Below are 72,061 nucleotides of genomic sequence, written 5' to 3' on the forward strand. Positions count from 1 at the left end.
ATGTATACTAAAAACTTACACAAATGTATAAATATGCAATATCCTCCTTTGCATATTTGGGTATTATTCTACATACTGGTTATTATTTTAATGAGCTCCACACCCAAACAAGACCAAATTTGGTTGGTCCGGGCCGTACCAAATCTGAAACAATCATAGACGTCTATGTTTCACAAGTTTGGACATCCAAGTACAGCACAGTAGAGCTCAATAAAATAGTAGAGTTCAGTACAGTACAGTAATGTAGAGTATAGTTCAGTACAGTACAGTACAGTAGAGTTCAGTTCAGTTCAGTTCAGTACAGTACAGAATAGTATAGTTCAGTGCAGTACAGTACATTAAATAATTTAAATCACTTAATACATTTTATCAGTAAAAACACTATAACTAATTGGTAAGGTCTACCTTTACTTGTTACTTCTGTGAACGTTCATTATCCTCCATCCTCATGAGGGAGAGAAATTTGAAAACATCTCAAAGATATGTGGGTTTTTGGTTATGGAATTTCAAGGCACAGGGCAATATTTCTTAAACTTAAAGAATGCAGAAAGAAAATCTCAAATGAAATGAAAGTGTTGATATTACTGTAGTTGGCAGGGGGTTTTAACATTATTGTGTTTGGATGAAATTCTAATACTTTTGAATACTTTTTATGGTATATGTTTTCCAAAAGTGTTTTTCAAAAATCTTCAAAAAAGTAATTATTTCAACAAAAAGCATTAATAAAGACATTTATAGTACAATATTATAGGGGATGGGAATGAGAGGGCTACTTACACAGTGTTTGGAAGGGATCACAGCAGTGATTGAATGAGGGTATGAGGCAAGAGTTGAGGTGTTCAGAAGACAAAAAACAATAACACAACACACTACACAGTTAGACCAAAGAGCTAAGAATGAGTTAGTCCAAGCAAGGAGTCAAATCATTGACGTGAAATAATGTAATTGTGTTTGTGTATGTGATTAACTCTGCATAGAGTAATGAGAGAAGATTTATAGAGCTACTCACAGTGCTTGAAGAGGAAACATTCAATGTGCCAGTGGATGAGTGGGCACGTGAGACGTGGCTTCAGTTCATGTCAGTACAGAGTTGACAATGGTAGTAGAGTGGATTGACTGGTCATCGCCTCTTAATCAGTGAACAGGAGGGGACTTAGCTGGAAATACAAATAGCAGATGCATTCCATTACAGTTGTGCCATCGTAGGTTTGAACAAGTTTCTTCGTGAAGTTAAACACAGAGTTCACATCTCGCCCACTTGACACATCAAAGTAGCCCAATAATCATTCCTGAATAACGCCCTGATCATGCACATACCTGATGATAACTGACAACTGCAAGCAGACTGGTGGCACCATAGGTCCCAGAGCAGGGGGGCAATCTTTACCCCCTGGGGCCCGGAGTTTGTCCTTATCTTTTAACCTAACCAGGAAAACTCTGGACCCTATAAGGTATGACAGTGATTAGTCAGTTGTAAAAAGGTTTTATCAGGTGATATGGTTTTAAAAAACTGGAAAAAACTCCTGGCCCTGGGGGGGAGGGGAGGGGGGGTGAAAACCCTGTCAAACTGCAGAAACCTTATACTTGTTCATATTCGTTATATTTAGACTAGATTAGGAAGGGGATTCCCTCTACCCAGATGCAGAGAAAACAACTGATAGAAAATAGAACTCACAGGGCTGAGCTTGCTTTATGAACGTTTGCATCGTGCAGATCTATTCAACTGTAGGCTTTATAAAAAATGAACTCACATCTGTCATCATTATTATGTTGATTGATTAATTCCAGTTAATCATTTTGGATTGAAAACATATTGGCAGCCTTGTTAGCCCAAATTTGAAATTAAACCAAATTTGATCACATTCACATTTTCACCTGACACACAAATGGACTATAAATACATAACGTTACCAATCAGTTACCATGACCAAATGGACAGTGCACATAGGCTGTATGCATCTGCTCTTATTAGTAGCCTACAGTTGATCAGACTGAAAAAGTGTCTAGTTTTCATCCCGTACAGCATGTCAGATCTCTAATGTTTAGGTGTGGGCTAGGCTGCTGCAACATTTATATCAAGAGTTTTTGCTTGTGTCTGTCAGGAGTGATTATGTGTTTTCATTTTCGCTAAATAAATACCGGAGGAAAGTGGAAAGTCTACTTGAGCATATGTGGAAAAATGTGCTGCGTCAACCTCTCTATAATCTTTTTTAATGGATGATGCGATGGAAGGTATGAAATGAGTCAAGTTGTATATGTTCAGTAAGTAAAGCATTGTTATCTGCTCATTGTAGTTTCCCTTGTCGGTGGAACTTTCCTTCTCGTATTGTCCTCCAAAAGCAACTTCTTGCAGGCCCAAAAACGCAAGGGTTTTGCTAACTGCTTGAGAACATCTCTGTTTCTTCTAACTTTCTCCTTGTGTCGCAGGCTTCCGTCATGATCGATGCAGATTGCTTTCCCAGAAGCTTGAATCTGATGTGGGCATTTATATGCTGCCTGCTCTTCAGTGACCACAGAGATTAGCGTCCCATCCGAAAGACGGCACCCTACACAGGGCAATGTCCCCAATCAGTGCCCTGGGACATTGGGATATTATTTTGATCAGAAGAAAAAGTGCCTCCTACTGCCCCTCCAACACCATTTCCAGCAACATCGGGTCTCTCATCCAGGGACTGACCAGGATCAACTCTGCTTAGCTTTAAAGGCAAGCCAGCAATGGGATGCAGAGTGACATGTTGCAGGCATATGATGTGCGCCTGTGTTAACAGGCCTGGTATCTAGTGGCTCTGTAGAACAGTTTATTCTCTCTGCTTCTGAACACTGCTGGAGGAGAGTAGTGGCCAACCCTGATCCTTGCCTGACCTCTGAGCATGGAGTATGGTCCATTCACACTACACACTCTCTGCTCCTGCTGTGCGTTGTGATGTGTGTCTGTGTGTGTACATGTGTGCGTGTCTGTGGGCATGTGTGCGTGTCTCTGTGCGTTTCAACATTTTTATGTGTGTGTGCAGGAAGAGTTGCTGAACAGAGGCAGATATTGACACAGCATTAACATGAGTGAAAATATTTGGACTGTGTGGAAACCTTGGGAGGAACTCCTGGACATGGCATAGTAAAACAAACCTCTGACATCAATACTCAATCACACTATCGCTGACCCTCCCAGACATTTTTCTAAGGGTTAGGTGTTTGTCTAAGAAGAAGCATAGTGGAGCTTCGTTGTTACAGGCTAGGTGGGTAACAGTGAAATGTTTGGCCATGAATAGAAAACAGTCAAATATGTCAAGATCAGATGTTTTAAATATTTCCAGGCTTCAGATAACCTATATCGAAATATGTCCAAACCCACCTCCTTGCCAACTTTTGCCTGAGTCCTGATTCTAGGTAAATAAAGGAATGTTGGGAAACAACACTGCCTACAGTATAATCACATAGACTCCTCACTCCCCCGTGGAGGAGATCATTCATGAGAGATTGATTGCAGACAGCTGGTAGAGGAAGAGGGAGGAAGAAAAGGGGTGTATACTATGAATGCCAACGTTAGATATCTGAATGGCAGATATCTGAATGATCACTACTGAGGAGTATGATAAGAAGAGGATTCACAGCAAAGTGATTTCAAATGTGGACAATAATCTGGTGGCCATTCCACTCACCTCCTCCACAACAGATGATGATTTAGAACATTATACACTTTAATTTTAGTAATTTAGTAGACACTCTTATCCAGAGCAATTTATAGGAGCAAGTAGGGTTAAGTGTCTTGCTCAAGGGCACATCAACAGATTTTTCACTTAGTTGGCTCTAGGATTTGTGTGTGTATGTAATGAGAGCTCTATTGTGTTCTGCCAGTTAACAGGTGCAGCGTGGGAGGTAGTGTCATCAGACCTTTGGGAGGACAGCTGCCTCTATGGACCATGATCCTCTCTGTCTGTCCCTTAAGTAAACATCCAAAGAAGCTGTCACATGCTGATGGATACTCAATATCTGTCAACTGCTTAAGCTCCTCCATTTCTCTCTCTCTCACTCTTGTTCTCTAACGGCCTCTTTCTTGGTTAATTTATGAAGCAAGTGATTGGTCTCTTTTGAGATGTGGTCCTATTTCCTGCCTTTTACACTTATCCTGCACATAATGTGTAATGAAATCAACATACCTATGTGTGAAGGGCTATAATTAGAGGAGTATGACATCAATGGTCATGAGTAGGGCTGTGGTGGTCACTAAATCTTGCCAGCTAGTGATTGTCAAACAAATAACTGTCGGTTTCACGGTAATTGACCGTTAATGATCATAAACACATTTGGCATTTCCTGGCTTCCATACATAGCCATTAAAAAAATATAATAAATCCATGTAATTTAGCCTACACCTTCACAATTAATCCATTAATCATTTTAGACAAGTCTAAAAAAGCATGATATGAAGAAAATATCGTTTATTTGAGTAGAAAATAAGAGCATTACTCTTGAGTTGTCCTTGCTGTATGTTAAGTCCTGATGTGGCTATGCCAAATACCTGTGGGCTACACTAGTTCATTTAGCAGATAAGATGTGTTTATAATTCCGTTATTTTATATTATTTAATAGTACGAAGAATACAATTGAACAAAGCAGAATAAAATATAAATCATTTTCTCCAAACGATTTGAGGGAGTGCGCACATGCCGCAAATCTGTGTTGAGCGGTTAAGAAAGAAATAGGTACTCCTATATGCTTATTTTAGAGTTAGTAATGTAACTTTAGTTGTTCTACCAATGTTGGGCTATATGTTTTGATTTTCAATGCATTGTAAGGCTGCATGATGACAGTCTAATGATAATTTGTAAATAGTCGTTTGAAAAGCATGGGCTCTACTTAGTTTTTTGCGCAGGCTGTACACACTCCAATAGTCTCTCATTCACAATTTTACAAGCACTTGATAATGTCTCGAATTCCACGGCGGCATCCCCTTTGTGGCCGTAATGCACACTAAAACAAATCCATGCCTTTTGCGGTCCGGAGTGCTGCTTTGTGCTCTTCTTCCTGGATGTGCTGTGCAGTCCGAAGGGTCAGACACACGCCCTAATCCAATTCTGAGCTGCATATTGAACATATTGGAAGAACTGTCCACATTTACTTTTCGTCAGCCAACAAGATGAGCAGGCCTAACGAACAGCAAAAGTACTAGACTTTTAGCACAAAAGTCCATCTATTCTATTCTGTGCGAGAAATAAGTATTCCAAACATAGTTTCGGACAGTTGTGGGATGCGATAGAATCCCACAACTAGATAGAATACCTAAATAATACAACCACTAGCATAAAAAAAACGTGGGGCTCCCGAGTGGCACCGCGGTCTAAGGCACTGCATCTCAGCACAAGAGTCCTTGGTTCGAATCCAGACTGAATTACATCCGGCTGCGATTGGGAGTCCTGGAGGCGGCACACACTTGGCCCAGCGTCATCTGGGTTTGGCCGAGGTAGGCCGTCATTGTAACGAAGAATTTGCTCTTACCTAGTTAAATTAAGATGACGCAACAGATTGTAATAATAATTTAAAATGTTGATTGGCTATTTCTTCACATTCTAAGCGCATTGTAACGTTGACTTTGGGAGTCGGGAAGCAAGTAGTTAGTTTAATAATAAGCGTACAGAAATGAAACACATAGTCAATACTGCCTGGGGAATGGAACTAAGGGAGTGACAGATATAGGGGAGGTAGTCAGTGAAGTGATGGAGTCCAGGTGTGCCCAATGATGAAGCGTGGGTGCGCGTAATGGTGAATGCCAGAACCGGTGGTTAGTAAACCGGCGAGGTCGAACGCCAGAGGGGAGTGGTAGTATACGTGACACGCAGCAATGCGGACATGGTAGTAGGGTATAAGCTCGAACGTGAACGGAAAACACCATTATCTAAATTGACAGCAAATGCAATCATGAATGTAACGCTTTTATTATAAAGGTGCATTTTTATGGTGAAAATGACCTTACCCAAACTTGAAACTCACCCGCTGTTTATATATGCCAGTTATAAGTTATTTGGTCACTTTAGTTGCGATACAAACTTTATTAAAACATATAGGCCTATGGACTGGGCTACATGAGGTGTGATACTAACCTTTTAAAACATATAGGCCTATGGACTGGGCTACATGAGGTGTGATACTAACCTTATTAAAACATATAGGCGTATGGACTGGGCTACATGAGGTGTGCGACTATAATTCTTTTTTTTTTTTTTTAAGGCTTTAGTTCTTATGCTGGGCATCATTCACAGCTGATAATATCAATCCATCAATTAAATGTATTTATAAAGCCCTTCTTACATCAGCTGATGTCACAAAGTGCTGTACAGAAACCCAGCCTAAAACCTCAAACAGCATATGTAATTCACAAGTAATATTGTCACCCATCAGACGATTCTTGATTTAATCTTGTCTTTACATATACTAAATAATATATGTGTGACGTTTGTTTTGATTTAGAATGTACCATTATCATACACCTGTATTGAAACAGGGGCAGCGGAATAAATACATGTCATCTATGCACTTAAATAGCGAATGAAGGATGCTTTTCCCGTGGTTTATTTTCTTGCCAGCCAGGTAGACTATGCTCCAGTTTTAAATATAAGCAATGTGCTTAATATTAGGAAAGTTGAGAAAAATACATAGTAGGCCCAGCCAATAGAAAGCTGATGGGATCATCCTCTTTTTAATAGAGACCACCACTCTCTTTTCTCCCGCAATTACATAGCCTATAGAAATCTTGCGCAACATGAGCTCATGGGCTGTCATGAAGTGTTTGATTAGATTTTCTTATACATTTGCATTGATGTCAGAGTGATTAGTGGGACAATAGAGTGCTGACTACCAGGCAGTTAGCAAGTTTGGTAGGCTACTAATGACCAGCAGCAGCATCAGAGCCTAATTACCGTGACTAAACGGTCATGTGGAATTTGACTGCCATCATTACTCGCCTGTGTGGCGGTAATACGGTCACGCAACAGCACTAATCATGAGGTTACAAACATATTTCCAACATCAGAGAAACATCATATTACAACCTTATACTCTGCTAAGCCTGAGCAGTATCAGATGTCGTCTAAATGGCAACAGCTAGAGAATAATAGCTAGAGAATAATGATAATGTTGTCATTATTATTAATGATACTAATAATGACGCACACACACACACATACACACACAGCAGCTAGAGACTGGAACAATGTACAAAAAACAATTAAACTGGAAAGTTTTTCTGTCTCTCAGCTTTTAAGGACTCAGTCATGGACATTTTCACTGACATTCGATGCTGTTATTTTGTAGGAGTTATTTTGTAGGAGTTATTTTGTAGGAGTTATTTTGTAGGAGTTATTTTGTAGCTGTTATGTGAAACAATAACGTAGGCTTCTGACTGTGGTGTCTGTTTTCTGTCTGTCTGCACTGCTATTGTTGTTGCTTCCTCGTTGATTTGTCTGTTCAGTAGTGCTATGTCTCTGTTATTGCGGTCTGCCATGTTTTGCATTGTTGTGATATACCTAATGTGCTTTGTTTCTTCCTACTTTGTCCCTTGTGCTGTTGTCTGCCCTTCTTAATGCTTGCGCCATGTTGTGTTGTTGCCGTAGGTCTCCCTTCATGTAGTGCGGTGGTGTCTCTCTTGTCTTGTTGTGCTTTGTTCCCAATGTCTGTCAGCTGAACAGCATTTACCCCCAAGCCATAATACTGCTAAATAGTTAGTCCAGAGAGTTAAATAGTCAACCAAATACCTATCTGCACAGCCCCTTTTTTGACTCATCACATACGCTGCTGCTACTGGTTATTATCTGTCCCGTTGACTATTCACTTTATCCCTACCTACATCTACATATCTACCTCAATTAGCCAAGTTATTGTTACTGATTGTGTATTTATTATTACTTGTATTATTGCATGCTATTACTTTTCTATTGTTTCTCTTTTTTGTCTCTCTGCATTGTTGGGAAGGCCCGTACGCATTTCACTGTTAACCTACACCTGTTGTTTATAAAGCATGTGACAAATACAATTTGATTAGATTTTTGATTTGATGTATCTGTGCTGTTGCCAAGTCTGTTCTGTCTACTGTATGTTGTCCGTCTTGTCTTCTTTTAATCCCCACCCCCTGCCCCACAGGAGGCATTTTTCCTCTTGCCAGGCTGTCATTGTAAGTAAGACACACAAACACACACACACATAACTTTCATCACATGCACAAAATGCAGTGAGCACAATAACCGGAACGTTTCAAATAGATGGGCATTCTATTCCGTCCATGTGACTGAAGATAATCAGAATCAGAGAAATGAATGTCTCTTTGAAGAAAATGGAAAGACCTGAAGGAAAGTGGACTCCAAAGAGCTATAGCTTTGTTCAATGTTAGAGTTTTATAAACATACTAAGGAGTGTTGACAATATATGTCACACACACACACACACACACACACACACACACACACACACACACACACACACACACACACACACACTGGAGAAAGAACAGACTAACAGCAGGATCTTCTGGAGAAGAGTACACACTAATAACAGGGGCTCAGACAGATGAGAGAGAAGAGGGGGAGAAGGGAGAGAGTAAAGTAGGGAATGAGAGAGGAAGGGAAATACAAGAGATTCAATGGAGACAGCAGGAGAGAAGGAAAGTGGCAAGTGAGAGTACAATTTTTTATATCAGGAAAATGAAGAGTGAGAAATACGGGACATGAAGCACAAAAGAAAGGGAGAGAAAATAAAAGGGAGAAACTTAAAAGGCTGGATAAACTTAGTCTCTGGTCCATGTTAATGCTGCAGGAAAAGGGTGGTAGAGGATTGAGTAAGGAGTGGAGGACGACAGGGAGAGAGGGAGGAGAGCAAGAGAGAGGTGGACGGCAGCGCTGTGTGGTGCTCTGCGGAGTGGAGAAGGGCAGTATTCCTTGGAGTGTGTGGGGGAGAGGCTGACCCTTAGAGACACACAGCAGACTGCACTTCAGCTGTCAGAGGGAGAGGGTGGGGGGGGTAGCTAATGCTAGAGAGATATTTCTTCTCATTAGCCGGGGTCAAAAGTCAGCCATGAGCAGGAGAAGGAATGATTGACACACATACACATTCTGGTATGTATCCTCTGTTCTGAGCAGTGGAAACAGTTCACACTAGTAAGAACAGTTGTTTGGATAACCCCTGCCTGTTCAGTGAAGAGAGAGAGAGAGAGAACGAAAGAGAGAACACGAGAAAGAGATAGAGAACATAGAACAGAGCAGAGACCACACGTCCGGCACGAGTCTCCCTTTCCTCTCTGCCTCTACTGCGTCTCCTGGGCAAGCAGCCAGAAAGACACTGCCTCCGTTGGATCCTGAAAGAAAACAAGCTGAGGATACCGCAGCGCTGCCTTAGACAGAAGGACAACATTTACAGCAAGACTTTGGAAGGAGTAGCAGCAGTATACGTTTTCCTTCATTTGCTCAGACAGAAAGAAGATACAACATTCCTATCACAAGAAGGACAAGAGGTACTGTACAGACAAACAGAGTCGGACAGACAGATGGAGAACAGTAGTGGTCATGCAGCCGTGACTGTAACAGCTGGAGTGCTCTCTCCCTCGCCTGAAACAGTTGCTTTTAAGAGCTGCATTCCTCACACCCTCTCATTCAGAAACTAGTAGTCGTATAGGATCTTCCCTCATAAAGAGTGACACAAGACTGCAGTAGTCCCTACAGAACAGTACAGGCTTTAGGAGTGCAGTTGAAGGACACAGTGGATAGTGAGTTACCTGTGGTCAGAGACTGGATTACTGCCTTTTCATACAGAGGATAGTTGGAGGATGATACTGCATATCTGATTCAATATAACAGACCCTGGTCATAGAACCTGGACTCCCCCGGTTGGATATTTCCTACTCTTCCCTTGGACTTAAGTGTTGATTCACTCTGGATTGGCTTACTCCCTGCTTAGTGACCGGGTGTGTGTGTTTGTGTGTGTGTGATTGATTGTGTGTATGTGTATCAGGATGGAGTGTGTGAGGAGTGTGTTTCTGATGATGTGTGTTTTCCTGTGGAGCTCAGCACACTCAGCCCAGAGTGTCTACCCCAGGATACGACTCTCTCATAAAGGTAGGCATCAGGCACTGGAGTGAGTGTAGACATTGGCTAAGCATCAGCATTAATGACATATCCATACAATGTACACTAAAGCCCTAACTAGTCAAAGCATGCTTTATGGAAACAAACATTCTTGTTCCAGCTACGTTATAGTACATTGAGAATCAGACAGGTGTGTTAGTGAAAATATGACATGTAGACACCTCTACACAACCCCTGAACTTTCCGACAGAATCATTTTCCAATTGCTCCATGACATCCATTTGCCGTGGGGACGAACTGATCAATAGTGCATATCGATTGGAACAAATTATAGAGAGTTGGAAAACATGATGCAACCTGCAGAAATAAGGTCATGCTCTCCTCAATTGCTCGTGTGTGCCCCTACACAGTAACAGTCAAAAGTTTTGACACACCTACTCATTCAAGGGCTTTTCTTTATTTTTACTATTTACTACATTATAGAATAATAGTGAAGACATCAAAACTATGAAATAACACATATGGAATCATGTAGTAACAAAAAAACTGTTAAATAAATCAAAATAGTGTGCAATGCTGTCATCAAGGCAAAGGGTGTCTACTTTAAATAATCCCAAATATGAAATGTATTTTTATTTGTTTAACACTTTTTTAGTTACTACATGATTCATGATGTGTTATTTCATAGTTTTGATGTCTTCACTATTATTTTACAATGTAGAAAATAGTCCAAATAAAGAAAAACCCTTGAATGAGTAAGTGTGTCCAAACTTTTGACTGATACTGTGTAGAGTATCGTTATCTACTGTTATCTAAGACCTACACAGTCTCTGCTGTGAGAAACTGTCAATGAGTATAAAGATGACTCAATGTCAGAGTTTTTAACCTCAGATATGGCATAGTGAAGATTGTTTAGTGAAGTGTGTGTTTTCTCCCTGACTGTCTTGGATGCATGTTAGAGTGTTTTTTTTTTTTGTTCTTCTTGTTGTTGAATAGAGGATTGTTTATTTCCTCAGACCACAGTGGTTGGCATTCCACAATGTGGCTTTCTCTACTGTTATACCGGTGGGTTGAGAGATGGGAATACTCCTGAGGGTATAGTGGTGTGTATGCACTGGTGCGTGTGTTTGTATGTGTGTGTCCATTGTGTGTGTGTGTGTGTTTTCTCGTCTGTTTATTTAAATAGTATATTTTAGGGATTATGAGGCTCTGACTTTGTAGTAAACACATCTCTTCTCTCTCCACAGTTACTTTAAATTCTATAGCAACAGTAACACAGATAATTCTACATAAAAAAAGGTGTTGGCCATGGTTGAGAGTACGTGTGGAATTTTTATGGTCAATAAATTGTATATGTGTAAGGGGCAGAGGCATGGAACAGGAATGAACAGCGTGGTATATCCACATGGCACCCTGCTATGAGGACTCACTGTGCCTGGCTATGGCTTGTCTTTAACAGCAATATTTTCCCTCATCACCACCCTGGTTTAGATAAATTCTCACGTTGAATTACCTTATTATATAGATGGAGGCAGGAGAAGGAAAGGGAATGGAGAGAAGAGGAAATGAGAGGTAGAAAGTTCATGAATAATTTAAGAAGAGAGAGATGAGGCCGGGAGGCAGGGAAGGAAAGAGAGAAGAGCGAGTGAAGAAATTGAGAGAAAAAGAGAGAAAGGAGAACAACAGGGAGGGAGAGAGCAGAGTTGTTTGGTTAGTGGAGCATGATAGGCGGGTATATTGACAGAGACCCTTGCTGTGTGTTGGGCTTTGCTGATGTGTTCAATCATAAACGTCACAGCAATAACAGTAATAACCCACTGGGCACACCATGTCATTTGAACGTGTAAATGTGGGTAATATTTGGTTGAGATGTTGATCATTGAGATTTCAACCTTTATTCACCCACTCAAAAAGACAGCCTACAGTTATTTTATTTTGGTACTATAGTTGATTATTATACTTGAGGAATAATCAACTACATTTAAATATTGGTGTGAGGTTAAGAACACATTATGATCGGATAGTCCCAAAGCGCACCATGAATTCAACGGGTATTAACACCAATCCATGAAGTGTGTAAAGTAGATGTTTAGAAGTAGTTGCCATTGTGATGTAGGCTTCTTTACATTAAATAAGGATAATAGCCTGAGTCAAGAATAGGAAAACAAACTGTATCAACCAGAATGCTCTTGAAAAGCACCCCGATACATTTCTACTCATGCTGCAAAATGTATCTTCCAGATTTAGGGTTTATACTACTGTTGGCTATTGTCATTCTGTGTATCACAATTAGAGCAGTAACTTGAAACAACATTGGGTAAACCTTTATCCATGTAAAAACGGTGTCGAAGTCAAGAATGGTTGAAATAAAAAATGTATTGCATCACAAAATAGATTTACAATGCAAAAACATAAATAAAAAAGCCCCAAAATGGATTTCTGTTAGAGGCTTCGGAACTGGTTTTCATGCTTTTAATTTTCATCCCCTTACTCATTGGCCCTCCCACTGCCCCCCTTGCGGTCGGGCGTATATTTCAGGCAGGTTGACATCGGCTGTAGTATTCCTGCCTCTGTAGTCTTTGATTCGCCAAGACTCACATCTGCTGTAAAGGGGGAAAACAAATATTATCTAGAGAAGATATTGAAATGTCGTAAAATGTCATGATTTGGATTCCCCTGTACCTACAATGACGCTGCAATGGTTGGAGTCCTCAAAGGTCCTTTCCCTTTGTTTCATATTTATCATTGACATGAGGCCATTTGTCTGGTTTCAGTCTAGAACACAATATAGGTACTTCACAAGCAACACACCATGACCTAATTTAAAATTGTAACACATATGTAACAGTTTACTAGTGCATTACTCTCTTCACCCAGTCCGGGATGTCTTTCCCCCCAGATTTCAGATCAGAGATAAATGTAATTTTACAAAAGGACACTAATGCATTACACATGCACAGGATTTTAACATCCAGTACTTTATGGCAATATGTCATTCAATTCATACCATTTGAAACATTTAATTTCTCACCATGTATTTTCAAAAATCGTTCTCCATTAGCTTCTCTTCCATCTTTAGTAAATCTTCCTCCGTTTCGTTCAGGTTGAAATTGAATTCCTCAACCGGACTAGGGCGACTGTCTTGAAGAGGTCACGGATCTCACAAAGGAGATATATGCCTCTTGAAAGTCTGAAATAAAGTAGTTTTACATTTGTTCACTTCCAAGTATAAACAGTTTAATTTCAATGTCATTCAAAATGGTTTAAAAAGAAATGTGTCATACTTGCTTCTGGCGTAGGAAAAGGTCTGATTCTTTGCAATGCTTTGGTGAGGGGGATCTCTCATCTGAAGAGGCAGAAGCAGAGTCTTGCACATGACCATCCCTGGAGCATGAAAGCTCAACATTTTCTGCAATAAAATATTGGACATCATAGCAATTCTTGGTAAAATTAGAATGCCTTCCCCAAATACATCAGTCAAGAATGAGAAATAGGAGTTGGCTTAAGTTGTGAAGGATCCTCTCACTATAATCACTTGGTGGCTTGGTTTTAGTTTGCCATTTCTCTATCCCCACACTTGGTGGCTTGTGTGGTGTTTTAGTTTGCCATTTCCCCTCACCACCAATAATTGGTGGCTTGCAGGGGGTTTTAGCCTTTTGCTTCTTAGTGGCACTGGCTTTCTGGTGTGTCGGAGCAGATTTTAGTTGGGGCTTGGTTTGGCCTACAAAAATAACACATGCAAGTGTAACATAACGTCCAGCATCTTTCTACACAAATTTGTAAGGCAAACTAAACACAATCTAATTTTACCAAACTTTTATTAACCAAAGTTTGAAATGGAGAGTTTCATACTTGCGTCTGTCACAGGAAAAGGGTCTGATCCTTTGCAGCGATTTGGTGAGGTGGATTCCACAATTAAGAAGTCAGAAAGAGACCACTCCCTCATGCTCCAGGGTTAAGCCATGTGAGAGACAAAGAGAATTCGCTGTAAGAAAAGATTGGTCAACATCATGCCAATTGTTTTTAAAATTAGAATAGCTTTCTGAGACAAAATGATCAAGAGTAAGGAGTTGGCTTAAATTGTGATGATTGGTCCTCACCGTCATTACTTGGTGGCTTGTGCTGTGTTTTAGCCTTTTGCTTCTTGGTAGCAGTGGCATAGGTTCTGGTTCTTCAGGGCAAATTTTGATGGGGGCTTGGGTAGACCTTTCCCTGAAAATAAACATGCAAGTGTAAAATACCATCCAGCCTGTTTCTACAAACATTTGTCATGTTTTTTTTTTTAAAGTGGAAGACTTAAAAAGTAAACCTAAACACATTACCAAACATTAAACCAAAATTCTACAACAGAATAGGGGCTTGGGCATTAACCTCCCAAGCCCCTAGCCCCTAGCCTGGTGATCCAGATGGATGTCAGCTCAGTTTCACGTTTGTTTCACTACACTAACAATGGTGAAAATGGAGTGATTCTCTCTGGGTTGAGGCTACCTTCACACACGCTTGTAGATTTGAAAGGATCAGTTACAGTAACGTGGTAAAATGTCCTCCCAGTCAATCAAAAGGCAAGACGGTTGTTCAGTGGTTAGGGTCTAGGGACAAGGGGCTGATTAGTAATCAGCATTGCAGGCTACTATACTTACTTGGAGGAAGTAGTTGCGTGTGGTGGGATTCTAAACACAACAGAATAAAAAAAGATAGAGAATGAAAACCATGCCAAGCAAATTTCATTTACACAAACTGTCAAATTGTGTTAAAATATAACCATTACAAATAATTGTAATGTACTTATCTTTCTGTTTCTCTTGGAGATCTCCACTTCACTGGTTTTGGGGATTGACATCTTCACATTGCTGTTTTGATTCTGAATGGTGGGGTGAGGTTTCGAACTATTGCACAGTCATTTTTAACAACCAGCAGTTTTCACTTGTTGCATTTTTAAGTATAATGTATCTTCCATTTACCCGATGTCAGTTTTATCCTCAGAAGCTGGAATGACTTCCATTTAAGAGAGTGTGTGGAGCAATCATTTATTACTTTGTCATATTTATTTGGGGGCCACCACACAGTTTGGTCTTTGATCCAGTACTCTGCAATAACATCTACTTCCTTCTAATTTTCCATCAACACAGCATCATGGCCCACATCCTCTGAGATTAGAACCTGGGGAAATACAGACAATATAATAGAAAGTACTGACACTAAAAACCATGACAATGTATAACGCAAGTCTCATACCTTCATCAGTGCTGTACAAACAAATTAAGAAGACGCGTACTTAAGTCACACCTGCTGTGCATAACAGGCGCAACAGGTACAAACAGATAGTGGATTAGAGACTTGCGAATTGGGAGTCAATGCATATCAACGAGGACTATAGTATAAGAGTATCAAAAATGGACTATTTAAATGTCACATATAATCTATTGCTTCTGATATTGTAAAGTGGCCCAGACGGTTGTCTCTTTCCTTTTCTATGGGACATTTATCACTAGCCACTTTATACAATGCCACTTAATATAATGTTTACATACCCTACATTACTCATCTCATATGTATATACTGTACTCGATAGCATCTACTGCATCTTGCCTATGCCGTTCTGTACCATCACTCATTCATAATATCGACAGAAACATGGCAAACGTTGTTTATAATCAACCCTTAAGGTGTTTTTTCAATATCTATTCGATAATATATCAACCGGGACAGGTGGCTTCTTAGTAGGAAAGAGAGAAACAATGGCCGCATTTGTCTCTTGCGCACAAAACACTCTGAGAGACTCCAGCTGTCCACTGACGCAATGTTGACGTTCAGGCTCATTTTCCAAAATAAAAGCCTGAAACTATGTATTGTGACACTAGACACATTAGGGAAACCATAGAAAAAGGAATCTGGTTGATATCTCATTCACTGCTCAATAGGGACGCATAGGAACGCAGAGCTTTCTAAATAAGAGTCCATTCCTGATTGGATTTTTCTCAGGCTTCCGCCTACAATATCAGTTCTGTTATACTCACAGACAATATTTCTACAGTTTTGGAAACTTTAGAGTGTTTTCTATCCTAAGCTGTCAATTATATGCATATTCTATTATCTTGTCCTGACAAAATAGCCCGTTTACTTTGGGAACGTTATTTTTCCAAAAATGAAAATAGTGCCCCCTAGATTCAACAGGTTTTATGAATCCCTCCTGTTCTCCACTCATTACTTGTATTAACTGCACCTGTTTGAACTCGTTACCTGTATAAAAGACACCTGTCCAGACACTCAATCAAACAGACCCCAACCTCTCCACAATGGCCAAGACCAGACAGCTGTGTAAAGACATCAGGGATAAAATTGTAGACCTGCACAAGGCTGGGATGGGCTACAGGACAACAGGCAAGCAGCTTGGTGAGAAGGCAACAACTATTGGCGCAATTATTAGAAAATGGAAGAAGTTCAAGATGACGGTCAATCACCCTCGGTCTGGGGCTCCATGCAAGATCTCACCAATGGGGCATCAATGATCATGAGGAAGGTGAGGGATCAGCCCAGAACTACACGACAGGAAAGAAAGAAAGAAATGAAAGAATGAAAGAAATTAAAGAAGTTTCGAACCAGGCTATCTGCCTGGCCAAGCTGAGCAATCGGGCGAGAAGAGCCTTGGTCAAGAAGGTGACCAAGAACCTGATGGTCACTCTGACAGAGCTCCAGAGTTCCTCTGTGGAGATGGGAGAACCTTCCAGAAGAACAACCGTCTTTGCAGCACTCCACCAATTAGGCCTTTATGCTAGAGTGGCCAGAAGGAAGCCTCTCCTCAGTAAAAGGCACATGACAGCCCACTTGAAGTTTGCAACAAAAAAAACTAAAGGACACTCAGAATATAATAAACAAAACTCTCATGCCGTGCGGTAGCAGAGAGAAAAGTCTATGACTTGTGTGGCTGGAGTCTGACAATTTTTTTGACCCTTCCTCTGACACCACCTGGTATAGGTGCCGAGCAGTTTCCATACCAAGTGGTGATGCAAGCAGTCAGCTCTTGATTGTATTTCAGTTTAAGTTGAACCTAATTTCAATCTTTGGAATTCTGTTTGAAATTATATAAAAACACTACTGGTTGAGGACTTTTTGCAAATCCAAATAGGTTTCAAACATAGATCCAAAGTCACAATATGTTGAAACAAAGTTGATTCAACCAGTTTGTGTCCAGTGGAAACATTCATATTTCACCTGAGTCATTACTAGCTGGGGGAGAGGAGCTGCTCTGACTGACACTCAGACACAGACAGACAGACAGACAGACAGACAGACAGACAGACAGACAGACAGACAGACAGACAGACAGACAGACAGACAGACAGACAGACAGACAGACAGACAGACAGACAGACAGACAGACAGACAGACAGACAGACAGACAGACAGATGGAGGAAGACATTCTCCAAAGGGAGAGGTGTCTCTGTGACTGACATTCACTTAACCACAGGAAAGGAGAGAGAGGAGAGAGTAGATAGTGGGCACTGGAACAGGCTTGAGGCTACTATCACAGTCAACCCTGAACTTCTTCCATCCCGCCTTTCTCTCCCTCTCTGCTGTAGCGTGTTCTGGCTGGTAGAACATTCTATAGAAGCCTGCTGGCTTATCCTATCATAATGGAATGAAAAACTTCTACGCTTTAATGTCTCATGGTCTCTGCCTGCATTTACACCCACCGACATACCCACCGATACACACACCGACACACACACACCGACACCGACACACACACACACACACACACACACACACACACACACACACACACACACACACACACACACAGAGCGAATAGCGGGAATGCTTTAGTGTGTGTAGGCCTTGAAGGCAGATCAGGGAGAGAGAGGTATGTGGTTAAAGTCTTTTGTTTGTAGCCCTAAGGAGCTGAACTATCACAATATTATCATAATATCTGCTAGCCAGGAGAACAGGGTGGAGGAGAGGACTAATTCAATCTAACTGGTTGTTTTTTTCTGGATGTGAACCCAGTTTATGTCTGGTTCACAGGTGCTATACTATAGAGATCAATAGAATCTGCCCTTTAGATCTGTGGAAAAATGCTCTCGAATGGACGCACTCCAGGAATGCGTTTACAGGTCAGAATTGTTTTGGGAATGTCATCAGAGCTTCCAAGGTCATCCATATGGATCCTTCAGAGCTCTGACATTGACATTCCGTCTTAGTTTCTGTAAAGGTTCATATTATCATTATCTCTCTCCTCTCTTCCATTCCATTCCATTCCACTCATCTCATCCTCTTTCCTCTCCTGTAACTCTTCTCTGAACATTTCACCACACGTGTAGGATCAGTTATTTTCCAACACTGGTGATATTTTCCTTCGAACTCAATTGACTTTCCTAATAATCAGCTTAGAAAATCTCCTTTTGTATCGTGTTACAATCACAGACTGTCTCCAGTTTCCAGAGAAGAACAGACCTTAAGCCCTGCATGCAGCTCCTCCAAAGACCTTAAATTCACTTTATGAGAGCCTAATACACTCTCGTTGGGCATGGCTTTCCACCAATCAAAACCTTTAATCCTAGTGCTCCATCGCCACATCTGTATGATTGTCTAAAGATGGCAGCCAGAGGGATGATCTAACCATAGAATTGTAATGACTAGAACGGACATCCTCATAAAATAAAAAATAAAAACACTAACAGAGCCTTAGAATACATTATATGTCTGAAATTATATGCAGACTTGCATTATCTGCATATTGTATCCCTGTAATGAACTCTTCCCGGGTAAAACAAGCATTCCGTTATGCTGTATGTCTAATGAGAGGTTGTTACTGCTGGCATGTGTCAGAGTCATGGTGGGGTGGAGGCAGCGAGCCAAATGAAGAGGCGGAGGGAGACAAGGAGCCAAAACATGATTTATCTCTCTTCTACCATCTCCATCTATATCTGTCCTCATGATTGGCTTGAAACAGGAGCTTCACTAGAATTACAACACACAGTTTTATAGAGCTTCAATCTGGTTATTAGCTAAATAAATACCCGAGACTGGCAGACATTGGACTAATCTAGAGTATTGGAGGATGTTCACGTTGTTATTAATTGTGAATAACGTTAATTGTCTTTGTTATAACTAGGAACCATGGCCAAACCTGTCATGTCAATGTGAATCCAACATATCCTCCTTCCACTAGCAGTTAGCTCTCCATATTGGCATGTTCTCTAGGCATTGCAGATTGGATCTTCTGATTCATACATTCCGACCTGGGTTCAATCCTAACTGTCACCACAGCCGCATAATGGCTACCTGTACAGAGGCTCTCCCCATTGAATGTGTTTAAAGAAAGCATTATGAGTTTAGGAATCTCATAAAACTCTGAGCAAAGGTTGTTACAGGGACTGAAAGTGATAGGTACTCCTCTGCATCTTCTGTTCACAGAGAAAAGTATTATTCTACCCCACAGTAATGTCCAATCCATCAGAGAATTATGAAAATTGTCTGCTCCAATTCCTCAGAAATAACATCAGACACCAAGTGTAATACAGAGAGACAGACGGGCAAGACTGCTAAAATATATTTTCGTGAAATGTGTCTGATTTGAATAGCCAAAATGTATTTCTGCTGAAGACCACAGAACTGACTTAACATTTGACAAAAATTGGGATACTTCAAACAGTATCTCTGCCAAATTAATATTTATTTAGAAAGCATAATCATTTTGTAACATTGGTACATATTTTTTCTTAAACCTCCGATTTTCCTTGCATGGGGAATTAAGTGTCCAGATGATAATGCCATATTGTTTAGACAGAGCTAATGTCAGACATGTTCACTTAAAAAAAACTCCTGCCTTTGCCCTGTTGTAGTGGAACATTTTCCCCTCAGACAACTCAAACAGTGAGTTGCTAAAAGCCCTCATGGCCCATACTTAACCAGGACACTACTTAAACCACATATACTACACCTATTACATACATCCACACAGTTAAAAGCACACAGTATATACACTACATTAACAAAAGTATATGGACAGCTGCTTGTCGAACATCTCATTCCAAAATCAAGGGCAATAATATGGAGTTTGTCCACCCTTTGCTGCTATAACAGCCTCCACTCTCCTGGGAAGGCTTTCAACTAGACATTGGAACATTGCTGAGGGGACTTGATTCCGTTCTGCCACAAGAGCATTAGTGAGGTCGGCACTGATGTTAGAGGATTAGGCCTGGCTGGCAGTCGGCATTCCAAATCATCCTAATGATGTTCGTTGTGGTTGAGGTCAGGGCTCTGTGCAAGCCAGTCAAGTTCTTCCACACCGATCTCGACAAACCATTTCTGTATGGGCCTCAATTTGTGCACGGGGGTATTGTCATGCTGAAACAGGAAAAGCTTCCCCAAACTGTTGCCACAAAGTTGGAAGCACAGAACCATCTAGAATGTTAGTGTGTGCTATAGCGTGAAGATGTCCCTTCACTGGAACTAAGGGGCCTAGCCTGAACCATGAAAAACAGCCACAGACCATTATTCCTCCTCCACCAAACTTTACAGTTGGTACTATGCATTCGGGCAGTTAGTGTTCTCCTGGCATCCACCAAACCCAGATTTGTCCGTCGGACTGCCTGATGGTGAAGCATGATTCATCACTCCAGAGAACGTATAGTCCAATTGCGGCGAGCTTTACACCACTCCAGCCGACTCTTGGCATTGCGCAAGGTGATCTTAGGCTTGTGTGTGGCTTCTCAGCCAAGGAAACTCATTTCATGAAGCAACTGATGAACAGTTATTGTGCTGACGTTGCTTCCAGAGGCAGTTTGGAACTCAGTACTGAGTGTTGCATTCGAGAACAGACATTTTTTACACGTTACGCACTTCAGCACTCAGTGGTCCCAATCTTTGAGCTTGTGTGGCCTACCACTTCGCAGCTGAGCAATTGTTGCTCCTAGACGTTTCCATTTCACAATAACAGCACTTACAGTTGGTCGGAGAAGCTCTAGCGGGTCAGACATTTGATGAACTGACTTGTTGAACAGGTGAAATCCTACGATGGTGCCGTGTTGAAACTCACTGAGCTCTTCAGTAAGACCATTTTAATGCCAATGTTTGTCTATGGAGATTGCATGGCTATATGCTCGATTTCTACACCTGTCAGCAATGGGTGTGACTGAAACAACCAACTCCTTTAATTTGAAGATGTGTTCATATGCTTTTGTATATATATAGTGTGACATACATATATACAGTTGAAGTCGGAAGTTTACATACACTTAGGCTGGAGTCATTAAATCTCGTTATTCTACCATTCCACAAATTTCATGTTAACAAACTATAGTTTTGGCAAGTTGGTTAGGACATCTAGTTTGTGCATGACATAAGTAATTTGACTGTGCCTTTAAACAGCTTGGAAAATTCGAGACAATTATGTCATGGCTTTAGAAGCTTCTGATATGCTAATTTACATCATTTGAATCAATTGGAGGTGTACCTGTGGATGTGTTTCAAGGCCTACCTTCAAACTCAGTGCCTCGTTGCTTGACATCATGGGGGAATCAAAAGAAATCAGCCAAAAACACAGAAAAAAAATGGAGACCTCCACAAGTCTGGTTGATCCTTGGGAGCAATTTCCAAACGCCTGAACGTTCCACGTTCATCTGTACAAACAATAGTACGCAAGTATAAACACCATGAGCCGTCATACCGCTCAGGAAGGAGATGCGTTCTGTCTCCTAGAGATGAACGTTCTTTTGTGTGAAAAGTGCAAATCAATTCCAGAACAACAGCAAAGGACCTTGTGAAGATGCTGGAGGAAACAGGTACAAAAGTATCTATTCCCCCAGTAAAACGAGTCCTATATCGACATAACCTGAAAGGCCACTCAGCAAGGAAGAAGCCACTGCTCCAAAACCGCCATAAAAAAAAACAGACTACAGTTTGCAACTGCACATGGGGACAAAGATCGTACTTTTTTGAGAAATGTCCTCTGGTCTGACGAAACAAAAATAGAACTGTTTAGCCATAATGACCATCGTTAGGTTTGGAGGAAAAAGGGGGAGGCTTGCAAGCCGAAGAACACTATCCCAACGTGAAGCACGGGGGTGGCAGCGTCATTTTGTGGGTGTACTTGGCTGCAGGAGGGATTGGTGCACTTCACAAAATAGATGGCATCAGGAGAGGGGAAAATTATATGGATATTTTGAAGTAACATCTCAAGACATCAGTCAGGAAGCTTGGTCGCAAATGGGTCTTCTAAATGGACATTGACCCCAAGCATACTTCAAAAGTTGTGGCAAAATGGAGGACAAGGTCAAGGCTTAAGGACAAGGTCAAGGTATTGGAGCGGCCATCACAAAGCCCTGACCTCATCCTAGAGAACTTTTGTGGGCAGAACTGAAAGGAGGTCTAGAAACCTGACTCAGTTACACCAGCTTTGTCAGGAGGAATGGGCCAAAATTCACCCAACTTTTTGTGGGAAGCTTGTGGGAGGCTACCCCAAACGTTTGACCCAGGTTAAACAATTTAAAGGCAATGCGAGCAAATACTAAATTAATGTATGTAAACTTCTGACCCCTTGGGAATGGGATGAAATAAATAAAAGCTGAAATAAATCATTCTCTCTACTATTATTCTGACATTTCACATTCTTAAAATAAAGTGGTGATCCTAACTGACCTAAGACATGGAATGTTTACTAGGATTAAATTCGGGATTTGTGGAAAAACTGAGTTTAAATGTATTTGGCTAAGGTGTATATAAACATATGACTTCAACTGTGTGTATATATATATATATATATATATATATATATATATATATATATATATATATATATATATATATATATATATATATACAGAGCCATCGGAACGTTTTCAGACCCCTTGACTTTTTACACATTTTGTTACGTTTCAGCCTTATTCTAAAATTGATTAAATAATAAAACATCCTCAGCATTCTACACACAAAACCCCATAATGACAAAGAAAAAACACAATTTGCCATTGGAACACAGGAGTGATGGTTACTGATAATGGGCCTCTGTATGCCCATGTAGATATTCCATTAAAAAAATCTGCCGTTTCCAGCTACAATAGTCATTTACAACATTAACAATGTCTACACTGTATTTCTGATCAAATTGATGTTATTTTAGTGGACAAAAAATGTGCTTTTCTTTCAAAAACAAGGACATTTCTAAGGTGACCCCAAACTTCTGCATGGTTGTGTATATATACTGTATGTGTGTTAAGCATATTTTAAACCACTTCAGAGTGCCTTCTACAATAGGGCGAGAGGACATCAGCTGTCTTTACTATAAGGTTTTACTGCGTGGAAGTATGTTAGAAATATTTAAGGTTTATGTGGTTTAAGCAGTGTATTGGTGAAGTATGGCCGATGAAAGCTTTTAGCAGCTCACTGTTGGTGTTGTCTGAGAGGAACATTTTTCACTACCAAATGTTAGCGACAGCAGTTTATCTTAGTGTCTGACACTAATCTTAATGTCTGACATTAGCTCTATCTAAACAATCTGATATCATCACCTGAACACTTTAAGAAATAATATATATATATATATACATATAGTGTGCTTCAACTTTGACATAGCTATTCCCTTCCTGAGCCATTTTAAAGTTGGGCCATTTTAGAGAGATAGCACATTTTAGACCTTTCCACCGTTTGCGTTCTGATCATTTCTGATCATCCATAGCTCTGTTCCACCCTTATGTCTGGCCCTTATTCCTCTGTTCAGTTGTTGATGTTCTACTGTGCAATGTGCAGGTAGTAATTACCAGTAGGGAGCCACCCCCTGAGCGGTAAAATAAACCTTCCCTCCCAGACTAGAACAGAAGAGAGCTGCTGTATATGTTTAACTGTCTTAACTGGTTTAAGCTGGAGGTGGGTTTGTGATGATGAATGAGTTGGGGAATACCAGTGTTGCATGAAGTCCTTTGTTTTTTAGGCGAAATGCTGATCTTTTAAATTAGGGTGATTTTTCTCATTAAATATAATGTGTAAAGTGAGGAGCTGTATTAAGTCTGTTCCGCCCACTCTATAATTACTACTATTCTCCCCACTGACTGGTTCAGCTCTGGTGATAAAACAGAAATGATACAGCTTTATAAGTCTTTATATAGGACTTCAACCACCTGGAGAGGATGTGAGAGGGCCATGTTCTGAATCACCTCAGGGGACAGTATCTTTAGCATCTTATAGGATTTTTTTTCTCTCTCTCTCTCTCTCTCTCTCTCTCTCTCTCTCTCTCTCTCTCTCTCTCTCTCTCTCTCTCTCTCTCTCTCTCTCTCTCTCTCTCTCTCTCTCTCTCTCTCTCTCTCTCTCTCTCTCTCTCTCTCTCTCTCTCGTGGAGTTTGCAGAGATATTGGATGTAACTTTTTAGGTCTGTTACAATTAAGCATTATTAATAATTATGTAAATATTGGCCAACAAAGGTACTGTTAAATTACAATCTCTCTCTCCCTCTCTCTCTCTTCGTGTTGTGTGTGCTCCGTAGCTCATTACTATCGTGTCCAGAAGGAGAAACAACTGGCGAGACCGTGACTTCTGCTCTGACCTTTAACACTGTACAAACACTAGGGTGAGAGAGAGGGAATGAGGGGAAGCAGAAGGTGAAATGGTCATATTTGATCAGGCAGCACATTGCAATCTGTTTGCCTATACCTAGCAGGCCCTCCATTTCCTCACTTTAAATGAACCTCTGCCTTTATTTTCGCCACAGACACACCATGGAGCACATAGGGTTTAGGGTTCTAGAGAGGAATTTTGCTGGGGGTTCTACTTTACTCGCTGGGCTTTAATCTAACTCCATCATTATAGACTCTGTTAAATCTAAGAGAGTATGTCTCGTTGCGTCTGACGTGACCAGTTCTAAAAAAAAATACTAGCACTCTGATGTCTGTCTCTCCTTTGGGCTACAACAAGGTTTGACACCCCACAAAGCACTGCAAACTCACATTAAACTTAAAACAGAGTTGGGGTGAACCACATGAAAGTGTGTTTGTTCTGTTGTTGTTCTCTACAGGCAGTATTATGTCAGGCAATCTGGTTCTCCTGCTTTCCAGATGTACACACTCATTCAAAGATCAGAGGTCGCTTCTCCAACCTTCTCTTCTCCTTCTTCTGTTGTCATCCCTACTCTTTTTCTCTGCTTTCCCAACTCTCTGTTTTAACTCACCACCACCTCTTCATCTAACCCTCTACCCCTGTTACCCACACTGCCGTTCTCATGTCCTCTTCCCCTCTCTTCTTTCTTCTTCCCCAGCTCCTCTCTTCTGCCCTAGCCCCCCCTTGTCCCCCTCCCCGTCCTACTCAATGTGGCTCTTATTGTACTCTGTGACATCGTTCCCCCATGTGTGGTGGTCCGGGAGCCCTCCCGAAACATGAATTTAAACAGATCATTTGGGTACAGGTTCAGGGATGTTTGGGGTTCTTTTGGTACTTAGGGGTTCTTGTGGATACCTGTTGTGGGTTGTTTGGGGTACTTTTAGGTACTTTTGGGTTCTTTTGGGTACCTGTTTTGGGATGTTAAGGGTACTTTTGGGCAGTTGTGGAAAAACTACCCAATTGTCATACTTGAGTAAAAGTAGATATGCCTTTATAGAAAATGACAAGTAAAAGTGAAAGGCACCCAGTAAAATATTACTTTAGCAAAAGTCTAAAAGTATTTGGTTTTAAATATATTTAAGTATCATAGTATGTGTAATTGCAAAAATATACTTACATATCAAAAGTAGAAGTTGAAGTAAATCATTTCAAATTGCTTACATTAAGCAAACTAAACTGCAAAATGTTTTTGTTTTTATTTTATTTAAGAATAGCCAGGGGCATACTCCAAGACATACAAAGAAGCATTTGTGTTTAGTGAGTCCACCAGATTAAAGGCAGTAGTGATGACCACAGATGATCCCTTGATAAGTGTGTGAATTGGACCTTATCCCTGTCCGGCTAAGCACCACCTTTTGGGTGTCAGGGAAAATGTATGGAGTGAAAAGTACATCGTTGTCTTTAGGAATGTAGTGAAGTAAAAGTAAAAGTTGTGAAAACTATAAATATTAAAGTATTGATACCTCAAAAAACTACTTGAGAAATACTTTAAGTTATTTTTAATTTCTTAAGTACTTTACACCACTGCTTTTGAGGAGTTTGGGGTTCATTTTGGGTACCTGTTTGTGGTGCTTTAGAGGACTTTTCAGTTATTTTAGGTACCTGTTTGTGTTGCTTTAGAGGACTTTTCAGTTATTTTAGGTACCTGTTTGGGGTTATTTGGGGTATTTTTGGGTTCATTTTGGGTTGTTTGGAATGATTAGTCGGACCCCCGGTGGTTAGTGCTGGCAAGGCATCAACTTTTTCTAACAAATAGAATTATAGATGGGTGGGTTGTTTAACAACTTTTGTGTAAAACAGATGGGGTTGTCATAGAATCAAAGGACTATTTGTAACATGTAAACTATACTTTTACGGGCTCCTAACCAATTATTTCGTTTTTTCGCTTTGTTTCAAACTTATTTAGTACATAATTTTGCTGCTACCGTCTCTTATGACCAAAAAAGATGATTGACATTAGAACAGCAATTACTCACCTTAAACTGGACAAAGATATTTTCTTTAACTAGTCCGACGTGAAGGATACACTACTTTCTCGAGACCAGGCCCAAATCCCTGTCATTCGCGTGAAGAAAAGATGGAGAAAAAAGGGGGCTACTATTGGCCAACGTGCATTGGAAAATAAACTGGACGATCTACAATTAAGACCATCCTACCAATGGGACAATAAAAACTACATCTGTTTCACTGAGTCGTGGCTGAACGACGACACGGATAATATAGAGCTGGCTGTGTTTTCCGTGCATTGGCAGGACAGAGCTACTACGTCTGGTAAGACGAGGGGCGGAGGTGTGTGTCTATTTGTCAATAACAGCTGGTGCGTAATGTCTAATATTTAAGAAGTTATTACTCTCCCGAGGAAGAGTACCTCATGATAAGCTGTAGACCACTCTATCTACCAAGAGAGGTCTCATCTACATTATCCGTAGCCGTCTATTTACCACCACAAACCGATACTGGCACTAAGACCGCACTCATCAAACTATATAAGACCATAAACAAACAGGAAAATGCTCATCCAGAAGCGACTTTCCTAGTGGCCGGGGATTTTAATGCAGGCAAACTTAAATCAGTTTTACCTAATTTCTACCAGCATGTCACGTGCAACCAAAGAACAAAAAAACTCTAGACCACCTTTACTTCACACACAGAGAAGCATACAAAGCTCTCCCTCGCCCTCCATTTGGCAAATCTGACCATAATTATATCCTCCTGATTCCAGCTTAGTAGGAAAAACTAAAGCAGGAAGTACCAGTGACTCGCACAATAAGGACATGGTCAGATGCTTCGCTACATGACTGTTTTGCTAGAACAGAATATGTTCCGGGATTCATCCAATGGTATTGAGCAGTATACCACCTCAGTCAACGGCTTCATCAATAAGTGCATCGACAACGTCGACCCCACAGTGGCTTCCCAACCAGAAGCCATGGATTACAGGCAACATCTGCACCGAGCTAAAGGTTAGAGCTGCTGCTTTCAAGGAGCGGGACACTAATCCGGTCGCTTATAAGAAATCCTGCTATGCCCTCAGATGAACCATCAAACAAGCAAAAGCGTCAATACAGGACTAAGATTGAGTCGTATGACACCGGCTCTAAAGCTCGTCGGATGTGGCAAGGTTTGCAAACTATTACGAACTACATGGGGAACCCAGCCACGAGCTGTCATGGTTCACATCAACACCATCATCCCAGAAACACTGGACCCACTCCAATTCGCATACGGCCCCAACAGATCCACAGATGACGCAATCTCAATCTCACTCCACTCTGCCCTTTCCCACCTGGACAAAGGAACACCTAAGTGAGAATGCTGTTCATTGACTACAGCTCAGCATTCAACACTATAGTGCCCACAAAGCTCATCACTAAGCTAAGAACCCTGGGACTAAGCACCTCCCTCTGCAACTGAATCTTGGACTCCCTGACAGGCAGCCCCCAGGTAGTAAGGGTAAACAACAACACATCTGCCGCCCTGATCCTCAACACTGGGGCCCCTCAGGGGTGCATACTTAGTCCCCTCCTGTACTACCTGTTCACCCATGACTGTGTGGCCAAACGCGACTCCAACACCAACATTAAGTTTGCTGACAACACAACAGATCAGCAACAATGATGAGACAGCCTATAGGGAGGAGGTCAGAAACCCGGACAGTGTGGTGCCAGGACAACAACCTCTCCATCAGTCAATCAATCAAATGTATTTATAAAGCCCTTTTTACATCAGCCATCAACCTTAGAGAGCCTTTTTATGTCTCTATTTGGTTTGGTCAGGTTGTGATTTGGGTGGTGATTCTATGTTCTTTATTTCTAGGTTTTGTTTTGGCCGGGTATGGCCAGGTATGGTTCTCAATCGGGGACAGCTGTCTATCGTTGTCTCTGATTGGGAATCATACTTTGGCAGCCTTTTTCCACCTGTGTTTTGTGGGTAGTTGTTTTCTGTTTTGTGTCTGCACCAGACAGAACTGTTTCGTATTGTTCTACTTTGTTGTTTTGTTTCAGTGTTCAGTTTGAATAAATTATCATGAACACGTACCAGGCTTTGGTCCTATTCTTCAGACGAGAGATACACGATGTCACATAGTGCTATCCATTATTGTGTGCAAAACAAAGGAGCTGATCGTGGACTACAGGGCTGAACAGGTCCCCATTAACATTGACGTTGCTGTAGTGGAGCGGGTCGGAAGTTTCAAGTTCCTTGGTGTCCACATCACCAACAAACTGTCATGGTCCAAACATACTAAGACAGTCGTGAGATTGAAAAGATTTGGTATAGGTCCCCAGATCCTCAAAAAGTGGTACAGCTGCACCATTGAGAGCATCCTGACCGGTTGCATCCCTGCCTGGTATGGAAACTGCTCAGCATCTGACCGTAAGGTGCCACAGAGGGTAGTGCATATGGTCCAGTACATCACTGGGTCCAAGCTTCCTGCCATCCGGGACCTATATACTAGGCGGTGTCAGAGGAAGGCCCTAAAATTGTCCAAGACTCTAGTCACCCAAGTCATAGACTGTTCTCTCTGCTCCATCACTGCAAGCGGTACCGGAGCGCCAAGTCTAGGACCAAAAGGATCCTTAACAGCTTCTACCCCCAAACCGTAAGACTGCTGAACAATTGATCAAATGGCCACCCACTGCTGCTACTCGTTGTTTATTATCAATACATTGTCTTTACCCCCACTTTACCCCTACCTACAGTATATGTACAAATTACTTTGACTAACCTGTACCCCCACACATTGACTCGGTACCGGTACTGTCACAACTTCCGCCAAAGTCGTTTCCTCTCCTTGTTCGGACGGCGTTCGGCGGTCGACTTCACCGGTCTTCTAGCCATCGCCGATCCACCTTTCATTTTCCATTTGTTTTGTCTTGTTTTCCCACACACCTGGTTTATACATTCCTTCATTACTTGTCAGGTATTTAACCTTCTGTTCCCCCCATGTCTGTGTGTGAAATTGTTTGTTGTAAAGTGCTTGTGCACTCTGACTGGTTCGCAACGGGTTATTTTGTACCCACATTTTGTTGTTCTGGGTGCCGTTGGTTTTGCATATTAAACTGCTCCGGATATTACCCAGTTCTGCTCTCCTGTGCCTGACTTCCCTGCAGCTAGTCACACACCCCTTACATGTACCCCCTGTATACAGCCTCGTTATTGTTATTTTATTGTGTTACTTTTTGATTAGATTTTTTTACATTAATTAATTTAGTAAATATTTTCTTAACTCTTTTGATCTGCATTGTCGGTTTAGGGGCATGTAAGTAAGCATTTCACAGTAGCTGATGTATTTGGCGCATGTCACAAATAACATTTTATTTTATTTGATTTGATTTACTCTCCAAATGTTTATTGAAAAAAAATAGATATCCACAATAAGCACTAGTTGTCTCAGAATTACATTGTCTGTCAGGCGTGTGCGTACTTGTGGTGAAGTCAGGTGCAGGAGAGCAGAGAATTGTGAACAGCCGCACACACTTTATTTCGGCAGGAGAGAGATTACAGACGGACGCAGCTGCGTCAAAAACCTCCAGCCAACAAGGCAAAGTGTAAAGCGCGCAAAAACCGTCACAAAACATCAATGTTTAACAATTCAAAACATGCTTTGTGAAATAACACGGAGAGAACGAACCCCATCTTGGCGCGTTACAAAAAAACACGTAACACATAAACAATATCACACAAAGACATGAGGGGGAACAGAGGAATAAATACATACAGTGTGATTGGGGAATGTAAACCAGGTGTGCAAAACAAGACAATACAAATGGATAAATGAAAAATGGAGCGGCGATGGCTAGAAAGCCGGTGACGTAGACCGCTACCACGAACAAGGAGAGGAGCTGACTTCGGAGGAAGTCGTGACATTGTCACAGTCGTTGGTTAGCTAACTAGAGAATGGTTGCCATATTACCATAACAAAGACATTGCATCAATAAAAGATACAACGAGCTGAAACAAGCCACCTACGATTCATCACATGGCAACCTCTTGTTATTGTTGCTAGCTATCTGGCCATCCAGAATCATAACAACACACGGCCTTCTGCCTCTGTGATGTGCGTGCATCCTTTTCGTGACGTGTTTCCTCCCAGTCTGATACATTCTGCACTCTGCTCCAGTAGGAATACAGTTACAGAGATTCCATGGTAGGGATCTAAGTAGTTTATTATGATTTAATTTCTCTAAATCTCCCCTGAAATCTCTCAGCACTTCACAGGCTGGTGATGAAAGGATTAGTCATGAGGGAGTCTCTCTTTTTTATCTCCTTCTGTTTTCCATTTGAAATGGGAGCACAGTCTCACTCTCATTTTGTTTTAGCAAAAGACACACTCCCTCGTTCACTACTTAGCTGGAGAGAGTGAGAGTGAGGAGAGAACACACACACACACAGAGTTACACAGACGCACACAGTCACACGGTAACACACTCACACACCAACTAGCTGCAGAAGATGACAGAGAGGAGAGGAGTAGAATTCTCCTTACTGTGTCTACAGAGACAGAACAGCAGTAACTGCTTTAGATAATTATACACTGTTTGACTTTTGTTAGCTATGCATGTCTCAGCATGATCGAATGATCATCCTATTTACTTCACTCACTTCCTGTAATGTCATTATCATCATCATAAATCATCATCATCACCATCATTATCACCACCACCACCATCATTATAATTGTTGTTATCCGCATTTTCAGTATCCTCTTCATTGTCACCTTCATCCTTATCATTATCTTCAATATCATTATTAAGGACTTTTGATTTGGTCCAGTGATGTGTTAACTTCATCCTATCCATTTTTATTATATATAAACTTGTATTTTCCCAATGGTGCCACGAGTACAAACATTTTCTCACAAACAGGAGGATTTTTTTTTACATGACAAATAAACAAGAAGAGTTAAGATAACCACAAGGCACAACCTCGACACCACAATTTCAACAAATAAACCACCTCAATCAATCGAAAGAACTGTAATCCTCAATGAATTCATTCAACACCAGAGTCCTGCCCCAGCGGCACCAGGGAATCAAGAATTTTGTAGGTTTTTCCAACACTTGACTGGCATTAAAACTAAAGGATTTACCTAAAGACCAGAGAGACCTCAAGAGTTTAACAATCATGCGAGCGGGTTTGGTAGCTCATTCTGTTATACGTTAGCAAGGAGGTTAGGTAAATTGGAAGCTTGTGTAGTAGAGCTTTGCAAACTTAAAGGGAATAATTAAGTTATCTCCGGGACTTCAATGAGGACCAGCCAACCTCTTGATACAGGATGCAGTTGTGAGTATTAAAACTGTCACCTGTGATAAAGTGAAGGGCACTATGGTAGATGGCAACCAAAGGTTTAAGTGTAGTGGCTGCAGTAATCTGATAAATAGTGTCCCCATAGTTAACTGGCAGGAAAGTTGACTGTATAATCTGCTTCTTGCTATTTAGAGAGAGGCAAAATCTATTTCTAAAAAAGAAGCCCACTTAAAATTTTTGCTCTTTAACTAGCTCATCCACATGTTATTTAATGAGCATGAATTGTTTGTCAATTCAAATCCCCAGATACTTATAGGACGGTACCCAATCAATGGGAGAAGCATCCAATGAGTAAATGTGTAGTTCATCTGAAACATTAGAGAACTAGAGAATTAGAGAACAACATATATTTAGTCTTTCCCAGTGAAGGACACGCTCTGTCCTGCTCCACTTCACCTGTCTGTCCTAGTCAGCGTCAGCTGAATCATTACTCATTCCATATGTGTTTCCTCTGGAGGTGTGTGTGAGCCCCACATACGCGTGTTTTCGCATCATGTGTGTCTGCTCGCGTTAGCATGCGTGCATGTGTGTGTTTGTACACGTGCATGCATTTAAGAGCTGTAACTGCCTGGATTAGATAATTACAGGAAGCGTGTATGGGCACTGGCATAACACCACTGCCACATCCCCTCTGTCTCTACCATGAAGATCTAATAGCACAAAACACACACACACACACACTGTTTGATATCAATGATGCTACCAGAACAACCAGACTCATCTCAATCCTAATAGCACCTAGAGATCTAATACCTTTTAAAACAAACCTTAACTCTGCTTGTACCACATAGATCTCTAATGGTAGCACAACCAAGAGACTGGATCTAAAATCTGAAAAATAAACTGAAACTATCTGTCTCTACCAAGATATCTAATACTATAAAGACACTCTCTGTCTCTAGATGTAACGCTCCTAAAAACAGATGCTGAAATAACAAAAAACAGAATCCCCATCCTGAAACACTGGCATTTAGAAAGCCCTGTAGGTGTTTGAAGTAACTTAAACCTTGACATATAACTCCATAGAAGTTATGTCTGAGGAGATGGTGAGGGTAGCCAGGAGTATTCTCCTCTCCTCAGTGCAAGAGAAAATGGCAGCTCCAATTTGGGAAAGGGGGGAATACAGAGGGTCTCATTTGATCATATAAACCACCTGTGTGCTAGACTGCTCTGCCTGACACCATGAAGCTTTAGGGGGTTTCCTAACACACTACAGACCCTGTCTCATCCAATTCTGTGCTTCAGGGCCCAGGGGAAGTGGCCCTCTCTGGGGTGATAGCTTCTGACTGGTCCTTCACCTCCAGACCTGGGCTCCAGAGCTGTAGACATGATAAGAAGGAACACCTTACGGGTTTGATTAGAGAGAAAATACACAGAGTAAACAAATATTAAGAACACCTGCTTTTTCGATGACATAGACCAGTGTTACTCACAATTTTTTGTAAAGGGGCCACTTTGGGTTGAGACAATCATTCAGAGGGCCGCACAGATCTTTAGTTTGTTGTATTGTTTCTTCCAATATGATCAATTATCAATTGAGAGCAAATTCTGAGCAATAGAGCACATGCAATTGATTACTCAGTGTGTGTGTCACGCCCTGACCTTGAAGATCCTTTTTATGTCTCTATTTTGGATTGGTCAGGGTGTGAGTTGGGGTGGGCATTCTATGTTTTGTGTTTCTATGAATTGGTATGGTTTTGGTATGGTTCTCAATCAGGGACAGCTGTCTATTGTTGTCTCTGATTGGGAATCATACTTAGGTACCCTTTTTCCCCTCTGTGTTTGTGGGAAGTTAACTTTGTTTAATGGCACATAGCCTGAAGCTTCACGGTTTGTTTGTGTATTGTTTAGTTAGTGTCATTTTGAGTTAATAAAGAGAAAATGTATGCTTACCACGCTACACCTTGGTCCAGTTCCTTCAACAGCGTGTGTGTGGGCACGGGCATGGGCCTTTGCGTGTGTGTGTGAACCATGTGTTCAGTCACTATTAAACTTCCCCATCCTAATCAAACTCATGGTCCAGTGACACACTACTTCCACTTTAAGATAAATAACTAAGAGATAAAGGCAGACGAATGATGTTCCCCCTAGTTACTGACCTACTGCCCGTTTTGCATTATTCCCCAAATAGTTAAGGTTAGGATTTGTGGACTGTAAGCTGATGCTAGATATGTGTCCAAGGACAGCCGCTACCCAGGGTCAGATAAAGACAACACTTCCGCTTCCTGTCTGATGAAAGGAATTCTTCCCCTCAGGACAGCTGATAGGCTGGGCTGTGAGGATCAAATAACCCTTTCAGTAATCACAACATCTTTCCCAGAAATCCAAGTTCTTACCAGTGCTCTTCTGGGAGAAGCTTTAGAATGTTACTAATGTTCTTTCTGATATACAGTATCTTTATCTAGGTCAGACACTATCTAGGTCAGACACTCTGTAATTCAAAATGTATCTTCAAGTTCAGATAACATATGATACAACAAAGCATGAACCATGTACTAGATATATTAGCATTAATACCTTAGGTTCTGTCTCTGATTCACCTGGCTTGTATTACTCTGCTTTACTGTAAATGCTGTTGAAAGATGAGATAATTACTTTAACTTTCTGATCATATCTAAAATGCATGGTGACTGCAAGGGGCTGTTAGCCTACATTCATTATTAGCCTTCATTGGAGCTTAAAGTTCATCAGTGTTCACATCACTAAGGAATTACTTTGGTCCACACACACCCACACTGCACGACAGCACATCTTTCCCCCTCAGGAGGCTGAGCAATTGTTGGCTGCTTTTCCTTCACTCTACGGTCCAACTCATCCCAAACCATTTCAATTGGGTTCAGGTTGGGTGATTGTGGAGGCCAGGTCATCTGATGCAGCACTCCATCACTATCCTTCTTGGTCAAATAGCCCTTACATAGCCTGTAGGTGTGTTGTCATTGTCCTGTTGAAAAATAAATGATAGTCCCACAATCGGCAAACCAGATGGGATCGCTGTAAAATGCTGTGGTAGCCATGATGATTAAGTGTGCCTTGAATTCTAAATAAATCACAGACAGTGTCACCAGCAAAGCACCGCCACACCATCACACTTCATCCTCCATGCTTCACGGTTAAGTGTGCCTTTATCTTGGCCAGGTCGCAGTTGTAAATGAGAACTTGTTCTCAACTACCCTACCTGGTTAAATAATCACCCGACCTGATCCGAATTGAAATGGTTTGGGATGAGTTGGATGCGGAAATCATCTGTTCACCTACTCTGCGTCTCATAGCGGTTGGAACCAATCATTTCAAATGTGGACTCATCAGACCAAAGGACAGAGACCACCGGTCTAATGTCCATTGCTCATGTTTCTTGTCCCAAGCACGTCTCTTCTTATTATTGGTGTTCTTTAGTAGTGGTTTCTTTGCATTAATTAGATCACAAATGCCTGATTCACACAGTTTCCTCAGAACAGTTGACGTTGAGATGTGTCTGTTATTGAACTCTGTCAAGCCTCTATTTGAGCTGCAATGTCTGATGCTGAATTTATCCTCTGCAGCAGAAGTAACTCTGGGTCTTCCTTTCCTGTGGTGGTCTTCATGAGATTCAGTTTCTTCATAGCGCTCGATGGTTTTTGCAACTGCACTTGAAGAAACTTTAGAAGTTCTTGGAATGTTCTGTATTGAATGACCTTCATGTCTGGTTGAAATAATGCCAGGAATGTGCAAAGCTGTCATCAAGGCAAAGGGTGGCTACTTTAAAGAATCTCAAATCTCAAATATATTTTGATTTGTTTAACACTTTTTGGTTACTACATGATTCCATGTGTTACATCATAGTTTTGATTTCTTCAAAATTATTCTACAATGTAGAAAATAGTAAAAAAATAAGAAAAACCTTTGAATGAGTAGATGTGTCCAGACTTTTGACTGGTACTGTATATATATATTTACAAACAAAGATATGGAAATGATGTAGACAATTACATTGATGGAAGCCGCAATATGTCTGCAATATTAAAGTTGATCAACCACCCACAAGATATATATATATATATATATATATATATATATATATATATATATATATATATATATAAATAAACCTCCTTGTCCTCCCATCACCATAATGTTTGGTAGTACTCACAGGGGCTCTATGCAGCAGCAACAACAGGCTCTCTGATGTAATTTCACCTCTCCGTTAACTGTTGGCATGCAGACCGCGGCAAAACCAGAAATATTTGAAAGGATCGTCTTTGGCAATATGTCATCCTAAGTTCTGTTATTTTTTACTTTGAAATCTGCTTGGTCTCCAAAATGATTCCACCACTCACTTTTTAACTGGGTAGTCTATTTGTTATTCCACTCACTTTTTTGTTATTCCACTCACTTTTTTGTTGGTCTTGACTCTTGACTAGGAGGCCTGTTCAATTATTTCACAGCAGAATTACCTTTCGTAAGGCTTGCTCGCTAATGTTTCGGTTTGGTTTGTTAACTAGCTAGTGCCGTCATTCAAAATAGCACACACATTTTGTAATAACATAAGCTAATTAGTTATGAATGGCAGCCCTAAGGATATAAAGTTGAGGCAAAAATATTGATCTTTTGATGATGAAAATGTAATATTCAACTTCAAGCTTTACCTGACAAACATGGGGCTTCGGATTTGATTTGAAAGACAATCCCGGAACATGTACGAACCCCATAAACTTTCCCCAGGTGAAGCATCCCAGAATCTGATTGCGCCCTCTCCTGGCAAGGATACATTTTACAGTGCCACCTTCTACATTAGACAAGGACAGTTTTTCTATTTCTCTAGTTCAACAGCAGGTAGCCTGATCATGCAGACTCAGAGGTACATATCCTCAGGCTCTGTATCACCCAGGGTCTTTATCTTGTCTTTACATCATTGGTTTTATAGAGGGTTTCATTTGTGGGTATTCTTTCAGCACACACACATGTAAGCAACCAGGAGACCCATGAGGCAGCGCACAATAGGCCCAGTGTTGTTAGGGTTAGGGAAAGGATTGGCAGGCTGGGATGTCCTTGTCCCATCGCGTGTGGTGGGCTGGGCGAATGCACGCTGACTTCCGTCAGCAGTTGTACGTGTTTCCTCCGACACAATGGTGCAGCTGGCTTCCAGGTTAAGCGAGCAGTGTGTCAAGAAGCAGTGCGGCTTGGCAGGGCCGTGTTTCAGAGGACGCATGGCTCTCGACCGTCGCCTCTACCGAGTCCATACGGGAGTTGCAGCTATGGGACAAGACTGTAACTACTAATTGGATATCACAAAGTTTTAAAAACACACAAAAAATGCATAAACTGACCAGGTGAATCCAGGTGAAAGGTAGAGTACGATCCCTTATTGATGTCACTTGTTAAATCCACGTCAATCAGTGTAGATGAAAAGGAGGACACAGGTCAATTAAAGAAGGATTTTTAAGCCTTGAGACAATTGAGACATGGAATGTGTATGTGTGCCACTCACCGGTTTGTGTCAAGAATAAATAGGCAGATAAATATTTGCTTTGTGTTTCTGACCTACTGGTTTACCTTTTTTTGTGGCAACAGGTCACAAATGTTGCTGATGGTATTGCACACTGCGGTATTTCAACTTACAGATACGGGAGTTTGTCAAACTTTGATTGGAATTTTTTGTGGGTTTGTGCAATGCTATGGTCGTACATTTGGCAGGAGATTAAAAATTGCATCTGTTGTCTCTCTCTCTCTCTCTCTCTCTCTCTCTCTCTCTCTCTCTCTCTCTATCTCTCTATCTCTCTCTCCCTCTCTCTCTCTGTACAGAGCTATGGGAGTTGAACAGGACGTGGGTGTTCCAGGGACCAGGTCCCTCCCTGCAAACCCAGACCATGATGTTGGACGAGGCCCATGAGAGGCTTTATGTAGGGGCTAAGAACACCCTGTACTCCCTCAGCCTGGAGAGAGTTAACCACCAACACAGAGAGGTAGGCCTGTCTGTCTGTCTGTCTGTCTGTCTGTGCGTGTGTGTGTGTGTGTGTGTGTGTGTGTGTGTGTGTGTGTGTGTGTGTGTGTGTGTGTGTGTGTGTGTGTGTGTGTGGAGGTGATTTGAACTCTTGCCCCTCCAGGTCAGTAGGTTACCCAAACAGAGTGTATATATTTGTGTGTCTTTATTATGTTACTAAAGTTTGGACACATAGTCCTTCCATAAAGAGCACGGCTGGACACAGAGAGGAGAGAGATACTGCCACATGCCCAGTCTCAAATCCCAACTTTCCTTAACATCTCATAGGCTACGTGAAATTGTTTCCATAATGTATTACTAATATTTCTCCAGCACTATACACACGTGTAATAATACTTATTGGCCAATAGAGTCGGTGGGACTGGCTGTCACATCTGACTGTTTCCCTGAGGTGGATGAAGTTGTAAATAATTGTGTTATAATGAGGTTTTATGAACTTCAGTTCTGTTTAATTATGTTAGACAATGACATACAGAGGAGGATAAGTTACAACTGACTATGGAGCATATCTGTAATGCAGATTTCTAAGTGTAAAGTAATGTGATTATTATTGTCCATTTCCTACTGAGTTATATGAGGTCTTGGGAATGTTTATTATTATGTTTTAATCTGTTCTCTTGAAATTCCATAGTATCACTGATAATATGTTTAATAATATACTTAATGATGATAAAGAGTGATTTGGGGCTGATGTTTTCCATACAAACATGTTGCTGTGTCCTAACTTGACCCTTTAGAATTACAAAGATTCACTATGTTTACTAAACTCTTAGAATTAGTGGTGGCTCCAGGAATCCTGAAGATCCTCAATGAACCCCTTGAGTTCTTCAAGGAACCATTGCTAGTAAATGGTTCATTTTTGCACCTTTGGTGAGGTGAGGGGATCTTGGAGGAACCTATTTCGTATTTGGTATTTTATTAGAATCCCCATTAGCTGTTGCAAAAGCAGCAGCTACTGTCATGATGTTCGTAATAATTATGGTCGGACCAAGGCGACCAAAGTGAAACTTTAAGCAAATACAAAACAAAATAGAGAATAAACAAACCGCGATGACAATGGAGTGCTAACCAGCAACTAAACATGAACTATATCCCATAACCCACAGGTGGAAAAAATGCAACCTAAGTATGATCCCCAATTAGAGACAACGATTACCAGCTGCCTCTAATTGGGAATCATACACAAACACCAACATAGACAAATAAACCTAGAACCCCACATAGAAATAATAAACTAGACTAAACACCCCTAGTCACCCCCTGACCTACTCTACCATAGACAATACAGGCTTTCTATGGTCAAGACGTGACAGCTACTCTACCTAGGGTCCACACAAAATATGAAACATGTCATAATACAGAACATCAATAAACAAGAACAGCTCAAGGACAGAACTACATATTTTTTTAAAGGCAAATGTAGCCTACATATCAATACATACACACAAACTATCTAGGTCAAAGAGGTGAGAGGCATTGTGCCGTGATGTGTTGCTTTGTCTGTTTTTTTAAACCAGGTTTGCTGTTTATTTGAGCAATATGAGATGGAAGTTCCTTGCAATAAGGACTCTATATAATACTGTATGCTTTCTTGAATTTGTGTTGAATTTGGGGACTGTGAAAAGACCCCTGGTGGCATGTCTGGTGGGTTAGGTGTGTGTGTCAGAGGTGTGTGTAAGTTGACTGCAAACAATTAGGGATTTCCAGCACATTAATATTTCTTAAAAAAAAGAAGAAGTGATGCAGTCAGTCTCTCCTCAACTCTTAGCCAAGAATGACTGGCATGCATAATATTTATATCAGACCTCTGATTACAGTGAAGAGAAAAACATGTCACTGTTCTGGGCCAGCTGCAGTTTAACTAGGTCTTTCCTTGCAGCAGTGGACCACACAACTGGACAATAATCAAGATTAGACAAAACTAGAGCCTGCAGATCTTGCTTTTTGGAGTGTGGTGTCAAAAAAGCAGAGCATCTCTTTATTACGAACAGACCTCTCCCCATCTTTACAACCATTGAATTTATATGTTTTGGCCATGACAGTTTAAAATCTAAGGTAACGCAAAGTAATTTAGTCTCCTCAACTTGTTCAACAGCCACACCATTCATTACCAGATTCAGCTGAGGTCTATAACTTAATAAGGAATGATTTGTACCAAATACAATGTTCTTAGTTTTATAGATGTTCAGGACCAGTTTATTACTGGCCACCCATTCCAAAACAGTCTGCAACTCTTTGTTAAGGGTTTCAGTGACTTCATTAATATGTGGTTGCTGATGCGTATATGGTTGAATCATCAGCATACATGGACAGACATGCTTTGTTTAATGCCAGTGGCAGGTCATTGGTAAAAATAGAAAAGAGTAGAGGGCCTAGAGAGCTGCCGTGCGGTACACCACACTTTACATGTTTGACATTAGAGAAGATTCCACTAAAGAAAACCCTTTGAGTTCTATTAGATAGATAGCTCTGAATCTACAATATGGCAGAGGTTGAAAAGCCATAGCACATAAGTTTTTTTCAACAACATGTTACGATCAATAATATCAAAGGCTGCACTGAAATCTAACTGTACCGCTTCCACAATCTTCTTATTATCAATTTCTTTCAACCATTCATCAGTCATTTGTGTCAGTGAGGTACGTGTTGAGTGCCCTTCTCTATGAGCATGCTGAATTTGTTTACAGAAAAATATTATTGTATTTGGTCAAACACAATTTTTTCCAACAGTTTGCTAAGAGCTTGCAGAAAGCTTATAGGTCTGCTGTTAGAACCAGTAAAGGCTGCTTTACTGCTCTTGGGTAGCATAATTACTTTGGCTTCTCTCCAGGCCTGAGGACAAAGACGTTCCTCTAGGCTCAGATTAAAAATATGACAGATAGGAGTGGCTATAGAGTCAGCTACCATCCTCAGTCGCTTTCCATCTAAGTTTTCAATGCGGGAGGTTTGTCATTATTGATCGATAACAATAAACTTTCCACCTCTCCCACACTAACTAGCTTTTCTTTCATTATTAGTTTTTTATGCATGAAAACAATTGTTCACTGTTCGTTGTTGGCATTTCCTGCCTATGTTTGCCCACTTTGCCAATGAAGTAATCATTCAAAAACTTGGCAATATCATATGGTTTTGTGATGAATAAGTCATCTGATGCGATGAAAGATGGAGTTGAATTTGTCTTTTTACCCATAATTTCATTTAAAGTACTCCAAAGCTTTTTCCATCACTCTTTATTTCATTAATCTTGGCACCATAATACATTTTCTTCTACTTTTTGTTGAGTTTAGTTACATCATTTCTCAATTTGCAGTAAGTCAGACAGTCAGATGTGCAGCCAGTCTTATTAGCCACCCCTTTTGCCCCATCTCTTTCAACCATACAGTTTTTCAACTCCTCATAAATCCATGGAGCCTTAACAGTTATAACAGTCAGTTTCTTAACAGGTGCATGTTTATCAATAATTGGAAGAAGCAATTTTATCAAATCTTCAAGTGCAGTGTCTGGATGCTCCTCATTAATCACATCAGACCAACAAATATTTTTAACATCATCCACATAAGATTCACAGCAAAATATTTTCAATATATCTCTTATACACTATTTTAGTTCCAGCTGTTGGAACTTTGGCTTTCCTGGATATAGCCACTATATTGTGATCCCTGCATCCAATCAGTTTGGATACAGCTTTAGAACAAAGTTCTATGGTATTAGTAAAAATGTGATTGATACATGTTGATGATCTTATTCATATAGTGTTTGTAAACACCCTGCTAGGTTGATTAATAACCTGAACCAGATTACAGGCACTGGTTACAGATGAAAACCAGTCAATATTTAGGTCCCCAAGAAAGTAGACCTCTCTGTTTACATCACATACATCATCAAGCATTTCACACATATTAGTTACATACCTAAAATGCCTTCAAACTCAACTCTGAACCTCAAAGCTAGTTCCACTGCTTTTTTCATTGTTCCCCTTTAATCAGGGACTGATTTAGATATGTGGCACCAGGTGTGTGCAATTAATTATCAGATATTAAATTAAACTAGCAGGCTCCGGACATCATAGAGTAAGCGTGAAATACCCCTGCTATAATGTATTAATTAAAGGAAAATTCTACCCCAAACTATCTTTTGACATTTGTTTCATTCGTCCATTGTTGACATAGTCATACATGGATGACTATCATGCATGGATCATACATGGATGATTTCTGTATTTTGAAAGGTACATATCTTGAAAGCTTGATAGCTGACAACAAAATATTTTGGGAATATGTCTATCTTTGATAAGCTACCCATGAAAGGTCTGAAAATAGCCCACATTAAAACAGTACCAGTCAAAAGTTTGGACAGACCTACTCATTTAAGGGTCCTTCTTTATTTTGCAGCAGGCCTGATTCACACAGTCTCCCCTGAACAGGTGATGTTGAGATATGTCTGTTACTTGAACTCTGTGAAGCATTTATTTGGGCTGCAATTTCTGAGAATGGTAATTCTAATGAACTTATCCTCGGCAGCAGAGGTACCTCTGGGTCTTCCATTCCTGCGGCGGTCCTTACGAGAGCCAATTTCATCACAGCGCTTGATGGTTTTTGCGACTGCACTTGAAGAAATATTCAAAATTCTTGACATTTTCCGCATTGACTGACATTCATGTCTTAAAGTAAGGGTGGACTGTCATTTCTCTATGCTTATTTGAGCTGTTCTTGCCATAATATGGACTTGGTCTTTTTACTTCTGTATACCATCTCTACCTTGTTACAACACAACTGATTGGCTCAAATGCATTTAAGAAGGAAAGAAATTCCACAAATGAACTTTTAACAAGGCACACCTGTTAATTGAAATGCATTCCAGGTGACTACCTCGTGAAGATGGTTGAGAGAATGCCAAGAGTGTGCAGAGTGTCATAAAAAGCAAAGAGTGGCTACTTTGAAGAATCTAAAATCTAACATTTATTTTGATTTGTTTAACACTTCTTTTTCTTTATCAAAATGCATTTTTTGGGGGCAGAAATGTTCTCGAACATGTGAACTATCACGTGCCTTAATAATAAACTTGCATACCATATGTAAATATTAATTCAATTCAATTACAAGCCTAGTTGGTTTCGCCAAAGAAAAGTAATGCAACCTTCCCACTAGCCATGATTGGCTGAGATAATGAGTGGGCTTGACATGCCGAGAGATGATAGCATATAGCACCCTTCTGTCTATTTGAGCTGGTCAGTACAGTGAATGCCAACTAAACGTTTTGAGATTATGCTGCAGGATTTAGAGGTCATTTGTTGTTTAGTACAGTACCCAGTGTCGCTGCTTCATTGCTCCAGACCAGCGCAAGGGAAGTTAAAGTACTGATGGTGCTTTTGGGTCCCAAGGTGATAGTGTGTCTCTAACTGACAATGAATGGGCAACATAAACCAGATAGAATGATAATTGTGCACAACTTCAAAATTGCATTTCAATGAACTGAATGAGGAGGATGACTTTAGAACAACAGTTTAAGAATTGATATTCCTCTGTCCTGCATACGCACCTGGAAAAATACACTTCTTTTTGTTTCTACTTGTCAGTAGAAACAAAACTAAAACTTAAACCGAAAATGTTCAATTATATTCCATGATATTCTTAAGATATATGTGTTGACTGAATATAAGCAAGTGATGTCTGCTAAATAATCAATTTGAAGGCACAGTCATATAGCCTCGACACTTCATAAAGCTGAGTGACTCACTCATTCATGGCTTTGGATCAAAATAAATAAGTACCAACATTCTTAGTCTTTAATAAAGAAATGTTTTGGTTATCCTGACCTGGACACCATGCCCATTACGAGCTATTAGCAGGACAATAGACTCTTGCCAACACCTCTCTGAATGTTGATACCTTGTGCAAGGCAATTGATCAGCATTAAAAACTTTGGTGCTGGATGCTCCCGAGTGGCGCAGCGGTCTAAGATACTGCATCACATTGCAAACTACATTGCTACAGATGCTGGTCTGATGCTCATGCCGGATGTGACCTGGAGAGATAACAAACTGAATTTATTTACAAATTAATAAGAATGTCTGACCCCATGTTCAAGAATCACCTTTTTCCTCGTTCATTTCATGTTATCTCTGTTTGGGTATTGGTTATCTCCATTTGGTTATTGGTTAGACTACAATTAAGGTGTGGAAATGTTAGGATTATTTTGCTCTTACGGTAGTACTGTAGCCTAGTCCTGACGGGTCTCGTTGTACAGCACTATTATGGGCTATTTGCAGGATACTAGACTCTTACCAAGAGGGAGGTTAGGGGGAGAATTGTATCGACAAATGTATTTCTTAGCTAGGTTGACTGTATCACAACAGGCCGTGATTGGAAGTCCCTATGGGTGGCGCACAATTGGCCCACCCATAAAAATAAAAAAAAGATAAATAAATAATTATAAATAACAAACTGGCTTGATTTAGAAATTAGTAAGAATGTCTTACCTCACGTTCAAGAATGGCCTTTTTCTCGCTCACTTTCAGTCATTTGTAAACTAAATCATCTCCAAAATATAGTTATTTTTTAGACAAGCTATAGAAAGTTGGTTGGAATTTCAGTTTAATCCACCAGAAAAGACAGAACAAATAATCCAACAAATATTGTCGTTATACTTAAGTATACTAATTGATCGAGAAAAAAAAAAATCAATTGGAACATTTAACATGTGGAAGGGGGAAAAAATATGATTAACGCTGTTAACACATTAACCCTGTTCACAAGTGTAGCAGGCTGTGAATTCTGCAAACAACATTTCTAGGATGGGCTATTAGCAGGACAATACATGTATATATTGGGCATATCGGTCATGGCTCCTGAGTGGCAAAGTGGTCTAAGTCACTGCATCTCAGTGCAAGAGGCATCACTACAGTCCCTGGTTTGAATCCAGGCTGTATCACATCCGACTGTGATTGGGAGTCCCAGAGGGTGGTCACCATTTGGCCCAGCGTTGAACGGATAGGTTATTTGACAATGAAATAAACAAAGAAATTATTAATACATTTAGAATGATATAAAAGCACCTTAGAAATTCTCACAGATCGGATTTGCCCTAACGGAAAATACCCCTTCAATATTCATTTAGAATCCTCCAATCCTTTGAATCTAATTATTGTAGGCCTGCCGTAGGTGACATGAGTCTCACTAGTGTTGAGTAATGCTGTGCTGTTAAAAGTGGTGTCGGTCTTATTTATTTAAAAAGCATATTGAAGTTAGAAGCAATAGTAAGAAGATAGAAGCAATAGTATTTTAAGCAATAGCCAAAATCAAATCAAATCAAATGTATTTATAAAGCCCTTACATCAGCTGATATCTCAAAGTGCTGTACAGAAACCCAGCCTAAAACCTCAAACAGAAAGCAATGCAGGTGTACAAACACGGTGTCTAGGAAAAACTCCCTAGAAAGGCCAGAACCTAGGAAGAAACCTAGAGAGGACACAGGCTATGAGGGGTGGCCAGGCCTCTTCTGGCTGTGCCGTGGATATTATAACAGAACATGGCAAAGATGTTCAAATGTTCATAGATGACCAGCAGGGTCAAATAATAATAAAAATAATAATAATAAAGTCTACCCGCTGTGGTCAACTATTTCAGCATCGTTTCATGCTGCTCTGATACAAGCATGGGGACTGGTCTTGATAAATCAATGAGATTTTTTTTTTTTATCTCCGCAGGTTGAGAACAAATTAATGGAAATATACAGTATTATACAGAGACATGAGTGCATGGAACTCTCTTCCGTCTTATATAGTGCAAGTGAACAGCAAACGAACAAAAAAAGAACAAATAAAGCAACACCTCACGGCACAACGCCTCTCCCCCATGTGACCTACTTGTTGTGTGTATGTACTGACATGTGTGTGAAACTGATAGATGAGCACATACACACACATTACACGTTCATGTTTTTAAATGTATCTTAATTGGACAGTATTTTTTTTTGTCTGTAATGTATTTTTCGTTAGCTGTCACCATTGGCATTGGCTAATGGGGATCCTAATAATTCAAATCAAATCAACAATGGACAAATTAAACAAATACCAAAAGTTAGATTTCCTTTAATGTAGTAACGGGTTCCTGGAGGAACCTTGGACTGGAGGCATGGCTTAGTAGGGGCCTGGCTTTTAGATAGATTTTTTTGTGCCACCCTTTCAAGTAAATGTAATTCCTGTTCATCTGTTCTGTTCTATTGTCATCACATGTTAAGGTTGAACACTGATAGTTGTGTAGCTTCACTGAGGCTTACAGAGGAGAATGAGTTCCTCAAGAGCCTATGCAAATCCCAAAGTTGGAATAGTTACCACTGTATTACTATATGTAATCAGCATTGTTTATATCGGAAAATTGACATTTGCAGTGTATGAACTTATCATGATGAACAAAAATGACATTTTTGACACTCTAACGGGTGCCCAAAACTATCTGAAAACCCCGCCTCCAGTAAGCCAAGCTGCCACCTCTGCAATATATTATTAAAAAGGTACTAAATTGAACCCCTCCCATCCCATAAAGGTTCATCAAAGAGTTCCTTGAAGACTCTTTTCAGAAGGGTTCCTCAAGGAACCTTTTTGAGCAGTTTTTAGAACCCTAAAGGCAGGGTAGCTTTAATTCTAAGAGTGTAGTTCAGACACTTCAGGATGGTTATGGTGGTTATGGAGACCTTTTGTGGTTCAGTCCACCCATAAACAAACGTTAATTACAGGATGTTATGCTGAACACTCAGACAGAAAGTGTGCATGTGTGAGTGTGTGTTTGCATGTCCGTATGCATCTGTTAGTGTCTTATTTATTGTCATCTCTCATCAGATTGACTGGGCCAGCTCTGAGTCACAGGTAGAAGATTGTATGATGAAGGGTAAAGAGAAGGTAACAGAATCTGATGTACATCTACATCTGTCATAGTTTACCCTACATATATGCAGTGTGTTCGATATCTGTCTTGCCTAATACTTACTGAAACTACATACTGTGTGCCATTCATACTGCATACTATTTAGAACGTACTGTTTTGCAAAAATGTATGCCGTAACAATAAATATCAACATACTAGGCTCACCCATACTGAGAATGCGACATCTAATGAGCATGTGCGTTGTTTCCCGCCATTTGAGCATTTTGGTACAGCACAGCCTCATGATTATCAGCTGATTATCAGCTGTGTTAAACACATGGTTCTGAAAAGACAATTATCTTCCTCAATAACGTGAAAGGAATTTGTACCACATAAAATCCCGAAATTAGTATGATATCTTGACATTTAAAGCATACTCATAAAAAATATAGATATAATGACATACTGTACTATAAAATGTTCTATTTCCGCATACCTAATCAGCCTACAATTTAAAATGCAAGTACAGATATTCGGACACGCCATACACTTCAAGTTACCTACCTAACCTAACCTCCCCTCTGTCTCCCTCTCCCCCCTCCCCTACAGCCAGAGTGTGCTAACTACATCAAGGTGTTGCAGCAGTTTAACACAACACACCTGTTGGCCTGTGGAACAGGAGCATTTAACCCTCTCTGTGCCACCATCAGGGTGGGACATGCAGGACAGGTGAGCAGGGATGGGATTTTTTTCCTTGTAGTTATTGCAAATAAGGTTGATATGCGAACATATAGAAGGACATGCTGCTGTTTTGGCTCAGTCTCGTCATCTGTTCTTTAGACACCGGCAGTCTTTCCTGAATGAGCTGTAAAAACCTCAACACGCCCAATGGTCAATTTATGTTTCCTCAGAGAGAGACAGGGAGTTGGTTTATTCATCTGAAGGAGATACACATAGAGACACAAGGTGTGACATTATTGATGTTTGTGTGTCCTTTGAGAGAGAAAGGGAGAGAGGAGAGAGGGGGAGGAGAAGAGAAAGAGGAAGTTGGTACTGATAGTTAGTCTGTGTCCTCTGAGAGAGCGAGGGAATGTGTTTGTCTGGATTGTAAATGAGTTTAATTTATATCATCCCCTGTCTGTCTGAGAGGACCTGTGACAACAGCACCAGCAGGGAAAACAAACCAGTCTCCCACAAGACTTCAGTCAGAATAAAGAACAGAACATGCTATGGCTAAGGTCAAGCTCAGGAATGTCAATGTGTCACTACACCAAATACCCTTGTTTCGTACTGCTAATTATCTGAAGACTCTTGTCACTTCCTTGCCATTCAGAGTATCTAAAGACTTGTATCTGTGATGAAAAAGCAGCTTTATCGAATTACTGTTTGATAATGGTAACACAGGGGTGTCAATAGTTAATAGAGACTAGCAATTCTGACTGCCACTGTGTCCAGCCTGAGACATCCCCCCCCTGTTTGCTGAGAGGTGCTTCTAATAACGGTTGCTAGATGTTGGAACATATCGTGACACTCACACCTCACCATTGTCAAAGCCCCCCAAGCTCTTCATTGTCTCTGCTTTATATACTGTTAATGTACTTGTTTATATGTGACACTATGATTAATATGTTTTTTAAATTTGATCACACCAATACGTACTCGGAAACAGGCCATTTTACGAAGTGTGTGTGCATTTGCGAGCGAGCATGAGTGTGTGTGTTCTCACTGATACGTTTTGGTCCCCAGGCCAGACAGTTTGAGCTGGAGGAGCAGAGTGTAGAGAGTGGAAGAGGGAGATGTCCCTATGACCACAACAGCCCCGTAACCTCCACCCTGGACAGTAAGAAGACCACACACTACAAGACATTATCACTTCTGTTGTTTCACTTTCTACCTTCTTGTGTGTTTCATGATATATTATTTTCTCAATAACTCTCTGTCTCAGGCACACTTAGCCCTAACCCTATTAGAAGACTGATACTCTAGTAGAATTGCTGTTATTGAGTATATTGCACAGTGCTTAGAGCAGCGTTTCCCAAACTCGGTCCTGGGGGCCCCAAGGGGTGCACGTTTCAGCTTTTGCCCTAGCACTACACAGCGGATTCAAATAATGAACTCATCCTCAAGCTTTAATTATTTGAACAACTGTGTACTAGGGCAAAACATGTTTGGGAAACGGAGGCTTAGAGGCAGGTTTAGTTTTAGCACAATGCTGCCACCGTGTGGAAATAACTCATTATAAATCCGTTATTTTCAGATTGCGATAAATAACCAAACAAAAAATTACCAAACATAATTTGCATTTGATTGTAATTTTGTTCTTAATTCAATTTAATGTGTGGAAAATGAGGTGTTAACTGATTACACATCTGGTTTATTATGTTTTTTCTGTGTGTGTGTGTGTGTGTGTGTGTGTGTTAGGAGGAGAGCTATATATTGGCCTGTATACAGACTACTGGGAAAATGATGCAGCTCTGTGTCGACTGAACAACCAAAGCTACACACGCACTGAGAGAGACAACAGACAACAGCTCAACGGTCAGTGGCCAGGCATTTCTCATTACTACTTTCTGTTTGATCTCTGGTACTCACCAACACATTTTGTTGTGTTACAGCCTGAATTCAAAAGAGTTAAAAATAAAAAAATCTCACCCATCTACACACAACCCCATAACGACATAGTGAAAATATGTTTTTAAGCATTTGGTTACTCTAGTAATTAAACCTTGAGTATCTGAAGCCCACGGATATGGATAATCATTCTTTACCCCGGCCTTACATCTGGTGACAGCGGTGGTTCTTTCAAGACTGGAAGCTAATGAACTCCCCGGGTTTTGGACTTTCCTAACTGCATTTGGAGCTGATTCGGAGCTTCTCCCTATCTAGCTTGTCGATGTATTGGAGTTTCCCAACCTGGTTGGTGGTTCTGTGCTAAAGAGTTTCATTGTGAGTGACATCAGCAATGCTTATGACAGCAGGACTTCAACATTGGTTACTGTGACTACTTCCAGCAACATGAGACGACCCCTGTGCCTGTATTTTGTCTGCCAATGTTTTTATTGAAAAGTATCATGTTGGACGTTGTTTTGCCCATTGTCCACATGCTATTTTTGCTAGCTAATGTTAGATGACCATCTGTTTGTGTTAGTTATCTAGCTGGCTAGATAGTAGCTAGCTTTACCTACAAGTTCTGGACAGGAGGAGTTTGTACGTGCAGAGAAATGTTTTTCTCTCTCTGTCATCTCTGCCTGCGTACATGTACATACTCCCCCCCCCCCCCCCCCCCCCATTTTGTGCTTCTGAGGCTGTGGGGAACTCAGGCACATTGTGGGACTAGCTAACTGTGGATGGTGTCATTTGGGGAAAGGAAGAGATCGAAGAGGAGACATTCGGTGGCTTTTGCCGAGGCATTGCAGGCTTGGCCAGTGACTGGGGACGACTGCTGTGGAGCAAGAGGTGCCTAGAGCACTACGGCGATGGTAGCACACTACAACATGGGCCTACCAACAACATCCAGGCCACCTGACCTACTAGTCATCATTCACTTATTGAGTGAGCATGGACCTGAAGGAACACACACATTTGCTTAAAAAAAGAAAGAAGATCATTTCGTACTGTGCTGTTGTGTTACTTTCTGTTAATATTCTAGTCAGGCCTGCATGTCATCTAAATGTTGTAGTGATATTGTTGTATGTTGCATGTGGCATTTCGAAAGACTCTACGTTTCTTTTGCAAAGGGAGTACTGTGGGACCGTAATTGGAGGACTTTCATTTTTATACCAGATGATGGGGCTCTGGGGTATAAAGATCAGGGGTTGCTGGGGATGCGCTAGTTTAGAGTTTGGTGCCAGCTCTCAGCTCATATTATTTATCCTTCATGTAATTTGTCCCCTGAAGTTGTTTGGTTGCTCTAATAATTAAACCTTGAGTAATATCTTAAGTTGCAGTGCCCATGAATAATCATTCTTTACCCTAGCCTAACACTAGTTAGCATTGGCTCACAAAACTACGTCTAACTTCCATCATACTGCACACAGAGACATAAAAATGGTATCCATACGACTTCATCTGACTCTGGGTAGGTAGAAAAATAGCTTAATTGCCAGAATCTCGCATATCCCTTCTAAAGGGATACATTAGGATTTTGACAATTAGGCCCTTTATCTACTTCCCCAGAGTCAGATGAACTCATGGATACCATGTGTCTCAAATCAAATCAAACATTATTTGCCACTTGCGCCGAATACAAGTGTAGACTTTACCGTGAAATGCTTACTTACAAGCCCTTAATCAACAGTGCAGTTCAAGAAGAAGGAACAATTTACCAAGTAGGTTAATAATAAAAAGTAACACAATAAGAAAAACAATGACGAGGCTATATACAGGGGGCACCGGAGTCAGTGTGCAGGGGTACAGGCTAGTTGAGGTAATCTGTACATGTAGGTGGGGGCGAAGTGACTATCCATAGGTAACAAAACAAACAGCGAGGAGCAGCACTATACAAGAGGGGGGGGGGTGTCAATGTAAATTGTCTGGTGGCGATTTTTCTGAATTGTTCAGCAGTCTAATGGATTGGGGTTAGAAGCTGTTAAGGAGCCTTTTGGTCCTAAACTTGGCGCTCCAGTACCTCTTGCCATGCGGTAGCAGAGAAAATATTCTATAACTTGGGTGACTGGAGTCTCTGACAATTGTATGGGCTTTCCTCTGACAGCACCTATTATATAGGTCCTGGATGTCAGGAAGCTTGACCCCAGGGATGTACTGGGCCGTTCGCACTACCCTCTGTAGCGCCTTACGGTCAGATGCCGAGCAGTTGCCGTACCAGGTGGTGATGCAAAGTATCCTTTTAAAGTAACAAGTATTTGCAAGAATATTAATAACAAGGACTTTTCACATGGTATATTGTATATGCTCTCTACATAAATGTAGAAGTATGTTATATTTTCCTGGAGGCAAAGTGAACTTTGTAATCCTGCGGTCACATTCTCTTTCTGAAACTGTCATGTTTCCTCTAGAGCCTAAGTTCATTGGGTCGGTGGTGATTCCTGATAACGATGACAGGGATGATGACAAGGTCTACTTCTTCTTCACGGAGAGAGGGATGGACGCAGAGGGGGTTAATAACAAGGCTGTTTACACCCGGGTGGGACGGGTCTGTGCGGTAAGAATTGCACAAATGCTCTGTTCTATTCTGCATGCCAGCATATCCACATACTGTATCATGTCCTCCCTTCCTTCGCCTCCTTCCAAATCTAATCCAGTTCCTTCCCTCTCCCTCTCCCCCTCTCCTCTCCTCTCCCCTCACCCTCCATCCCCTCCCTTCAGAATGACCAGGGAGGTCAGAGGATGTTGGTGAATCGTTGGAGCTCCTTCCTAAAGACCCGTCTCATCTGCTCTGTGGCTGGACCCAACGGCATCGACACACACTTCGATGAGCTAGGTACGGCTGTGTGTTCGTGTGTGTTTCCTAGAGAAGGTGATACACCTATAGTACTTTCACTTAATGGAACCCTAAATCTCTCTCTCTTTCTCTCTCCCATGTGTTTCATTTCAGAGGATGTATTTGTGTTGAAGAACAAGGATGAGAAGAATCCAGAGATATTTGGCCTCTTCAGTACTACAAGGTCTGCTGAGAGAGTCACGTGTGTTTTTTCAAAAAAGTACTGGTATATTGTATTGAATATCTTCTCTCTCTCTCTCGCTCTCTCAATCTACACCCCTCCTCTCCTCAGTGCTGTGTTCCAGGGCTATGCAGTGTGTGTGTACCACATGGATGTTGTGAGAGCAGCATTCAACGGCCAATTTGCACACCGGGAGAGACCAGAGCACCACTGGACCCCATACAAAGGCCGGGTCCCCTACCCACGCCCTGGATCTGTGAGTTACAACCTACAGCTACAACATATACTGACTTATCAATAGGCTTTACATTACCTGATTGGCTCTCCATACCCGATAAGTAAGGATCCATGCACTCCATAGTTGGTGACATCAAGAAAAGTGTAGTTTAGGAATTTTCTAAGTTGCACCTCCATTACAGCAAACTCCATACTGTATATCCAAACAATACACTTTCAATAATGTAACGGTTTTCTAGGTGTGAAGGAGAGTCGGACCAAAATGCAGCGTGTAGATTGCGATCCATGTTTTAATGAACAAACGTAAAACACGAATCAATGCAAACACTACAAAATAAAGAACGTGATGAACGTAACGAAAACCTAAAACAGCCTATCTGGTGAAAAACACATAGACAGGAACAATCACCCACAAACACACAGTGAAACCCAGGCTACCTAAATATGGTTCCCAATCAGAGACAATGACGAACACCTGCCTCTGACTGAGAACCATATCAGGCTGAACATAGAAATAGACAAACAAGACATGAAACATAGAATACCCACTCAGATCACACCCTGACCAATCAAAACATAGAAAATACAAAGTAAACTATGGTCAGGGCGTGACAGTACCCCCCCCCCAAGGTGCGGACTCCGGCCGCAAAACCTGAACCTATAGGGGAGGGTCTGGGTGGGCATCTGTCCGCGGTGGCGGCTCTGGCGCTGGACGTGGACCCCACTCCATGACAGTTTTAATCCCCCTCCTAAACGTCCCTAAATAGGTTACCCACCACAATGATAACATGGGACAGAGGGACAGCTCGGGACAGAGGTAACTCGGGACAGATGGGTAGCTCAGCACTGAGAGGAAGCTCAGCACTGAGAAGAAGCTCAGCACTGAGAGGAAGCCCAGGCAGGTAGTAGAAACTACCAGAACCTGGCTGGCTGGCGGTTTCAGCAGATCCTGGTCGACTAGCAGATCTGGAAGAATCTGGTCGACTGGCGGATCTGGGAGAATCTGGTCGACTGGCGGATCTGGGAGAATCTGGTCGACTGGCGGATCTGGGAGAATCTGGTCGACTGGCGGATCTGGGAGAATCTGGTCGACTGGCGGATCTGGGAGAATCTGGTCGACTGGCGGATCTGGGAGAATCTGGTCGACTGGCGGATCTGGGAGAATCTGGTCGACTGGCAGATCTGGGAGAATCTGGACGACTGGCAGATCTGGGAGAATCTGGACGACTGGCAGATCTGGGAGAGTCTGGACGACTGGCAGATCTGGAAGAGTCTGGACGACTGGCAGATCTGGAAGAGTCTGGTCGACTGGCAGATCTGGAAGAGTCTGGTCGACTGGCAGATCTGGAAGAGTCTGGTCGACTGGCAGATCTGGAAGAGTCTGGTCGACTGGCAGATCTGGAAGAGTCTGGTCGACTGGCAGATCTGGAAGAGTCTGGTCGACTGGCAGATCTGGAAGAGTCTGGACGACTGGCAGATCTGGAAGAGTCTGGACGACTGGCAGATCTGGAAGAGTCTGGACGACTGGCAGCTCTGGCTGCCCCATGCTGACTGGCTGCTCCATGATGACTGGCAGCTCTGGCTGCTCCATGCTGACTGGCTGCTCCATGCTGACTGGCAGCTCTGGCTGCTCCATGCTGACTGGCTGCTCCATGCTGACTGGCAGCTCTGGCTGCTCCATGCTGGCAGACTGCTCTGGCTGCTCCATGCTGACTGGCAGCTCTGGCTGCTCCATGCTGACTGGCGGCCCTGGCTGCTCTGGCTGCTCCATGCTGACTGACAGCTCTGGCTGCTCTGGCTGCTCCATGCTGACTGGCGGCCCTGGCTGCTCTGGCTGCTCCATGCTGACTGGCGGCCCTGGCTGCTCCATGCTGACTGGCGGCCCTGGCTGCTCCCTGCTAACTGGCGGCCCTGGCTGCTCCCTGCTAACTGGCGGCCCTGGCTGCTCCTTACAAACTGGCAGCTCCGGCGGCTCCTTACAAACTGGCAGCTCTGGCGGCTCCTTGCAGACTGGCAGCTTTGGCAGCATCCTGCAGACTGGCAGCTCTGGCGGCTCCTTGCAGACTGGCAGCTCCTTGCAGACTGGCAGCTCTATGCATACTGGCAGCTCCTTGCTGACTGGCAGCTCTATACAAACTTGCAGCTCCATGCAGACTGGCAGCTCCGAACAGGCGGGAGACTCCGGCAACGCTGTAGAGGCGGAAAGCTCTGACAGCGCTAAATAGGCGGGAGACTCCAACAGCGCTGAAGAGGAGGAAGGCTCTGGCAGCGCTGAACAGGTGAGAGACTCCGACAGCGCTGGAGAGGAGGAAGGCTCTGACAGCGCTAAACAGGTGAGGCGCACTGTAGGCCTGATGCGTGGTGCTGGCACTGGTGGTACTGGGCCGAGGACACGCACAGGAAGCCTAGTGCGGGGAGCTGCTACCGGAGGGCTGGGGTGTGGAGGTGGTACTGGAAAAACCGGACCGTGCAGGCGCACTGGAGGTCTTGAGCACCGAGCCTGCCCAACCTTACCTGGTTGAATGCTCACGGTCGCCCTGCCAGTGCGGCGAGGTGGAATAGCCTGCACTGGGCTATGCAGGCGAACCGGAGACACCGAGCGCAAGGCTGGTGCCATGTAAGCCGGCCCAAGGAGACGCACTGGGGACCAGCTGCGTAGAGCCGGCTTCATGGCATTAGGCTCGACGCTCAATCTAGCCCGGCCGACACGCGGAGCTGGAATATACCGCACCGGGCTATGCACCCGCACTGGAGACACCGTGCGCACCACTGCATAACACGGTGCCTGTCCGGTCTCTCTAGCCCCCCGGTAAGCACAGGGAGTCTGCCCAGGTCTCCTACCTGGCTTAGCCATACTCCCTGTTAGCCCCCCCCCAAGAAATTTTTGGGGCTGCCTCTCGGGCTTCCTTGCCAGCCGTGTTCCCTCATATCGCCGGCTCCTCTCTCCGGCTGCCTCTGCTCTCCTAAGTGCCTCCACCTGTTCCCATGGGAGGCGATCTCTTCCAGCCAGTATCTCCTCCCAAGTGTAACAGCCCTTGCCATCTAAAACGTCCTCCCATGTCCATTCCTCTTTACGCTGCTGTTGCTGCCTGTTGACACGCTGCTTGGTCCGTTGGTGGTGGGTGATTCTGTAACGGTTTTCTAGGTGTGAAGGAGAGTCGGACCAAAATGCAGCGTGTAGATTGCGATCCATGTTTTAATGAACAAACGTAAAACACGAATCAATGCAAACACTACAAAATAAAGAACGTGATGAACGTAACGAAAACCTAAAACAGCCTATCTGGTGAAAAACACATAGACAGGAACAATCACCCACAAACACACAGTGAAACCCAGGCTACCTAAATATGGTTCCCAATCAGAGACAATGACGAACACCTGCCTCTGACTGAGAACCATATCAGGCTGAACATAGAAATAGACAAACAAGACATGAAACATAGAATACCCACTCAGATCACACCCTGACCAATCAAAACATAGAAAATACAAAGTAAACTATGGTCAGGGCGTGACAAATAATGTCTTTCAAAAATGTGATATTCCAGCAGCAGCATTGTACATTCACAGCACTCCCCTTGTGCCTGTGTCTGTGGCAGCTGCCCTTTGCAGAGAAAGAGTGTTACAGGTCGTTATACAACATTTCCTGTGAATGTCAGAGCTACTGTAGCTGTCTCTGCAGGTCACATCAGAGAAGAGGATAATCAGTGCTATCATTATACTGCAACACACAGCTTCAATAGTAACCATTCGAGTCTTTGACAGTGTAATGTTTTTTTTTCTTATTCATATGTTGCTTCTCCCCCATCTCTTCCACTCTCTTCCTCTCTCTCTCTCTCTTTTTCCCTCTCCATCTCTTCCACTCTCTTCCTCTCTCTCTCTCTTTTTTCCCTCTCCATCTCTTCCTCTCTCTTCCTCTATCTCTCTCTTTTTTCCCTCTCCATCTCTTCCACTCTCTTCCTCTCTCTCTCTCTCTCTTTTTTCCCTCTCCATCTCTTCCTCTCTCTTCCTCTCTCTCTCTCTCTCTTTTTTCCCTCTCCATCTCTTCCTCTCTCTCTCTCTCTCTCTTTTTTCCCTCTCCATCTCTTCCTCTCTCTTCCTCTCTCTCTCTTTTTTCCCTCTCCATCTCTTCTACTCTCTTCCTCTCTCTCTCTCTTTTTTTTCCCTCTCCATCTCTTCCTCTCTCTCTCTCTTTTCCCTCTCCATCTCTTCCTCTCTCTCTCTCTTTTTCCCTCTCCATCTCTTCCACTCTCTTCCTCTCTCTCTCTCTCTCTTTTCCCTCTCCATCTCTTCCACTCTCTTCCTCTTCCTCTCTCTCTCTTTTTCCCTCTCTATCCCATTTCCCTCTCTATCTCTTCCTCTCTCTTCCTCTCTCTCTCTCTTTTTTCCCTCTCCATCTCTTCCACTCTCTTCCTCTTCCTTTCTCTCTTTTTTCCCTCTCTATCCCTTTTCCCTCTCTATCTCTTCCTCTCTCTTCCTCTCTCTCTCTCTTTTTTCCCTCTCCATCTCTTCCACTCTCTTCCTCTCTCTCTCTCTTTTTTCCCTCTCTATCCCCTTTCCCTCTCTATCTCTTCCCCTTCCTCTCTCTCTCTTTTTTCCCTCTCTATCCCTTTTCCCTCTCCATCTCTTCCCCTTCTTCTCTCTCTCCAGTGTGCCAGTAAGGTGAACGGTGGTGGGTTCTCAGGTTCTAAGGAGTTCCCTGATGAGGTTATGCGTTTTGTGCGTTCCCACCCCGTCATGTCCAGCCCGGTCCTGCCCCTCCACAAGAAACCTGTCCTACTGCAGACGGAGCCAGGAGGGAGGAGACTAACCCAGATTGCTGTGGACCGCGTCCAGGCCCAGGATGGACACTACCACGTCCTGTACATAGGCAGAGGTATGCACACTGACACTACACTATGATCATCCAGTGCTGTGTATCACCAAGGTTATAGCTCCCTCCACTGATCACATGCAGAATTACAATCACAATCTACAGGAAGGTAAGATAGGCCTACCAGATAGACAGGCACTGACATCCCAAAACAAAGCCTTTGACTCTCTACTATTTGGATGTCCTGGGTGGTTGTATTGGTGAAGGTGTGATATTTACATCACTTAAATACTCTCTCCCGTAGACGACTCTGTTGTGTTGAAGGTTATCAGCATCTACAACAAAGACACAGACACCATAGAGGAAGTACTACTGGAGGAACTGCAGGTGTTCAAGGTACTGCTGTTATTTAGCGCCACCATATGGCAAAAGATGGCCATTGCATCAATTACACATTCTTGGCACTCGACAATTTGATTTGTTTATGGAAGATCAAAATGTTTTCATGTTATTTATTTCTAGGTCCCTGTGCCAATAACTGAGATCATCATATCTGCAAAACGAGTATGACAACTATTTATCATGTTAAAATCATAGTTACTAACATTGTTTTGAAGCATGGTTGTTTAAAACTGCAGTATCTTCATCTAGCCACAAGATGACAGTGTATTGATTATCCGAATGTTGGGAAATGTAATGACAGTAGGCAAAGCGTTTTATGATGTTGATATTTACAAAAATGTGTACCTCTGTTAATTTTGGTCCCTGTGTTGTTGTTTTCATAGCAACAGCTCTATGTGGGTTCTGAGGTGGGTGTGGCTCAGGTGAGGCTCCATCAATGTGAACTGTACGGGTCAGAGTGTGCCGACTGTTGCCTAGCCAGGGATCCTTACTGTGCCTGGGATGGACTCACCTGCTCACGATACTACCCTGTTGGGGTCTACACCAAGAGGTGAGACAGAAACACAAACCTCATACACAAAGACACAGGCATGTACAGTCACACACAGACATATGAACATGTGCACAGCGGTGCAGAGGCATCACATAGCAATCATTAGCACCGCTATCCTGCCTAATCCCCTCCTTCTTTCTCATCATCCCTTCCCGTTCTTCCCTTTGATGCCACTATGTCCTTATCTCACTTTCCCAAATGCCCATTTAACAGCCACTCCCCCTCTCTCTCTCAGCAGACGATTCAGACGACAGGATGTTCGCCATGGCAACGCTGTACAGCTATGCAACGGGCTGCAGATTGATGGTCAGTCTGTGTGTGTGTTTGGGGGTGTGTGTGTGTGGGGGGGGGGGGGGGGGGGGGGGGGTAGAAAGTAATTACTCCTTGGCCAATGGCCTTTGGCCTGCTGAGGTAACAGAATGGTCAATGGTCACTGCTGAATTGTGTGTGTGTGTGTGTGTGTGTGTGTGTGTGTGTGTGTGTGTGTAGGGGAGAAGTACCAGGGTGCGGAGGAGAGGCAGGTGTATGGGGTAGAGAATAACAGTACTCTACTGGAGTGTACCCCTCGTTCTCTACAGGCCAGAGTTCTGTGGTACATACAGAGAGGTCCAGACAGAGAGAAGGTGAGACAGACATATATATATACTGTATATACATATACACCACTTTCCTCCTTTCTTCCTTACTTTTCCATCTCTCCTTACCTCCCCTCCCCTCCCTCTTCTCTCCCTCCCCCAGGTCAGAGGTGATGAGAGTGTAGTCATAACGACCCACGGGCTGTTGTTCCTGATTTTGCGGATTGGGGACGCTGGCATGTACGTGTGTCAGACGGTAGAACACGGCTATGTCCACACCCTACTGAGGATAACACTTCATGTGCTGGGAGGGGAGAGGGTCAGTGCCCTGATACACAGGACAGGGGAGGAAGGAGAGGAAGAAGGGGAGACCACAGCAACCTCCTGTCACCTTCCCATAGATTCCCCTCCAGACCTCCACACTGGTTCCAATTCTGACCCCACTTCCAGACTACCAGGAGCCCTACCAGGGTCCTCCCTGGCCCCCGCTCCAGCTCCAGGCCCTACCTCTCGGCTGTGGTACAAGGAGTTCCTCCAGCTTATAGGATATCGAGATACACAGCGGCTGGAGGAGTACTGTGAGAGGGTCTGGTGCTCAGAGAAAAGACGCAGGAAGACCAAACTTAGATACACCCAGCCCCTGGGAAGAGGAGAGAGGAGGGCAAGGGGGAGGGGAGAGCCTCACAGAACCCCCAGACACACCATGGACACCTGAGAGGAGGGAGAGAGAGGATAGAACAACCACACACACACAATGGGCCAGTTTTTTGTTGTTGTAGAGAATGCTACTTCCAAACTAAGCTAGAAAAACGTGACACTTTCTTTTTTTTAGACTTTACCGTAACGTCTTCTTCCTTCTTATAACCATATTACATGTTATGTCATATTGTGTTTTAACCTTTCCTTGTTTCTGCTGTAATCTTTGCCACTGGTGCAAATGCTGAGTGTCCGTCAGAGGGAAGGCACATAGAACAGTTTAACTATTTATAACATTGTGGCCTTAAGACCACAGTGCTGACAGCTTCTCTGAACGGACATAGTACAGAAGATTCATAGCCATCCCAGCTGAACCCACAGATAGTGAACATTCAAACCGATTCCTCAGAAATAAAATGTTTCTAGAGATACACTTGAGCTGCTCGGTGTTCAAAACCACTGGTTAGAAAATACACAACGTTACGGTAAACACATTATTTTTTTGCTTTGAGTTTAGTAATGGTTTAGAACTGATTAATTCAACTGGACATTGTACTCTATTATTGTTTTACTGTATAGTTGGTAAAGTTGATGATGTACGCCAATATTTCCTACTATACTTTGTAAGTTAGTTTGGTGTGACTTGTCGGAGATTGAGGAGATCTAGATGAGTTGACATCATTGAATGATTACAGTAACGCAGAACTGTGTCTGCGGATCCGAGAATAGCATCCATAATAAATACCACGGAACTTAACGTTTGAAAACAACAATAATAGTTTTCATAATGTACTATTGATGATGGAAAAGGGATTATATAACATTTTATAGATGTACCCCTCAATAAAAGTTTTAGATACTTGATCTGAGCCATTAGAAATCTAATTATATCCACAGTGTATCTCAACAGATGCATTTTCTCTTCAATAAATGGACAACTTAAATGTGAACTGCAATCAACTGGTAGTTATAGAGTTGGTTGATTAGTATTCATATCAGCTCTCTCTCTCTTTCTCTCTCTCTCTCTCTCTCTCTCTCTCTCTGCTGTCAGTAATGATGCTACAGATGGGGGTTCATAATAACCATAGCAGAAGACAATCGACGTCGCCATATTTTCCCTCCCAAATAAGGAAGAATGCCACAGTGACCATCCAAGCATGTCATTGGCTAGACCGAGGAGCCTGTCTCATGAATATTCAAACCTATTGGAGGAAATCAACCGTTTTATATTCTGACAGCATAACATTTATCAGGTTTCCATTACAATCCCTCTTTTATATGGAGTCTTTTTTGAAGTCTTTAAATTACATTATTCCCGCAGTCATCATCATCCTGAATGTTCTCTGAGTTTTAATAATGAACAAAAATATAAATACAACATTAAAGTGTTGGTCCCATGGTTCATAACCTGAAATAAAAGATTCCAGAAATGATCCATACGTACAAAAATCTTAATACTCTCAAATGTTGTGCACAAATTTGTTTACATCCCTGTTAGTGAGGATTTCTCCTTTGCCAAGATAATCCATCCACCTGACAGGTGTGGCATATCAATAAGCTGATTAGACAGCATTGCCATGACTTGGTGCACCTTGTGCTGGGGACAATAAAAGGCAACTCTAAAATGTGCAAGTTTGCCACACAACACAATCCTACAGATGTCTCAAGTTTTAATGGAATGTGCAATTGGCATGCTGACTGCAGGAATGTCCACCAGAGCTGTTGACAGAGACTTTAATGTTAATTTCTCTACCATAGGCTGCGTCCAACATTGTTTTAGAGAATTTGGCAGTACGTCCAACCGACCTCACAACCGCAGACTACTTGCAACCAGGCAAGCCCAGGAACTCCACATCCGGTATTTTCACATCCGGATTGTCCACATCCGGATTGTCTGAGACGAGCCTCCCGGACAGCTAAGGAAACTGTGGGTTTTCACAACCGAATAATTTCTGCACAAACTGTCAGAAACCGTCTCAGGTAAGCTCATCTACGTGCTCGTTATCCGCACCAGGGTCTTGACCTGACTGCAGTTCAACGTTGTAACTGACTTCAGTGTCCAAATTCTAAACTTTGATGGCCACTGGCACGCTGGAAAAGTGTGCTCTTCATGGATGAATCCCGGTTTCAAATGTACTGGGCAGGAACCCTTGTGGTTAGATTGTAGGGCCAGTAACTGAAAGGTTGCTGGATTGAATCCCTGAGCGAACAAGGTAAAAATCTGTCGTTCTGCCCCTGAACAAGGCAGTTAACCCACTGTTCCCCGGTAGGCCGTCATTGTAAAGAAGAATTTGTTCTTAACTGACTTGCCTAGTTAAATAACTGGCAGATGTACTGGATGGTGTCGTGTGGGCGAACGGTTTACTGGTGTGAACAGAGACCCTATGGTGGCCGTGGAATTATGGTATGGGCAGGCATAAGCTACAGACAAAAAATACAACCACATTTTATCAATGGCAATTTGAATGCACAGAGATACCGTGACAAGATCCTGAGGGCCATTGTTGTGCCATTCATCAGCCATCATCACTTCATGTTTCAGCATGATAATGCACTGCCCCATGTTGCAATGATCTGCACACAATTCCCGGAAGCTGAAAATGTCCCAGCTCTTCCATGGCCTGCAAACTCACCAGACGCGTCATAAATTGAGCATGTTTGGAATGCTCTGGATCGACGTGTATGACAGCATGTTCCAGTTTCCGCCAATATCCAGCAACTTCGCACAGCCATTGAAGAGGAGTGGGACAACATTTCACAGGCGACAATCAACAGCCTGATCAACTCTATGCAAAGGAGATGTGTAGCGCTGCATGAGGCAAATGGTGTTCACACCAGATACTGACAGTTTTTTTGATCCACGGCCCTACCTTTATTTAACCCCACTGGAGTCGATGCCAGCGCTGATGCGGAAACTGAATGAGCATAATAAAACATCTGTCTGCAGCACTTCCACATCTGGTGAAAGGTGAGAGAGATAAAGCGGTGTTTGTCAGACCTTGAGACATCACAAAGGTTTGTTTTCTTACAAAATTTCCCGGACCTCACAACACTTGTCTGAAGGTTCCCCGGGTCCAAACATCATTAGAAGATTTTATGGAGACTGTTTAGTGCCAAAAATTAGGGTCTAAATACATGTTAAAAAAATAACTAAGGTTTCCTCATCTTTCTAATAACGCTCAGATATAGGACAGACACTTAAGAACAAACTTCCTTTAGATTTCTTTTTTTGTGACTGTCTGTTGTTCCATGTAGTGAATCTGTTATTCAATGCGTTTGTACGGGCTAATAGCAGTAAGGCCGTAAATATGTTTCATCTGATCATTTATTTTTATGTTGATATCATATACTGTAGCTTAGTAGAACCCCCCCATTCTCTCCTTCCACCCCCAACTCTCTCTCGCTCTCTCTTGCTCTCCTGTCACTCTACCTCTGAATCAAGGATTTTTCATCAAGGAATGCTTCCGTTTTCTTTCTCTTTGTCTCTATATCTCTCTGTCCCTCACTTGTGAGTTTTGAGGAGTGTAAGTGGGGAGGACCTCAGTGCAGCTGATGGATCATGGGTTTTTCTCACATCCCTCACACACACACACATGCACACACACACACACACACACACAGACACACACACACACACACACACACACACACACACACACACACACACACACAGACACACACACACACACACACACACACACAGACACACACACACACACACAGACACACGCACACACACACACACACAGAGCTGAGGATGAGTTCACACAGCTGATCTGTTCCACTGGCTACCATAGCAACGGGCTATAAACCCCTTAACCCCTCTCCCTCTCGCCACCTCCCTACAGCGACACTCTCTGTGTCTTAGCACAGTAGCACTGTCACTCAGTTACAAGCTGTTGCACCACAACAGTTTCAGCTTAAATGGCCTCCATCAGACCTGAAATGGTACAGGAAAAAAGCACTCAGCAGCAGCATTTACGGTGATGAGGTTGACACCCTTAGCACCCAGCCCCGCATATAGACCCTCTACAGCACCCGGTGTCACAGGAAGGTCAAGAAGATCATCAAGGACCTCAGCTACTCGAGCCATGGCCCGTTCACCCACCTAACCATCTAGAAGGCGGAGACAGTACAGTTGCATCAAAAATGGGAAAAGGAGACAGAACATCAGACCATTAAACAGTCACCACTAGCTAGGCTCCACCCAGTACCCAACCCTGAACTTAGTCACTGTAACTAGCTGGGTACCACCCGGTACTCTACCCTGCACATTGGGGACTGCTGCCTATGTACACAGTCATTGAATACTGATCACTTTACCTGTGTTTACATACTGTTTTACCCACTTCAGTATATTCTCATGTTGAGAATGGCATTGGAATGTAAATTTGACTAACTCTGCTAAAAAGCACACAAATGGCTGTGCAGCGGCTACAAAACAGCGCCCCTGTCTGTCATCTAGGGTTAATACACACAGTTGAAGTCAGAAGTTTACATACACTTATTTTAGAGTCATTAAGCTCGTTTTCAACCACTCCACAAATTTCTTGTTAACAAACTATAGTTTTTGCAAGTCGGTTAGGACATCTACTTTGTGCATGACACAAGTCATTTTTCCAACAACTGTTTACAGACGTACAGACATATAATTCACTGTATCACAATTCCAGTGGGTCAGAAGTTTACATACAGTAAGTTGACTGTGCCTTTAAACAACTTGGAAAATTCCAGAAAATTATGTCATGGCTTTATAAGCTAGAGGCTAATTGACATCATTTAAGTCAATTGGAGGCATACCTGTGGATGTATTTAAAGTTTTTCTCAATTGCTAAAAAACTAAAACCCATAGGCTGAACAAAGTTCTCAGTTGCCTGGACTCATTTAGCTAATTATGCAGTCTGTTGTCAATACTTTAAACCATTTCACATGGTAAAACACAATTTGCAGATCTCACTTCTAAACACATTCTCATTCTCAAAACACATTCTGCACTCTAATGCACATGTCATCCATACTGGTAAACACAAGTGGCAACAATCAAATACAAATAGAGAACATATGTCATTGATTGAACACAACCACTCAAAATGTATTCAACCTGTTTCAAATGATGCAACACAACCAATATAAGCCAGTTCAGAGAGCAAACAGGTTGTTGAAGGTGGGAAGGAGAAAGTCTGAGAATGGATAGAAGAAACAATGTGAGAGGACGAGGACGAGTGCGTATGCGAGGTGGGCGATGAGGAGGAAGAGGAAGAGGAGGGCAAGAAAGAGGAAGAGGAGGACGAAGAGGAAGAGGAAGACAAAGAGTGGAAATATCTGATGAAATTCTAGCAACAGTTATAGACCATGTTCTTGTCCATGGACTGACAGCAGGGCTTAGAGTGCAACCCAATTTGAGCTGATTTTCTGTGTCCACCATAGTAAGGACATTCAGAGAAGAGAACAGGTACAGGATACTACTGTATTTTTGGAATTGCAAATTTACTGTACTACACTATATGCAGCTGTTTCAATAGACATTTATAAAGTTAATCACTGTATGTATTGTACTGCATGAATATGTTTTGTAACTGCACAAAACCTGGTTGCAGGTTCATATCAACAAAGAACAAGAATATCAGTACAGTATCACAGAGACAAAGTACAAGTTTGTGAGATGCAGGGTACAGTACTGTAAAAATAGGGGTAAAAGGAGGAGGAAGAACAAAAAACAATATTGCAAAGTGCAAAGCAGAGTAGTAATTTCTGATCAATTTTGAGCTACTATGATAGAACATGTTTTTGTTCATCAAAAGACAATGACGGAAAAATATGAATATTTATTTTTTAACAATGTGATTTCTATTTTTTGGTGTATTGTTTACTGAAACTGCTTGAGAGTGTATATCATTTTGATCACTTTGTTTACGATTTGAGAGCAGTGTTTGATTTTGAACACAGGTAAAACTGTTTTGAAGCGAATGTTTCATTTTGTGAGAGGAGTCAGAGGTTATGTAAATAGTGCTTGAAGATGAGGTTTTGTGTTTAATGTTTTCAGGAAAAGGAGCAAGGTTTCAGTAGTGGTGTTTTAGCAATTGAGAAAGGCTTTTACAGTTTATCTTCAAATTCAGTGCCTCTTTGCTTGATATCATGGTAAAATCAAAAGAAATCAGCCAAGACCTCAGAAAAAAAATTGTAGACCTCCACAAGTCTGGTTCATCCTTGGGAGCAATTTCCAAATGCCTGAAGGTATCATGTTCATTTGTACAAACAATTGTACACAAGTATAAACACCATGGGACCGCGCAGCCATCATATCGCTCAGGAAGGAGACAGGTTCTGTCTCCTAGAGATGAACGTACTTTGGTGCGAAAAGTGCAAATCAATCCCAGAACAACAACAAAGGACCTTGTGAAGACGCTGGAGGAAACAGGTACAAAAGTGTCTATATCCACAGTAAAACAAGTCCTATATCGACATAACCTGAAAGGCTGCTCAGCAAGGAAGATGCCACTGCTCCAAATCCGCAATAAAAAAAAGATAGACAACGGTTTGCAACTGCACATGGGGACAAAGATCGTACTTTTTGGAGAAATGTACTCTGGTCTGATGAAACAAAAATAGAACTGTTTGGCCATAATGACCATTGCTATGTTTGGAGGAAAAAGGGGGAGGCTTGAAAGCCGAAGAACAACATCTTAATCGTGAAGCACGGGGGTGGCAGCATCATGTTGTGTGGATGCTTTGCTGCAAGAGGGACTGGTGCACTTCACAAAATAGATGGCTCATGAGGAAGGAAAATTACGTGGATATATTGAAGCAACATCTCAAAACATCAGTCAGGAAGTTAAAGCTTGGTCGCAAATGGGTCTTCCAAATGGACAATGACCCCAAGCATACTTCCAAAGTGGCAAAATGGCTTAAGGACAACAAAGTCAAGGAGTGGCAGTCACAAAGCCCTGAACTCAATCCTATAGAACTGAAAAAGCATGTGAAAGCAAGGAATCCTACAAACCTGACTCAGTTACACAAGCTCTGTCAGGAGGAATGGGCCAAAATTTATCCAACTTTTTGTAGGAAGCTTGTGGAAGGCTACCCAAAAAGTTTGACCCAAGTTAAACAATTTAAAGGCAATGCTACCAAATACTAATTGAGTGTATGTAAACTTCTGACCAACTGGGAATGTGATGAAATAAATAAAAGCTTAAATAAATCATTCTCTCTACTATTATTCTGACATTTCACATTCTTAAAATAAAAATAAAGACAGAGAATTTTTGCAAGGATTAAATGTCAGGAATTGTGAAAAACTAAATTTAAATGTATTTGGCTAAGGTGTATGTAATCTTTCGACTTCAACTTTAAAATTGGAAGTCTTTTCTATATGCAAGGCTAGTTCTGAATTTTTCACAAGTATGTACGTCAGGGCTTGAGGTGGGGTTAAAAAGGTGTTGGTACTGTTGTGGATTTGATATAGGGGTTATTTCTATTAGAGGTACCAGTACTCAAACAGTAGAAAAGTAGTGTTTCTCTGCAGCAGTCAGCACCTGTCCACATCCAGGGCTGCTATCTTTTTTCAGTTATTTACTTTGAATTATAATTATTAAAGGATCGTTTGGGATTTTGGCAATACAATCTCCAATAAATGATGTACTAATTGTCTACAAGAGTCAGATGAACACATTCAGTGTGAAGGAAGTTGGAGGTAGCTTCACGAGCCAATGTTAACAAGAATTATAACTGTTCCCATGCTAGCTGTTCCAATCATTGTGATAACGCTATTAAGCAATTGTGTTAACGTTAGTTGGCAACTTCCTTCAAACTGAACACAAATATGTTATCCATAAGTTCATCTGACTATAGGGAAGTAGATAAAGGGATTCATTGCCAAAATACCAAACCATCTCTTTAAGATGATCCTGTGTGATTGAAGTTTCTGTCCTGACAGCCGAGAGAGGGAGAGAGAGAACGAAAGAGAGAGAAAGAGAGCGACAGAGTGTCAAGTCATTCCCAGCTGCCTGCCACACGATGTTGTTACTGCATGAGTGATGAATGAAGGTTAAATCCCAAATCCCGTTCTATCAAAGTTCATCAGCAAGCAACAGAGACAGGAGAGAAGATTGTCAGCCTTCAGATAGGCACTAGTCTCTCTCTCATACCAGGTCACATCAAGGACTCTGAATAATGAGGGGACCTGTACAAACACACAGCTGTAAAACAATACATGCAGTGCAAACACCTACACTGTACAAACACACACAGTATGAAAACAGACACAGTATAAAGACACAAACCGCATGCACACATGCATACACACTAAACAAACACACACGGTACAGACACACACACAATAAACAGTAAAAACACACAAGATAATTACACAATGTAAACCCACTGACCCACACACACAGACCCACTGGGAGACACGTCCGGAGTAATTTCTGTTAGAGACAGCTGTCAGTGTACAGCTCTGGCCCTGAGCAGTCAAAACATCTCCCCAATTTGACCCTACTATGCCTTACAGTTCGCAAGGACCCTAGTCTCTGCCTTGTGTGTGAGTGTGGTTGAGTGTGGTACATGTCGATGTCACACTGAAACCTCTTACTCACAATGAGTCACTCAGTGTGTGTGTGTGTGTGTGTGTGTGAGGGATGTGAGAAAAACCCACGATCCATCAGCTACACTGAGGTCCTCCCTACTTACACTCCTCATGACTCACGAGTGAGGGCCAGAGAGAGATAGAAACAAAGAGAAAGAAAAACCGGAGGATGACGATCTTGTGACTCATTCCTAGATGACAATCCTTTCAAAGAGAGTGGGTGGGATGAAGGCAATTCACAGAGCAAGGGAAAGGAAGAGAATTACTAAATTGGTACGAGAGACACTACAACAAAGAGAGGACAGCACTTGAGAGAAATACAGAGGGGAAGAGGCTGTTCGAAAACAACAGGTAGCAAGTGATTCAGTGTTAGAGAGTGACAACAGGAGGAAGAACCGGACAAGAACCTGACACCCTCAGCACACAGGGGGACTAACACCTGCCCGGAGGTGACAGCATTCCCTCCCCCATAGCACCCCTAGGCACAACTATGACAACATAACCAACAAAAATGTGTTATAACTCCTGCAGCTCTATCGCACGCTGGGTATGTACATAGTCAATGGTAGGCTTTGCGGGGATTCCAATGGTAGGTACACCTATAGCTCATCTCTTGGCAGTAGTACCGTAGACTGCTTTATCACTGACCTCAACCCTGAGTCTCTCAGAGCATTCTCAGTCAGCCCACTGACACCTCCATCAGATCACAGCAAAATCATTGTCTACTTGAACAGAGCAATACTCAATCATGAGGCATCAAATCCAAAGGAACTGAAGAATATTAAGATATGCTATAGATGGAAGGAACGTAGTGTGGAAAAAAGCAATTAGGCAACAACAAATGAATTCAATCCCTTTTAGACAACTTCCTGGACAAAATGTTTCACTGTAATAGTGAAGGTGTAAACTTGGCAGTAGAAAAACTAAACAGTATATTTGACCTCTCAGCTTCCCTATCAAATCCCAAAATTTCAAACAGAAAACCGAAGAAAATTTACAACAATGACAAATGGTTTGATGAAGAATACAAAAACCTAAGAAAGAAATTGAGAAACCTATCCAACCAAAAACATAAAGACCGAGAAAATCTGTGTCTACGCCTTCACTATGGTGAATCACTAAAACAATACAGACATACACTACAGAAAAAGAAGGAACAGCACGTCAGAAATCAGTTCAATATAATTGAAGAATCCATAGACTCTAATTAGCCACTTCTGGGACAATTGGAAGACACTAAACAACACTGTCACGGATTCCGTGAAATAAAAATATGTATATTTTTATTCCTGCGCCAGTCTCCTATCATTATCCTGTTGATCCTACTTGAGACGCAGACGTCTCAAGTAGGCACCTGGAAATGCAAATGCGCTACACTAAATGCTAAATGTACACGTTAAAACTCAAACGTTCATTAAAACACACATACAGGGTATTGAATTAAAGCTACACTCGTTGTGAATCTAGCCAACAAGTCAGATTTTTAAAATGCTTTTCGGCGAAAGCATGAGAAGCTATTATCTGATAGCATGCAACACCCCAATATACCTGAAGGGGACGTAAACAAAAGAATTAGCGTAGCCGGCGCTACACAAAAACGCAGAAATAAAATATAAAACATTCATTACCTTTGATGATATTCTTTGTTGGCACTCCTATATGTTCCATAAACATCACAATTGGGTCTTTTTCCCGATTAAATCCGTCCATGTATGCCCAAAATATCCATTTGTATAGCCTGTCTGGTTCAGGAAAAAAGCTCTCTTCTAACACGCAACGTCATTTTTTAAAATTATATAAGTTGCCTATATTCTTTGTTAAAACACTTCAACCTACTTTTGTAACCCAACTTTAGGTATTTGTAAACGTTAATAAGCGATCAAATTGATCACTGGGCGATCTGTATTCAATAGCAGCTACTCAAGAAAACAATGTCCATTTTTCTCTCTTCCAAAATCGATTGCTGTAGGCTGGATGGAATGAAGGCTCTATTTGTCATGACACAAAGGATGACACAAAGGATTTTTGTCAATGAAAATGACGTTTTTGGCTACATCGTGTGGAAGCTGTAGGAATTGCATCCTTGGCCCTATTAATTTTGGTGCCCTTTAAACAATACATGCAAGTGGCGCATGGATATATTTTTCAGTTTTCAGTGACCAGTTTTTCTTGCGCTTTTCGATGAAACACACACGCTGTTATAGCCGTGATTTAACCAGTTTTAGAGTTTTAACCAACTTCAGAGTGTTTTCTATCCACACATACTAATCATATGCATATACTATATTCCTGGCATGAGTAGCAGGACGCTGAAATGTTGCGCGATTTTTAACAGAATGTTCGAAAAAGGAGAGGGTAGACTTAACAGGTTTTAAACAGCGAAACAGCGTGACAAACACAAAGAATTATCTATCCAAAATGGAAATGTATGGGTAAACTACTTCACCAATCCCTTTGGCCCTATAACAAAGAACAAACAGCAAAAATATATACATGATCAAATACAAATCTTGGAATCAACTATTAATGACTACCAGAACACACTGGATTCTCCAACTACATTGAATGAACTACAGGACAAAATACAAACCCTCCAACCCAAAAAGGCCTGTGGTGTTGATGGTATCCTCAGTGAAATTATAAAATATACAGACAACAAATATCCTATTTGCTATACTTAAACTCTCTAACATCATCCTTAGCTATGGTATCGTCCCCAATATTTAGAACCAAGGACTGATCACCCCAATCCACAAAAGTGGAGACAAAATTGACCCCAATAACTAGCATGGGATATGCATCAACAGCACCCTTGGGAAAATCCTCTGAATTATTTTTAACAGCCGACTCAAACATTTCCTCAGTGAAAACAATGTACTGAGCAAATGTCAAATTGTCTTTTTACCAAACTACCGTACGACAGACCACATATTCACCCTGCACACCCTAATTGACAAACAAACAAACCAAAAAACAATGGCAAAGTCTTCTCATACATTGTTGATTTCAAAAAAGCCTTTGACTCAATTTATCCTCTGTGTACAACGTAAAACACCAAATAATGCATGCAGGGCAGAATTAGGCCGATACACGCCAATTATCAAAATCCAGAAAAGAGCCTCTAAATTCTACAACCACCTAAAAGGAAGCGATTCCAAACCTTCCATAACAAAGCCATCACCTACAGAGATGAACCTGGAGATGATTCCGCTAAGCAAGCTGGTCTTTGGGCTCTGTTCACAAACATAAACAGACCCCACAGAGTCCCAGGACAGCAGCACAATTAGACCCACCAAATCATGACAAAACAGAAAGATAATTACTTGACACATTGGAAAGAATTAAAAAATAAACAAAGTCAACTAGAATGCTACTTGGCCCTAAACAGAGAGTACACAGTGACAGAATACCTGACCACTTTGAATGACCCAAATTTAAGGAAAGCTTTGACTATGTACAGACTCAGTGAGCATAGCCTTGCTATTGAGAAAGACTGCCATTGGCAGACCTGGCTCTCAAGAGAAGAGAACATGAGGTGCACTGAGCTGCACTGAGCTGCACTTCCTAACCTCCTGCCAAATGTATGACAATATTAGAGACACATTTTTCCCTCAGATGACACAGATCCACAAAGAATTCCGAAAACAAACCCAATTTTGATAAACTCCCATATATACTGGGTGAACAGCTGCTGCAGTATTTGTGACCTGTTGCCACAAGAAAAGGGCAACCAGTGAAGAGCAAAGACCATTGTAAATACAACCCATATGTATGTTT

The 72,061-nt window shown here is 41.8% G+C and overlaps 1 protein-coding gene across 2 annotated transcripts; it reads left to right on the forward strand.

The window, feature by feature from the left end:
- The first annotated feature begins 8,847 nt into the window (after positions 1-8,847).
- On the forward strand, positions 8,848-60,650 carry sema3e (sema domain, immunoglobulin domain (Ig), short basic domain, secreted, (semaphorin) 3E). Of its 2 annotated transcripts, none has more exons than XM_036976076.2 (17): positions 8,848-10,094; positions 37,741-37,901; positions 46,776-46,835; positions 47,410-47,529; positions 48,547-48,640; positions 49,222-49,338; positions 51,816-51,961; positions 52,126-52,240; positions 52,355-52,424; positions 52,533-52,677; positions 57,312-57,537; positions 57,779-57,870; positions 57,997-58,038; positions 58,260-58,426; positions 58,665-58,735; positions 58,919-59,052; positions 59,168-60,650. In XM_036976076.2, exons 1-17 carry the CDS (start codon positions 9,980-9,982, stop codon positions 59,717-59,719), a joined length of 2,427 nt encoding a protein of 808 aa, XP_036831971.2. In that variant the 5' UTR covers positions 8,848-9,979; the 3' UTR covers positions 59,720-60,650. The 2 variants fall into 2 exon arrangements, with proteins under 2 accessions (XP_036831971.2, XP_036831976.2); XM_036976081.2 differs by having other exon boundaries at positions 8,885-10,094; positions 58,668-58,735; positions 59,168-60,562.
- Positions 60,651-72,061: the final 11,411 nt, after the last annotated feature.

Source organism: Oncorhynchus mykiss, chromosome 1 (genome assembly GCF_057628025.1).
Source record: "Oncorhynchus mykiss isolate SJ-2025 chromosome 1, ASM5762802v1, whole genome shotgun sequence".
Classification (NCBI taxonomy): Eukaryota; Metazoa; Chordata; class Actinopteri; order Salmoniformes; family Salmonidae; genus Oncorhynchus; species Oncorhynchus mykiss.

Bases quoted from the DNA above. Each gene is read 5' to 3' on its own strand.
- sema3e (XM_036976076.2), top strand. From the start codon at position 9,980: ATGTGTATCAGGATGGAGTGTGTGAGGAGTGTGTTTCTGATGATGTGT. The intron at 46,836-47,409 runs GTAACAGAATCT...CCTCCCCTACAG, and splicing joins TGATGAAGGGTAAAGAGAAG to CCAGAGTGTGCTAACTACAT. The intron at 58,427-58,664 runs GTGAGACAGAAA...TCTCTCTCTCAG, and splicing joins GTTGGGGTCTACACCAAGAG to CAGACGATTCAGACGACAGG.